This window comes from Lepidochelys olivacea, assembly GCF_965140295.1.
Source record: "Lepidochelys olivacea isolate rLepOli2 genome assembly, chromosome: 3".
NCBI lineage: Eukaryota > Metazoa > Chordata > Testudines > Cheloniidae > Lepidochelys > Lepidochelys olivacea.
Window position 1 is genome coordinate 62,581,749 of NC_140413.1, and position 72,089 is coordinate 62,653,837.

The 72,089-nt window shown below is 41.1% G+C and overlaps 1 protein-coding gene across 2 annotated transcripts; it reads right to left on the minus strand.

The window, feature by feature from the left end:
- Window positions 1–36,367: 36,367 nt before the first annotated feature.
- LCA5 (lebercilin LCA5) lies at window positions 36,368–55,539 on the minus strand. Of its 2 annotated transcripts, none has more exons than XM_084624090.1 (8): window positions 55,460–55,539; window positions 54,101–54,481; window positions 50,125–50,654; window positions 48,102–48,239; window positions 46,300–46,396; window positions 44,482–44,630; window positions 42,605–42,743; window positions 36,368–40,250 (listed from the first exon to the last, which is right to left on the minus strand). In XM_084624090.1, the coding sequence occupies exons 2-8, from the start codon at window positions 54,297–54,299 to the stop codon at window positions 39,442–39,444; spliced, it is 2,061 nt and encodes a 686-aa protein (XP_084480216.1). In that variant the 5' UTR covers window positions 54,300–54,481; window positions 55,460–55,539; the 3' UTR covers window positions 36,368–39,441. The 2 variants fall into 2 exon arrangements, with proteins under 2 accessions (XP_084480216.1, XP_084480215.1); XM_084624089.1 differs by lacking the exon at window positions 55,460–55,539 and adding an exon at window positions 55,331–55,443.
- Window positions 55,540–72,089: the final 16,550 nt, after the last annotated feature.

Consider the following 72,089-nt stretch of genomic DNA (forward strand, 5'->3'; position numbering starts at 1 on the left):
AGGAGCTGTTTGATGATCCCCTGAGGAACAGCCCATAGTGCAGCCTGCAGCAGGCAGATGAGAAAGAAGCTGGCCCTGAGCCCAGTAAGTTTCTGGTTCCATTTTAATGTTTATTAATACAGTAATGGGAGGGACTTCCACTCTATGAATCAATGCAAAAGTTTTGAGATGCCCAGCTAGCAGCATGTATCCACCCATGGCAGATTGTATGCCAGCAGTGTCCGGTGACCAGGACATGCTAACAGTAAAGAACAACCTTAAAGTGTATCTTTACTGGCAAGGCAAAGATTTTTGCTAAGGCCATTCCTGTTTCTTAAAACTAATAACTTTACATTGCCACGCCTGTAAGTATGCTGCTCTGTAACCATTCTATGGTCTATCCAGCTGCCTGGAAACAGGGAACTCTGTGTATGTGTTTGGGAAAATGTGTTCCATTCACAAATCTAGTCCATTTCAGTCCACAGGTGACAAAATCATTTGTCCCAAATATGACTGCAGTTTGAAATTTTGTCCAAAAATGTGCTGGAGGTGGGGAGTTCTGGCTGCATGCAGAACTGAGTAAACCATGTGGAAGCTAATGGAGCATCCTGTTGATTCCCTCATGATTTCTGATCCAATCCCAGGTGTTGAAAGCTGCAAACTTTTCCTGAAGCAGCAACTCCAGATAGGTAGTCACACTGAAGGGAAGTGTATTTTCCAGGGATACCTCAGTAGTTGACAAGCTCACTCCACTCAAAGATGCACTGTTCAGTCACTACAGTATGAATACGTCTGTTGCATAAACTGCAGGTTTCCCCACCAGCAGCTTGGAATAACATCTTCCTTTGTCCGTCAGGCACAACAAGAACAGTTATGTTCTCCAAAATGTGGAAGGCTGGAAATCAGACAAAAAACTTTTGTAGCAAGGCTGCTGATGGCAGCCCTGCCTCTCCACACCCAAACCCAGGGAGTTGTGTATTTTTAATTTACCATTGTGCCTGCAGTGGCAAATGGGGAAGTTCTGTGGTCTGAAGCATCCCTCTCATAATATATTGAAGTTCAGTTTGTAAAAGTAACATTTTATGTCCTTTAAATTCCATGAAGATTTTTTCTGTGCTCCTGCACTGGGCTTAACCCTCTGTACCTTGTCCTGTTTCAGGCCGCTTGGCTACTACTGGCTGCAGTACCTCCACAGCTGGGCGGAGAGGTAGATACGCTGGAGGGCAGGGATAGGATACAGAGGGACCTAGACAAATTGGAAGATTGGGCCAAAAGAAATCTGATGAGGTTCAACAAGGACAAGTGCAGAGTCCTGCACTTAGGACGGAAGAACCCAACGCACAGCTACAGACTAGGGACCGAATGGCTAGGCAGCAGTTCTGCAGAGAAGGACCTAGGGGTGACAGTGGACAAGAAGCTGGATATGAGTCAACAGTGTGCCCTTGTTGCCAAGAAGGCAAATGGCATTTTGGGATGTATAAGTAGGGGTATTGCCAGCAGATTGAGAGACGTGATCGTTCCCCTCTATTCAACATTGGTGAGGCCTCATCTGGAGTACTGTGTCCAGTTTTGGGCCCCACACTACAAGAAGGATGTGGAGAAATTGGAGAGAGTCCAGCGAAGGGCAACAAAAATGATTAGGGGACTGGAACACCTGAGTTATGAGGAGAGGCTGAGGGAACTGGGATTGTTTAGTCTACGGAAGAGAAGAATGAGGGGGGATTTGATAGCTGCTTTCAACTACCTAAAAGGTGGATCCAAAGAGGATGGATCTAGACTATTCTCAATGATAGCAGATGACAGGACAAGGAGTAATGGTCTCAAGTTGCAGTGGGGGAGGTTTAGGTTGGATATTAGGAAAAACTTTTTCACTAGGAGGGTGGTGAAGCACTGGAATGCGTTACGTAGGGAGGTGGTGGAATCTCCTTCCTTTGAAGTTTTTAAGGTCAGCCTTGACAAAGCCCTGGATGGGATGATTTAGTTGGGATTGGTCCTGCTCTGGGCAGGGGGTTGGACTAGATGGCCTCCAGAGGTCCCTTCCAACTCTGTTATTCTATGATTCTAGCTCACCCATGCTGCAGCAGAAGTCTGGCCTAAGGTACCATCACGGACCATTCTGAGAGGAAGCATTTTCATGATGAACTTATCATTGAAGTTCTGGAGAGGGCCCACAAGCAGGTCCAGTTCCAAAGACAGAGGGACTTACGGCCAGAGGAAAGGCATGGAGAGAGGCCAGAGGAAAGGTTCAGGCTGGCTGCACAGCTTGAGGACAGGATTTCAACATGACAGCAGGCACCTGCTTCACAGTTCCTGGAACAGGAATGGCAGCTAAGGGAGGAGGACAAAGCTCAGCAGAAAGAGCTGTTTGTTTGGCTTATGTCAGTAATGATCCAAGAGTAGTGGCTCCTGCTGTGTCACCCACTCCACAGCCTGAGTCTCCTGCGTGCTACCCTGTGCTGCAGTTCAGAAGCAGCTTGGAAGACTCTGTGGCTGGCTGGCCCATGCAATTGGACTCCATGAGCAGCTGGACAGGGCAACCTTACCCCATGCAGTCCTCCATATGGATTCCCTCCTCTGTGGAAGCTTCCACCTCCCTCCCACAGCTCACATGCACAGCAAACTGGGAAAAGAGAGCAAGTATCCAAGGCACATGCCAGGGTAGGGGGTTTCTGTCTTGTACACGGTTTTCATTGTCTGCACTTGTTCATGCACTTTGGTTTTATTTTTTTTCCCCCCCCCGGAAGGTTCTGTTGATACTGGGGTTTTGGTGAGTTAATGGCAGCTGGCCTGCCTAGGAATGGGTGAATGTTGTACTTTTCTAATATATCTTTATAAATACAGTTTTTTAACTTAATCAAGAAAGTTTATTTCTACCATTGTGTCACATCATACGAAGTGTATTCAAAATAATACAACACATGATCGGGGACACTTAGGAATTAGTATGCAAAAAGACTATCCCTCAGTATCGTTATCTACAGCCATTCATACTGCAGTCACATCCTTACAACAATCCATTCCATGATAACCCCCACATTTTGTAAGTAGTCATGTTATTCATAAGTACATTGCTTAGCACTAAAATTCCACACCCCTCCCCAAGCACCCCAGCCCTCCCCACATTCAATGAGCCTCCATATCACGCCCCCCCCCACTAAGCATAGTCATAAAGGTGCTCTTTGCTCTTTTCTGTTGGGCCATGCAAGTCCATAATGTCAGGGATACTGTGTGCTCCCACTTCTGTTGCCCAGGTGCATCCAGCTGTGGTCAGTGCACGTTCTGGCTGAGGTACCGATTCAGTGGCCCCTCGCTGTTCTAGGGCCAGCCAGGGAGAAATGGCTCACCTCCAGCTTCAAAAAGATCATGAAGAACACAGCAAGCCACAGTAGTGCGGACAGCATTGACGACACTGGCACCAAACAGATTCGCAAACATCTCCAATGGGATTTCAATCCGCCAAAAACCCATTCAACCACCATTTGTGCTGAGAGTGTAATTAAACCGTCTTTTGCCAGGGCCTCTAAAATCAGGGTACGGTGTCATAAGCTGTCATAAATATAAAGGGAAGGGTAAACCCCTTTAAAATCCCTCCTGGCCAGAGGAAAAATCCTCTCACCTGTAAAGGGTTAAGAAGCTAAAGGTAACCTCGCTGGCACCTGACCAAAATGACCAATGAGGAGACAAGATACTTTCAAAAGCTGGGAGGAGGGAGAAAAACAAAGGGTCTGTGTCTGTCTGTCATGCTGCTTTTGCCGGGGATAGACCAGGAATGGAGTCTTAGAACTTTAGTAAGTAATCTAGCTAGGTATGTGTTAGATTATGATTTCTTTAAATGGCTGAGAAAAGAACTGTGCTGAATAGAATGACTATTCCTGTCTGTGTGTCTTTTTTGTAACTTAAGGTTTTGCCTAGAGGGATTCTCTATGTTTTGAATCTAATTACCCTGTAAGGTATCTAACATCCTGATTTTACAGAGGTGATTTCCTTACTTCTATTAAAAGTCTTCTTGTAAGAAAACTGAATGCTTTTTCATTGTTCTCAGATCCAAGGGTTTGGGTCTGTGGTCACCTATGCAAATTGGTGAGGATTTTTACCAAAGCTTTCCCAGGAAGTGGGGTGCAAGGGTTGGGAGGATTTTGGGGGGAAAGACGTGTCCAAACTACGTTTCCCAGTAAACCCAGTTAGAGTTTGGTGGTGGCAGTGGAGATCCAGGGACAAAGGATAAAATTAATTTGTACTTGGGGAAGTTTTAACCTAAGCTGGTGAAAGTAAGCTTAGGAGGTTTTCATGCAGGTCCCCACATCTGTACCCTAGAGTTCAGAGTCGGGGAGGAACCTTGACATAAGCCAAGGCAAAAGGACTTAGGCAGGTTTCCTCAGAATAATGGTGGGGACAGTAACTCCATTTATGACAATGTCATTTGGTGGAAATAGTGTCCCAGATGGTCCATTAATATAGATTCCTGATCGGTGGAAAACCCTGGCATTGTGAACTTTTCCAGTGCAGCCCATGTTGACATTCAGAAAGAAATCACCTTCTGTGGTCCATGAGGACCTGCATAACAATGGAGTAGTACCCTTTGCGATTTATGTACTCATGTGCTCCCTGAAAAAGGCAAACTATGGACACAAGTCTTATCAATAGCCTTAGGACAGTAGAAACCCCATTCTCTCAAAGCCAGAAATTGCCTCCGGAATCTTTTATGCCCGACACTTTGGGGTAAATCATATCCCTGATTGCCTCAGATACCTCCACCACCACTTTACCCACAATTGACTTTCTAACACCAAATTGGTTTGCAGCAGGCCAGTAGCAATCTGGGGTAGCCAGCTCGCAGACAGCTATAGCAGCCACTTCTTGACTGGCAGGGCTGGCCTCATGTGTTTGTCTTTATGCTGGAGGGTCAGGACAAAGGTTTGACTGGAGCTCACAAAGCTCCAGAAATGTAGCTTTCTTCATGCACAAGTTCTGGTCTCACTGCTGGTCATCTCAGGTCTGCGTGAAGATGTGGTCCCATCAGCCTGTGCTTTTGGCCCTGCTCCAGAAGCACCAGTCCACACAGAGAGCATCAGAGGCTGTACCAAGCGTACTGAGAAACAGCAGCCAGTTTGAGTCTGCCGTGCCTGGGTACTCCTCCTCCTCCTGCTCCATCCTAAGCTGTGTTAGCTGCCTTTGATGGGTCAGAAAATGCCACTGAAATGTTCACTAGCATCTCATGGAATCTCTGCTCATTTCCTGACACAGGAGCGAAAACGCAAGCAAGAGAAGTTCTTTAAAGTGACACTTTTGTGGCTGGCACTGGAAGCTGGGGGCACACTGACCGAAATGACTGCTCAGCAGGCTGTTCAAACTTCCTATAATGTACACGATGGACAGTCAAGTTTTCCCACAGAACATCACGTCCAAAAGTCCAGAGCGGCCACGTTTCAGCTGAGCGCTAGGGAGTCTGGGATATAGTTGGTTTGATTCAGGTCTGCATGCTGAAGTGTGGCTATCATAGCCTCAGGCTCAAGCCTGGGTTAGACAATTCTTAACATGGGGCTAACAATTAGTGTGGACACTCAAGCCCTGGGTTCTCTAACCCAGAATCAGATGACTTGAGTGCCACTATCCCCGAGCTTACGTTGCCGTGTAGACATATCCAAACAGGGTCACCTGCTCTTACCTATGATCTTGCATTGGCCATATTAGCCTCTGGCAGAGGCGTCCCTAGGATACAGCAAATCAGGGCAACTGCTCTGAGCCCTGCGCTTTGGGGGGCCCCATGGGCCGGTGCGATTGGTCCATGTTGTCTGTCCCAGAAGTGACGGGTCAGTCCTGGAAGTGACGGGTCCGTCACATCCACCCCGGGCCCCACATACCCCTAGGGATGGCCCTGGCTTCTGGCGTAGGTGCTCAGATGATTGCTGCTGTTAAGAGCCCACATAAGAACTATCCAGAGGCTACTGTATATGACAGCAGAGGCTAGCTGTCCTGTTGTTTCAGACAGATAGCAACTGAGAGCCAGGTACTCCTGGACTCAAATCCATGCCAGAGCTGAGATTAATGTGGTTTGGCTGTTCAACATGCAGTGACAAATTGCTGCAAATCTAGTTCATATCCTGGCACAGGATTCCATGGGATGTCGTGGGAGCTGAGTGAATGCCATCAAACCTCCCACAAAAGGCTGGCTAATTTCAGGAAATTTTGAGATCCCTTTAGAATTTACTATGAATTCTTTATTGTCTTATTCAACAGAATACTTGTATGGCTTTTTGGCATGGAGCAGACACAGAAAGCTGTAACCCTACTGCACACAAGGCCAGCCTATTCAGAGACAAAAAGTCAGCCATGTGAGGCTAAATCAAGCTGTTTTATCCAGATTTTGTAAAAGTCTAACTGTGTTGGTTAGCAGTGCAATTATTTTACTGATATAGTTATAACCAGAAAACTCCTAGCATTGACCCAGACATATGATATAAATATGCCTTGCAAAGGTATAATTTGTTCCCCTTTCCATATGAGCATAACTATACCAGTTTAAGCACATTTATACCAGAATAACAGCATCTGCAGTAGTGGAGTGTTGTACCACTTTAACTATCCATCATCTTTACTACTATCAAGGCAAATCCTAAATGGATGTAGCCTCTTTGCAGATCAAGTGCTACCTGAATCAATCTCTAGCTGGGTCCATACAGCAGTCTGACTGGATATTCAGTTCATGTCCATCATTGGCGATCTTATTGCCCCACCAAAGATTTTGGTGACCATGTGATTGCCGGCCATGTAGCAGCATTCATTGGTAAACACTTCATAATTTGTTGGTCTTCCATTTTGTATGTAGACAAGCTCTGAGTTTTACACAGCCATCTTTAACGGGTGAGGAAACCTCTCAGGGAGGCTTAAGGGGATTTAGCAGCAGTTTAGGGTTGAACAGACTCTCTAGATAGGAGGATGCATCTGTCAGGTTGATAACATATTTTCCTTATGTTGTACCGTATTCACATTGCAAAGATATGAAGATAGTCTGGTTCTAAACTTTTTTGTATGCAATAGCATTTCATTTTAGTGCTATGCCCAATATGCTTTGAGAGCCCTGTTTCATTCCTAGTAAATACTAATTTGATCTTCTGTAGGAACCACTTATTGACTTTCCCATAGTAAGGTTGTAATTGTAAAGGACTATTTGAGTGAAAGAAAGCCAAACTCCAAGTTTTGTGCTACAGAAAAACACTGCAGGAGACAATTGCTGCTTGACATGTGTGCCATATACGCATATGGTCTCCAGCTGTATTGTGAGCCCACACGGCTTTTCCTTCTCCAGATATAATCCAGTCTGATTCTTAAATATAATTTTTAAGAAGAAGTAGTCATGCTTCTAAACAAAATTAAACAATTGGTTTGAAATGGTCATTCACACTCACAGGAAAAGTACTACTCTCTTTCGATGGAATTTTCTGAAATATAAGTTGTAGATTGAAATTTTCATGTAGTTGTTTCTGAAAAGTATGTGCTACGCATAGACTCATTGGTCAGTATTTCACTGCAGCTGGACAGCAAATTTCAGTAAGTAATATGTCCTCCTGTTTTGACTAGAGACCTGCAGGATCTCTGAATTTTCAAAAATCGTGACAGTGTAATCACTTATTTGTCTGGAATTTGGCCAAGATTTTCAAGATTTGCCTAAAATTAGAAGATACTAAGTCCAATTTTTGACACCTAAATAAGTTCCCCCAAAAGTTTCTGGATGCCCAGGACTTTTGAAAGTCAGGCTACTTACGACCATATTTAAGCACTTAAATAAGTGGCCTGACTTTCAAAAGTGCACTAAATATGGACTTAGGAGGCCCTGACTTTAGACATCCAATGTTATAAATTGTGTCCTTTAACTCCTTCTGTATTTAAGGATCTGTCACAGGTAAGGATACTATGCAGTGTAGTTGTCGCTGTGTCCTAGGATATGAGAGAGACAAGGTCGGTGAGGTAATATCTTTTATTGAACCAGCTTCTGTTGGTGAGTAAGACAAGGTTTTAAGCCACACAGAGCTCTTCTACCTGGAATGGTCCCTTAGCACAATATTCTAACTACTTATGCTAAGCAATCTGTTCCACTTTGCATTTGGCTATGATACTCAGAGTATGTTTCCCAGACCTGAAGAAGAGCTCTCTGAACTCAAAAGCTTGTCTCTCTCACCAACAGAAGTTGGTCCAATAAAAGATAGTACCTTCCCCCATCTTAGCTCTCTAATGAATGATACTGGCAGTAGCTGTGTGTTAAGAACCAAATAATCCCCTATACTTTGTTTGCCAAAGAGTTTTTTGATCCTTACTTAGGCTATGGCCTTCCTAAAGTGAAACATCCCTGCTTCAAACTGACAGCAAGTACATTATTTTTGTCCCAAGCTTGCAGTGACTCAAAAGTGCTGTAGAAAAATGTTTAACTCAGAAAGTTCCACTGTTCATATTAACAGATGCATTTCACACCATTTGGTACTTTTTCTGTCAATAACACATAAACCCCATGGAGATAGGCCAAAGATTTTCTTAGCAACCAAGTCTCTTGCCTGATGTACATGATTAACTGCAACAGTCTGTTAAAGGCTGAAAATAAACCCACCTTCCCAATTTGGAATTTCATATAGCGAAAGAGGTTTCATCAATAGTGAATCTAGTACCGTTTAAGAAGAATTGTTTCCTTATTTCTGTGGAGGCTAAAGACTAACTAGATGTCATGCAAAAGTGGAACATGGCAGTATAAATAGTCCTTTGGGAACTGCCCAGTCACTCCAGGTAAAGTAAAAGGGTTCTCATCAATATTTCGTTTGCTGATATTGACGTGTGTCTCCCCTGTAATTTTAAGCAAGCTTACAATGTAAATTGATTAGTTCCTAGTTCGTGCACACTTATTATAAAGAAGTGCCATCATATTGTCTCAAACTGTATTTCTCCACTGTACAGTAAATTACTTCATAAGTGATGCCTTTGCTAAGAAGTTTTCAGTACCAAGATGGCAAATTCTTTGGAAAAAAATACATAATATCTGAGGACATTCCAATCAAGTTCTAGGAATTTAAGGCACATCACATTTTAGAAATTTTACTTAACAGAGCCCTTAAAACCTTTATGGGAGCCTCATTCTTTATGTTCTCAAATGGCGATAAAAATGTAGAAAATGTCACAATTTCTACCCCACTTTGTTTTTAATTCTGCCTACTAAATGGCCCACTTCCTGCATACCAGAGGCCCTAAAGATAGACAGAAAGCCCAGGACAGTACTAGACTGTGGAGATGCAATGTGACAAGAAATACTGTACTGAATTGCTATGAAAAACAATGAGATCACGAGCAACAGATGAGGGGACTGAAATCCATTCTTCAGCCCCAACATCATGGTGGCTCATAATGACATACTCCAACTTACACAGTTGCCTTACAGTAGTTTTAAAGTTTCAAGTGCTTTGAGATCTTTGGAAGTACATTTCTACAAAGTATTAACAGTATTTAAATATCATATTTTCCCAGCTATCTTGGGAGTAGTTTTTCCTCACTAAACACGTTTTGGAACCAAAAGATGGTAAAAATGAAGAATTATTAAATAGAAAAATAAGAGACAAAGGAACAGAAAACTAAGCCTTATCTACTGGCTCCCAATGATCTTAAGTAGCTTTTCATTCAGGTCTTTATAGTTTATCTACGTTGTCATGCTTTACTGATCTCACATATGAAGAATAATTTCTCCTGTAAATCTGTTTCCTGCATTTAACAATATATCTCCAAAATATAATTCTCCTGATTTGTGTCTCCTTTAGGGAAGTACAGTACTTCATAACAATTCCTCTTAAAAGATTATCTGCAAATATATAGTCTAAATGCAAAGAGCTGTAACATAACATGTTGAATGACCCAAATGCCAGGTCAAAGATTTTAATTAAGTTAAAGATTTTTTTAAACCATATAATACAGTAAAAAAGTTTAGTTTTACTTTAACTCATTTTATAGTTAAATAGCAAGAATAAGATATAAACTCTGAGGAATGCAGACTATTTTAAATTACCGAACGCCCTATGGTTTGGAATTCATGCTCTACTGTGGTCATACAGTGTCTATGACATCATATTGGAGTGGAGAGTGGTTGGTTCAGATGAAGACTGCTGTCATGGGATCTAAAAGAATAAAAGTAAAATCTGTCACTAGGTACTGTTATGTGCTGACCGTTCATTTACAGTGAAGGGATCTATACAGGGAGGACAAAGAGCCACCAACACCCCAGGTAAGTACTCCACAACCTGGGTAGGGGAGGCTTTCTTGTTAGTTATACAATGGCTGGGTTCTAAGAGAATTTCATCCCTTTGAGGATCAAACTGAAAAATTAATCATTCCCTGCTTTATGGCAATCTAATAAAGCTTCTTGTTAAGCCCTTGTAAACCTAAGAGCACCCCAATGCCAGATGGCAAGGGCCTCCCTGGTACGTAACTGTACAGCTTAGCTGGCCTGACCAACTCAATACACTTCACACACTGTGGTCATGATAATTATTTAAAAAGGTGTCTTGTAATATCTCACTGGAAAACTATCGTCACACTGGTCACTAATATCAGTGTGAAGTATATGTAACAACGCTGTATGGGAAGTTGTGGATCCTCTCTGACATCATGTTTTAGAGTCTAGTAGGATGAATCATCTACAAACAACATGGAGCATGCTGACAGCTCAGTGAGAGTAAGAAATTACATTAGGCCAAGCTATATCTTGCTACAATTAAGTTTTAGACAATAGAAAGTGGGTTATTTTTGTTTGGTTTGCAACCCTTTGATATCTCTTTCCCTCTTGCTTGAAATCACTTATAGCTATGAGCTTTGTTAATAAACTTACTCTTAGTTTTACTACAAACCTTCTCAGTGTTGTGTGTGGAATGTCTAACCCCAACTGAGCTAACAAGCGGTTGTGCGTACTGACTCTTTGAAGACAGTGAACTTGGTGTTACTGTCACACCCCTGTGGCCCACCCTCCCTCAGGGAGTCTCTGGGGAAGGCAGATCAGCATTGTATATGGCTAACACTGTTGCAAGCATCGCAAAGCATTTTGGAGAGGGTCAAAGGTGTGTGAGTGGAGAGTGGAAGTTTCCTTTGCAGAATATGAGAGGCCGGGGGGCGGGAGGGAGAGAAAGAAGAAGATCAGAGAATAGGTTAACTCAACACTTCAGTTAGCTTGTGTGAAGATAGATGCTGGCCCCGGCCCAAGGTCATAGGCTCAACAAGAAGTCAGCAGCTGCCCAGCCATGAGAAGAGGAGAACTAAGTTGAGCAGAGCTGCAGAGATAGCAGCGAGAACAGTGAGAGCAAATGAGACAGTGACAGTGAAGGCCAATAGAAGGGAAAACAAAGTCTCCAGAACCGGGACGTTTTGGAAAACCGGGGAGGCCACAGCAAGCCAGTTTGGACTGGCACAAAGAGTACCAGAACCAGAGGTCTCTGAGTGGAATTCCCCCCCCCCCCCCGTCTTAGGAGCCCAGGACTTAAAACCCTCCTGAGAGCTGGAGCAACTCGGAGATCAACAGCGGATCCTTGGACGACCTGGGCCCAGGACACCATTCCCGTCCATCCTTCTCCCCCCCTTCTTCTGACATTACACCCAGGCCTGGCCAGTCTTGGGTACTCCGTGTGAGAGTATGAAAGTGGGTTAGGGCTTAGGGCGTTAGCGCTTTCTTTCTTCCCTGAGTGATGTGGGAGCATTCCCAGCACTCTGCTGTTGTTATTTATTAATAAAGCTTTAAAATTTGGACACCTGGTGTTTTGTCATCTCCCCCCCCCAACAATCCTGCAGCGTCAGCCTCATCACCTGATGCAGCGGCAGATTGGTAACAGAAATCTGTCACATTACCTCTGTGAGCGTCCAGTAAGAGGGGCTGGTCAATGCAGGGGAGATGGTTTTGGTGAGACTCTGGACTGGAAAGGTTGTTGGGGTCACCCTGGAAGCAGTAACTGGGCTGAAGGAAGCCCAGGTGAGACCATTATGCTGTTCGCATGCTGCTGGTGTCAGGGCTCTGAGACAAAGCTGCACAGCACAGAGGCATCCAGGGCTACAGGCAGGCATCGACAGAACCCCTTACAGGTCTGGGTGAACCACAAAGCATCACAGCCCCCCGATCTGCTGCTCACATTCTGGGGTCAGACAAGGGCCTGTCTGGCCCCTCTTGTAAATCAGAGCAGCTCCAGGGCTGCTCTAACTTCTGCTTCACTTCCTATGGCCCCACATAGCAGAGAATAATCATAGTGTAGTTCACTTTAGCTACGCCCATGATTCTCCTCCCATGCTAGTGGTTGGGAGCAGAGCCCTTTCACCAGCTCTACATTGGTGTGTGAGGCCCATTGCACAGGGACAATTCCCATGATGCCATTTTCACCTCTGTGCTGTCAGAGTGGCATAAAATGGCCTCAGCATAACTGAAAATGAGACCCAACATCTTGTCTGTTAAAGCCTTATGTGAGCTGCTCTCCTTGATGCATGAATGCCAAGTTGTAATAGATACTGCAAGAAATGGTGTCATGGAGGAGGAATCTGTTCTGAATGCTCCTTCTCAACAAGTATTGAAGAACATCGTGCTTGTGGATACGATATAGAGTGAGGAAAACTACTTCTGGAGTGGTGCTGGGGAAAGGTTAGCATTGTTGTATGGGTAAAGAAAGAATATTTTTGTGCAATAAACATGGGTGTCTGGAGTGCGAAAAGATGAGCGTCCACCCAAACCTGTTTTCAATTAAAACATCCCTGAGCCAATTGCTGTAATGGCTAGGGAAAGCAGTCTCTTCTGTTATGCAACGCACATGGTGGATCAGTTTCTAATTAATTTCAATTAGAAGGTGACAATGAAGTTCCTTGGCTTATTACCCTGTCATTTGCACTGCATTTTCCAATTGCATTCAGACATTATATATTCTCACAGAAGGTAACTACTCATACGGGAATTTGCCCATGCAAGATGCACAATATATTTTGACCGACATCGGATTCAGCACACCAGCAGCCTAACCATTGTCAATTTTTCTGTAGGCATCATTGCATAGGAGAGTGTACTGGTCCTGGACCATGGCTAGGAAGAGGTTATGCTGCTGGCAGCCCAGGTGCCACCTCATGCCAAAGGTCCTGGCCTCACTGAGCTCGGGCAAATACATAGCTGGAAACTAGTCTGGCTCACCTGTGTGTTAGTACAGTTAAAATAGACATTAGAGTTATAAGAATGTGTTTGTAGGATGCTGCATGTATTAATCCTACTTATAATATCCGTACCCCATGTTACAAGGTAGTGTTTAAATGTTTGCTAAGGCTGTAAATCCCCCATAGTCAGGAGAGAAGCATTACCTGGTATGAAGTACTAGTTCACCACCAGAGGTGTTATCTCCTCCCAAACAAAAGAAGTCTACAGCCATCAGACAAGCCATTGTGGACAAAAGACTTTGTTGATTGCTTCCCCCACATCCCTGAAGAGGGAAGTGCCCAAACCTTCATCTCATCACAGCTTGAACGCTGGGGGAAGGGAATAAAAATGCTGGTTAAGGAGAATTTATTATTCCTATGCTGCTTGAAGCATAAGCAAGGAGTCTTCAACTGTTTTGCCTGGGTTAGCCCTAAAGGATACAGAGCCTGCTTACTATAGATGTTTCTATTACCTTTTGAAACCTAACTCATTTGTGTGTGTATATTTACCTGCTTTAGCTTTGGAAATAACTCATTTCTTTTTCCTATTTAATAAACCTTTAGTTAGTTGGTTACTGGATTGGCTAGAAGTGTTGTCTCTGGTTTGAGAACTGAATACAGTTGACATGGGGTAAGTTACTGGTCCTTTGGGACTGGGAGTAACCTGAATATGGTTGTGATCTTTGGTGCAAAGTGACTATCACTAAGTCCATCTTGCCTGGGTGGCAAAATAGACTGGAGTGCCAAAGGGACTGTCTGTGACTCCATGATAAGACTGGTATAGGGATTTAGGAGTTCACACTTGTTATTGGGTTGGTGAAATCTAATTCTAGAACATACAACCAGTTTGGGGCTTTTGCCCTCCTTCTTGACAGACTGCCCTGAGGCTGGCATTCACAGTCAGAAGCCACTCCAAACCGCATAACAGAGGTCATTAGAGACTTTGATAAAAGCAGCTTCAGTGGAGTGTATAGATTTGAAGCTAGATTGGACAGGATATAGGATAGAATTGGAGGAGAGAAACTCCAGAAAGAGATGGTAAACAATGCAATCAATGATATTAGCGATAAGAGGAGGATTGGGGAGTAGTTGGGGAGGTTATGGTATCAAGGGTGGCTTTTTTTTTAAAAAAAATGATGGGAGAGACTAAAGCAGGCTTGTATTGAGGGGTTAGAGTAAGGGAGCACATAAGAGTAGGTATGAGAGAGATCAGAAGATGGATTGGAATGGGGTCACTGAGGCAAGTGGAGAGGTTAGAGGAGGAGAATAGCAGGAAAAAACAAACAAACTTGTGTCCGTGATTGGGAGAAGGAGCAGAGAACTATAGGAGGAGAAGAGGGAAGAGAAGGTGAGATGAGGGGAGGGGGAAAGTCATGTCATATTTTGTCAGTTTTCTCTAGGAAAATATCTGCAAGATCCTGCGCAGAGACAGAAGTAGATGCAGGAAGAGAGTCTGAGGAGATCTGTGGCTGCTAAGACAGCCCGTTTGATACGTGTGTTTGTTCTGACAACACAACAACTCTGGCTTTCATCAATGTATCTGGACTGCTATTGCATTCTTTTCACAGCATACAGACTCCACAAACAGAACACAACCCTGACAGCCGTTGCCCTTAGGACACAGTATAAATGCCATAAGAGGAGGAAACACATGAAAACAATGGCAACAAAATCAGCTTGTGTCAGTTCAAAGGCAGTGCTCTTAGACCACAGAGAAATAGTGTTCTGTGTCAATGAAATGAAAAAATGCCAAAGTTACATTACTACGCTGTAGGCATCCCTGAGCCAAAAGAGAGTCCCTAGTTCTAATCATTCTCATAAGTCACATATGCATATGAAGAAAAGTCCGTCCTAATCCCTTTTCTGGTACACCCAACCCACCCAGTGGCTTCTAGGAGTCTCTAATAGTCACCTACTACTTGGTAAGTGAGTTATTGGGGTGTTACCTCACAGACTTCTTAGATCCAAATTTTTAATTAAAATTCTTAATAAAAGAAAGAAGAAAAGGGACCAAGTTGGGAATGTATAAATGGCACAACATTCATTATTAGTATAAATAAGAAATTACTTAGGTTCATGAGTCAATATCCTCATAGAAATACTCTTAAATGTAGGAACTCTGGATTTGTTGGGGGTATTGACATGGAGAGATGAACAAAAATGTATGCCAAACATTGAAAAATGTAACCTTGAGCTGTAGTAGTGCTTAATAGAGAGCAGGAGCTCAGCAGTAACAACAAAGACTTGGGCAACAGCTTCTCAGACAGAGCTGTGATTCCCAGTCAGGTAGCCGGGGTATACAAAGCTATCTTTGACATTTTTACCCTAAGTCCCTTTGTTGCCTCAAGGGAAAGAAAGGTGCACCCTGACAAATATCTAGGCCTGAGGACAGCTAGGATGTGGGAAACTCACCTACCAGACCCACATCAAAAGCAGCTTCAACAGGATGTGAGGGAGTGCTAAGGAGGAAGAGCACAGAACCTTCTAGATCTCTTCTGTTTGTTTTTAATCAGTTGATAGGGAAACAGAGCAGCCACTTTATGACATCATCACAAAGGGGATCCTGTGGCTAAGACCACTTGTGCATTTTAGGGCATTAAAGGAAAAATGCTGTTAGTCCTAGCAAGAGGTTAATATACCCTCGCTATGTTTAAAGAACTAAAATCAGGGGCAGTGAACAGTAGATTATCTCCAAAAATGATGCCAGGAAACATGGTAGAAAGAGGGCTTTTTTAAATGTAGTTAATTTAGGGTTAATGGAAGAGATTTAAGACTAGTATACATAGGCTGGAATTTTAGAGATAATGTTAATAAAACAGGATTTGAAAGCAGAGAAGGGATTTCCATGAGAAGCTCAGCTGATTGTAAACAGAGGAAAGAGGTCCTCACATATAGCAAAGGTATGAAGCTACATACCCTTCTTACCATATATAGCAGCAGAAAGATTCCAGACAAGTAGCTGTAACCTTCATCTGGGTGGGACGTTTGACAACCTTATTCAAAGGCAGCCTTCATTAGTGCCTTGACAGCACATATATATGCCACAGAAGGCTCACCTCAACTCTCAAACCCAGCTGGAGGCACCTGTTCTTCAGAGAGGTTAAGTGCTGATTATTGCATGCACATGTCTGAGTACTGTTCTGTGGAAGGGCATGGATAATGGATTCAGAGAGCACTGACCTGTCTCACTCTTGGCCATGCTTAGCAACTGGCCCAACTCCAGGGGCTAGAATCCGAGCCAGATTGGGCCAGTATTTCACACAAATGTAGGGCCACATCAGCTGTGAGCATATAGCTTTGTGTTTGAGTGTTAACCTACCTCATTAACCTCACAACCTCAAAGCTAGGTTGCTGGCTGAAAAGGAAGATGCTTAAAGCACTCTCCCTCGTGCAGACAGTGTTAGAGTAGCATCAGGCCAAGAACACTAAAGTTACAATAGCTCTAGGGTATCAGGTTGTTGTACTTATACACTAAGGGCCTTAGCAGAACCTCACTTTGGGTCACTGAGAAAAGCAAAGGGAGCCCAAATCTATTCTCAAATAAACCATATGGATCTTGCGAAAATAAATAAGGCCTCAATAGAGTGAACAAACTCTCCCACTCTGTCATGAGTGAGAAGCCTGCTGAGAACTGGTTCGGGAGGCGAGCTCATCTGCAAGTCAGAACCAATGAAAAGGAAGAGATCCTCTGTATGGGGAAGGATCAGCTCAAGGGGGAGGCCACAAAGATCATAATGAAGTGGCCAAATGAAAATAAGATAGTGATCTCATTGTTGAAAGGACACTTTGGGAAGTGGATAAACCAGGTGCATGTGAATAGTTCAGTCCCGGCTAGAGATGCCTCTAAGGGTATGCCTACACTGCAATTAGACACCCGGGGCTGGCCCATGCCAGCTGACTCAGGCTTGCCAGGCACGGGCAAAGGACTGTTTAATTGTGGTACAGACATACAGGTTTTGGCTGCAGCCCAAACACTGGGACCCTCCCGCCTTACAGGTTCTTAGAGCCTGGGCTCCAGCCTGAGCCCAAACATCTACACCACAATTAAACAGTGCAGTGAATCTCAGCCCGAGGAGCCTCAGTCAGTTGACATGGGCCGGCCATGAGTGTCTAACTGCAGTATAGATGTACCCTAAGCCCAGATCCTCAAAAGTATTTAGGCTTCTACCTCCCATTGAAGTCAATGAATCAAGGGAAGTAGGCACCTAAATACCATTGAGGATCCCGTGAGGATAGGAGTTTGCTAGTCTCATCCCAATCCAAACTGGAGGGATGGGAGGAAACAGATTTACAGCAATAAAGATTGTCTTTTATCACTTTGCTTTTGTGAGCTCAGAGGACCTGTCTGAGGAAGAGTGGGAAGAGAAGAAAAAGGTTTAGTGGCCATGTCACTCCTATACCCAGTCTGAGTGATTAAAAAACATGACAGTAATACAGACTCAGACAATGTGCCTCTGTCTACTGAGGGGCATGAATAAAAGGAGGCTTCTGATAGGCCAAAGTAAGGATGTGGGATGGAATCAGAGAGATAGGCTTCATTAGAGCAGAGCTCAAAGTATAGATATTTAGGTCAGAAGGGACCATTATGATCATCTAGTCTGACTTCCTGCACAATGCAGGCCACAGAATTTCACCCACCACTCCTAAAAAAGACCTCACACCTATATCTGTGCTATTGAAGTCCTCAAATTGTAGTTTGAAGACCTCAAGGAGCAGAGAATCCTCCAGCAAGTGACCCGTGCCCCATGCTACAGAGGAAGGCGAAAAACCTCCAGGGCCTTCCAATCTGCCCTGGAGGAAAATTCCTTCCCGACCCCAAATATGGCGATCAGCTAAACCCTGAGCATATGGGCAAGATTCATCAGCCAGATACTACAGAAAATTCTTTCCCGGGTAACTTGGATCTTACCTCATCTAAAAACCCATCACAGGCCATTGGGCCTATTTACCATGAATATTTAATTACCAAAACCATGTTATCCCATCATACCATCTCCTCCATAAACTTATCGAGTTTAATCTTAAAGCAAGATAGATCTTTTGCCCCCACTACTTCCCTTGGAAGGCTATTCCAAAACTTCACTCCTCTGATGGTTAGAAACCTTCGTCTAATTTCTAATCTAAATTTCCTAGTGGCCAGTTTATATCCATTTGTTCTTGTGTCCACATTGGTACTGAGTTTAAATAATTCCTCTCCCTCTCTGGTATTTATCCCTCTGATATATTTATAGAGAGCAATCATATCTCCCCTCAACCTTCTTTTAGTTAGGCTAAACAAGCCAAGCTCCCTGAGTCTCCTTTCATAAGACAAGTTTTCCATTCCTCGGATCATCCTAGTAGCCCTTCTCTGTACCTGTTCCAGTTTGAATTCATCCTTCTTAAACATGGGAGACCAGAACTGCACACAGTATTCCAGGTGAGGTCTCACCAGTGCCTTATATAACGGTACTAAAACCTCCTTATCCCTACTGGAAATACCTCTCCTGATGCATCCCAAGACGACATTAGCTTTTTTCACAGCCATATCACATTGGCAGCTCATAGTCATCCTATGATCAACCAATACTCCAAGGTCCTTTTCCTCCTCCGTTACTTCTAGTTGATGCGTCCCTAGCTTATAACTAAAATTCTTGTTATTAATCCCTAAATGCATGACCTTACACTTCTCACTATTAAATTTCATCCTATTCCTATTACTCCAGTTTACAAGGTCATCCAGATCCTCCTGTAGGGTATCCCTGTCCTTCTCTAAATTAGCAATACCTCCCAGCTTTGTATCATCTGCAAACTTTATTAGCACACTCCCACTTTTTGTGCCCAGGTCAGTAATAAAAAGATTAAATAAGATTGGTCCCAAAACTGATCCTTGAGGAACTCCACTGGTAACCTCCCTCCAACTTGACAGTTCACCTTTCAGTAGGACCCGTTGTAGTCTCCCCTTTAACCAATTCCCTATCCACCTTTCAATTTTCCTATTGATGCCCATCTTATCCAATTTAACTAATAATTCCCCATGTGGCACAGTATCAAACGCCTTACTAAAATCTAAGTAAATTAGATCCACTGCGTTTCCTTTATCTAAAAAATCTGTTACTCTCTCAAAGAAGGAGATCAGGTTGGTTTGGCACGATCTACCTTTTGTAAAACCATGTTGTATTTTGTCCCATTTACCATTGACTTCAATGTCCTTAACTACCTTCTCCTTCAAAATTTTTTCCAAGACCTTGCATACTACAGATGTCAAACTAACAGGCCTATAATTACTTGGATCACTTTTTTCCCCTTTCTTAAAAATAGGAACTATGTTAGCAATTCTCCAATCATACGGTACAACCCCTGAGTTTACAGATTCATTAAAAATTCTTGCTAATGGGCTTGCAATTTCTTGTGCCAATTCTTTTAATATTCTTGGATGAAGATTATCTGGGCCCCCCGATTTAGTCCCATTAAGCTGTTTGAGTTTCGCTTCTACCTCAGATATGGTGATGTCTACCTCCATATCCTCATTCCCATTTATCATGCTACCATTATCCCTAAGATCCTCTTTAGTCTTATTAAAGACTGAGGCAAAGTATTTGTTTAGATATTGGGCCATGCCTAGATTATCCTTGACCTCCACTCCATCCTCAGTTTTTAGCGGTCCCACTTCTTCTTTCTTTGTTTTCTTCCTATTTATATGACTATAGAACCTTTTACTATTGGTTTTAATTCCCTTTGCAAGGTCCAACTCTACTTGACTTTTAGCCTGTCTCACTTTATCCCTACATATTCTGACCTCAATAAGGTAGCTTTCCTTACTGATCCCTCCCTTCTTCCACTCCCTATATGCTTTCTGCTTTTTCTTAATTACCTCTCTAAGATGCTTGCTCATCCAGCTTGGTCTACAACTCCTGCCTATGAATTTTTTCCCCTTTCTTGGGATGCAGGCTTCCGATAGCTTCTGCAGCTTTAATTTAAAATAATCCCAGGCCTCCTCTACCTTTAAACCCATAAATTCTTCAGTCCAATCCACTTCCCTAACTAATTTCCTTAACTTTTGAAAGTCAGCCCTTTTGAAATCAAAAACCCTAGTTGCAGATTTATTTTTGTTAATCCTTCCATTCAATTTGAACTGAATTAGCTCATGATCACTTGAGCCAAGATTATCCCCTACAACCATTTCCTCTATGAGGTCCTCATTACTCACCAAGACCAAATCTAAAATGGCATCCCCTCTAGTCAGTTCAGCAACTACTTGCTGAAGGAATCCATCAGCTATCGCATCTAGGAAAATCTGAGCCCTATTATTATTACTAGCACTCGTCCTCCAGTCTATATCTGGGAAGTTAAAGTCTCCCATGATCACACAGTTTCCATTAGTATTTACTTTATTAAAAACATTAAAAAGGGCTCTATCCATATCCAAATTAGATCCCGGCGGTCTATAGCACACCCCAAGCACTATCCCAGGGGAGGCTCTAATAGTTTTCTTCCCCAATTTAATTGTTGCCCAGACAGACTCAGTCATATCCATTTCATCGCTTCTTATTTCTTTACATTCTATCTCATCATTGATATACAGTGCTACTCCACCACCTTTACCTTTATTTCGGTCTTTCCTAAACAGCACATACCCTTCAATACCTGTAGCCCAGTCATGACTACTATTCCACCAGGTCTCTGTTATACCTATAATATCTGGTTTCACTTCCTGCACCAGTAACTCTAGTTCCTCCATTTTGTTACCTAGGCTCCTTGCATTAGTGTACAAACATCTTAATTTTTGCTGTTTGGCCTCACTCACATTCTGTACCCTATTAGGCACGGTTATTTTACTACCAGTATAACCTATTAGACTTGTATCTACACTGCCCTTCCTCCTACCTACAGCTGTATCCACTCTTACTTCATTTTCTTTCCACTCTATGCTAAATTCTGGCGTGGAGATTACCTGGACATCTCCCAACCATCTCCCCCGAATTCCTAGTTTAAAGCTCTCTTAATCAGTTGTGCCAGCCTCCATCCTAGAAGTCTATTTCCTTCCCTACTCAGATGAAGTCCATCCCGAGAGAACTAACCTACACTGCCCAGCTCAGGCATGTGCTTCCAACTAGGCAGGCAGAGGAGTAAGTGAGGAAAAGCCTGACCCCACCCTGAGGACACACACAAATTTAGGTGTGGGAGAATGTTTCCTGTTGATCTTCACATAATGAACTGTACCATATCCCTAGGGAGAGGGAAGGTTCATTGTATAATAGGTGCCAGGAATAGGTTACAGCTCCTGAATGGGCCACTACTGGAACCATTGCCTTAAAATATCATCAGAGGCATTATACACGCTTCAAAATTCCATGGCTGTCACATCATACCAGAATCTTCTGATCCTCAGCTGCACAGCTCCCTCAACAAGTTACTTGGGATCTAATATAGACCTATAGATCCAGACTTTGAGAGATTTCAAACAGATTCCCTGAGAATAGATATGAACTAGTTGACCACATGGTAAGTTATGACGCAGGACTATGAAAGTAACCAACAGAAATTATGGTGAAAGCTTCAAATGGCTGCGATAGATACCTACATTTTCAAATGATTGTCCAAACCTCGTCTTTTTTTTTTTTTTAAAGGAAAAGTTAGAACTCTCCTGAAAACAGGCTTCCATACAATTTCTGGACAGCCAGCAATAGCATGGGAACAATGTTTGAGCACTTCCTCAACAACAAATAACATGAGTTAATTTATAACTAAATCTTTTCAAAGCATGAAGGTTCAGGTTGGTTCTTGTTTTGTCTGAACTCTCTCTGAGCCCTACCCTTAAGGTTAAGAAAAAGGGAGGAATTATAGAGGAAGAGTTTATGTGGAAATGCCATATCAGATGCTGTTGAACCCTCACCCTCACCCTCTCTCAGTTCCTAGAGGATCCTCTCTCCATCCAGCAACAAGGATGTGGTCTCACTCTTTTAGACCTTTCTGCACAGATTAACGTGCCCAGTGGTCCTTAAACAAAAGGAACAAAACATACCCAGGATTCAGTGCAGAAATGTGTGCTCACATTTTTTGTACACTCTCAGGATCACACAGAATCAGAGAAGATTAGGGTTGGAAGAGATCTCAGGAGGTCATCTATTACAACCCCCTACTCAAAGCAGGACCAACCCCAACTAAATCATCCCAGCCAGGGCTTTGTCAAGCTGAACCTTAAAAACCCCTAAGGATGGAGATTCCACCACTTCCTTAGGTAACCACCCTCCTAGTAAAATAGTGTTTCCTAATATTCAATCTAGACCTCCCCCACTGCAACTTGAGACAATTGCTCCTTGTTCTGCTATTTGCCACCATTGATAACAGCCTAGCTCCATCCTCTTTGGAACCTCCCTTTAGGTAGTTGAAGGTTGCTATCAAATCCCCCCTTCACTCTTCTCTTCTGCAGACTAAATAACCCCCGCTCCCTCAGCCTCTCCTCGTAAGTCATGTGCCCCAGCCCCCTAATCATTTTTGTTGCCCTTCACTGGACTCTCTCCAATTTGTTCACATCCTTTCTGTAGTGGGAGGGCTAAAAACTGGACGCAATACTCCAGATGTGGCCTTGCTAGTGCTGAATAGAGGGGAATAATCACTTCCCTCGATCTGCCGGCAATGCTCCAACTAATGCAGTCCAATATGCCATTAGCTTCCTTGGCAACAAGGGCACACTGTTGACTCATATCTAGCTTCTCGTCCACTGTAATCTCCAGGTCCTTTTCTGCAGAACTACCGCTCAGCCAGTCAGTTCCCAGCCTGTAGCAGTGCATGGGATTCTTCTGTCCTAAGTGAAGGACTCTGCACTTGTCCTTGAACCTCATCATTCTTTTGGCCCAATCCGCCAATTTGTATAGGTCACTCTGGACCCTATCCCTACCCTCCAGCGTATCTACCTCTCCCCACAGCTTAGTGTCATCCGCAAACTTGCTGATGGTGCAATCCATCCCTTCAGCCAGATCATTAATGAAGATGTTGAACAAAACCAGCCCCAGGACCAGCCCCTGGGGCACTCCATTTGATACTGTCTGCCAACTAGACATCGAGTCGTTGATCACTACCTGTTGAGCCCAACGATCTAGCCAGCTTTCTATCCACCTTACAGTCCATTCATCCAATCCATGCTTCTTTAGCTTGCTGGCAAGAATACTGTGGGAGACCATATCAAAAGCTTTGCTAAAGCTTTTGATACACATAATTCATCAGGCTGTTCTGTCCTCAGTGTATTGCAGGCTCTCTGCTGTAGTTTGGCAGCCACATGCCTTTACTGGCACAAAACATCTTTTGATTTGTAGCTTGAGTTATGGATGACTTTCTATTCAGTGAGGACCCTGAAGGAATACTGGCTGCTTAGAAAGCTGCATCAACAGCCATTTCTTTTCAAATGACTGGAGGTGGAATACCTCTCATTAGGGTACGTTTAACAGCCCCTCTTTTGGACACACTTGATATGTCTGAGCACAGCTTTGGTATAGCCATCTGAAACAGACTCTGCTCATAGTTGGGAATTGGGGATCACTGGTAACTGAGGCAGAGTCAGAATTTGGTTTTCTGAAGTGCCTTTTGTCAGTGAATTAGCTATCAAGAGAACATTTTGGCAGGCAGCAGCCCATGTGTGCTAAGTAATGGTTATCAGGAAGAAATTAAAATTGGTTGCACATAAGCAGGAGTGGTGGACAGGAAATTGGGACTATCCCTTGATTTGTCCAGAGGACCATGGCATCTTCCCCTTAGTTAACAAACATTGGGTGGGCAGAAATGAACTGTGCTTTAATATCTCAATTAGTAGCTGTGGCTAAATGCTCTTGGCAAAGGAGCTACACTCCAACTGGAAGAGAAATCCCAAGGATTAAAAATAAATGCTCTCACCCACTGCCAAGTACAGGAGCATAATCCAGTGGTGGGGGTAGGAGTAATAATACTTCTATCTTCCTTGACTGCAACAATGAGTTTGTTTATACCCTGAACCCACAACCAATTCACACCTCTCTCAGATAATTAACACTTCTTACTTATTTGGCCAGGACCCAGTCACATCCACCTCCCAAGCTTGATAGTCAAACTTGGACTAAGAGAGGTAAGGGGAATTTGTCCCATCTGCAAATCAGTTCATTTTTTTTTTCATATTACATAGACCTGAAGGATTTGTAAAGTAATTAATAGGAAAAACTTTGGATTAGAAATGTCAGGAGAAGTTAGTTTGTGAATGTGAGGAATTCTAGGAGAGTTCCTATGTATGCACACATTTTTACTCATAGGTCCTGTTAGTTAGCAGCTATAAGTTTGATAAATTTCATTTTGAAATATTTTCGAATTGTCATAAAAATTTAAGGACAATCACAATCAATTTGTTAGCTACTTAGAGCTGTGACCACATTTTCATGTATGTTTTGAGCACGCTGGCAGTCATCAATAGTAAATAATTGAGATGGCACAAACCAGAACACTGTGGCCTAGCACACTGAACTTTGAAGATTTCAGATCCAGATCTGTATTTGAACTCAGCAGCTCAGCCCAATTGCTAGTAACAATTCTAACAAATCATTTTACTTTGTGTGACTTAGCAGCTACAGAGGCTTGAACCAGGCCACAATCAACCTGGGAGGGTACAAGTACTGAAATAATAGGGGATGTTACAGGTTAGGGTTGAAGTGTATTTGAGAGTTATATGTGGGCCTAGAAATAGATTAGAGGGAAGTGCATTGAAAGAGCTGTGTAAGGCCAGGGGACTGGAATATCATGAGGTTTTGCATGTCATGAGTGAGGTGCATTACTTGGCTGCGTGAGGGCTCAAATCTAAAGTAGCGGGGTGATTCAGATTAGGACTGAGGTTCATTGGAAGATTTCCAAAGTGATGAAGAGAGAGAAGGAGAAGAAGAATCTGAAAAGAGAAAAGGATGGGATACTGGAAATACACCAAGTAAATGGTGACTCTTTTAAAGGTATGGACAAATTCAACTGGAGTTTATCTCCTAACATAAATATTTACATATACCAGAAGCAAAATGTGGCAACATAAATGCGTTGGAAAGAACTTCAGTCCTCAGAAAAGTGTACAGAATACTACCCAGTATCCCTCCTCAGCACAGGCTTAACCACATCAGCTAAACTCTGCCACAGCAACTGGAGAGACTGGCAGTAGAGAGAACTAACTTATTTCTATGTTTGATAGTGGGAAGGCTGGTGCTTTGGTGAATCAGGAGGGGGAGGATTTTCCCCGAGTACAGTGCAGGGAGGAAAAAGGCAACAGACACAGGTGTGGGTGAACAAGATACACTGGCCATCACAGGTGGAGTAGCAGGCTGAGACAAGAGAAGATCACTTTTATTAATAATGATATTATACATAAGCCCCAGTATAAGCAGTCAGGGCTCTGCACTAACTGTTAATATTTAATAATTGTAATAAACAATGACAATAAAAACACCTAAAAAAAATTAGAACAAGCAGAAACCAAGTTGGATTAATCAGGGGCCGGCGTGGCATTGATAACAGTAGGTGCTCACTCAATCTACTCCCTCTGCCATGTCTGATGCTGAATCAACTAAATCTTACCTATGAAGGCTGAAATGTGTTTGAATGGTTGCAGGGCAAGGATTTTGTGTTTTGGGTAGGGAAAGTCAGCTTTAAAAATAAAATTATGAATATTCCAGAGTTTGTAGTGGTCGCAGTAACAGGAAAACAGTGTCAAAGCATTGAATCAGAGTGGATCACAGCCCACTGATGGTTAATGCCAGCATTTCAAAAGAAAGACATCAGGAGTCTTAGGCAACAGTCACAGGACTGACTGTCATTTACAGTTCTGTGTATTAGCAACACACATCAGTGGCTGACAAAATGTGTAGCAAGGACAGGGAACAGACTGTCCTTTAGAGCCTGTGACATATTGGAATGGAGTTGCCTGGGGACTGCAGCGGGTGAAGTGTCACTATATTTTGGACAAACCTTCCAGCAAGAGAAGAGACCGGAGCATGACTGCACCTAGTAAAGAAAAGTTTGCTCCTCATCCTTCTGAAGGCCTCTCTCAGTCTCGTCAGCAATGAAGTGATAAGCCTGGGCTAGGCCTCTGCTCAGCGCTGCCCTTGCCTACAGCCCTCCCTCTTCTCCTTTGTGCTGTGGCTATAAGTCCCGTTCCTAGGATTTCCTCTCCTTAGTGCTGGGTCCCCTACCTGTAGCTCAGGAATATAACATTTCTGCTATTAACACAGAGCCAGTCTGGGGACTAGCCCAAGGCTCAGCAGGAACCTGGAAGCAAGTTTAATTCACATCTGACCTTGGCATCTCCTTTGCTGGGCTTGGTTCTCTACAGGAGGCATGGGCTCCCGCTGCTCTCCTGACGAAGCACCACAGGCAATGAACATGTCAGGTAAGCATTCAGTATGGGTATGGTGTCAGTGGCCAAAGCGTGCCCTGTTCCAGGCCCCACTCCCACCAGCCCTATCCCTTCTCCCATGAGAAAGTGCTAAGAGCCTCTGAGCAACGTGTTTTACTAAGTGGATCTGAAACAGACTGAATGACTACATTTCAGCTTCGAGGCCTTAATTGTCCAGTTGAACTGATTTTCTTCTATTGTGACTTGTCTTCAGCTGGAATTACCTTAATTCTGAGGTGTCTTTATAGAATGATATTCATTTAGTTTCTTCCACTCAAGAATCTCCGAGTGCTTAACAAATATTAACAAGCTAACCAACACTTCTGTGCAATAGGTCAGTGTCATCACCACTTCAACAGATGGAGAAACTGGGGTACAGAGACATTTGTCCAAGATCACACAGCAGGTCAGCATCAGAACTAACACTGTAACTCACCTCTCCTAATCCTATGCCAAATGCCTTAGAGCACAGCTCTACTTCTCTTCTGGATACGTTGTCGGAGCAGCTAAGCACCCCCAACTCCCAGCGAGGTCCCTCGGAGCTAGAAATGCTCAGCATGAGTGAAGAAATCAGGCCCTGTATGTTAAAATAAGGTGTTCAGTTTACCAACAGGCCAGTCTCAAACTCGTGATTATCTAGAAGTTAAGAATCACATTACTGCCAACCCCAGGTATTCAAAAATCACGAGACAGGACCCACAAAAATCACAAGATTGCTTTAAAAACACATGAGGATTCAAAAAATATATATTTGGGGGGTTTTATTTGCCATCTTAGTTTTGAGCCTTTAGAGATTTTACATTTTCAAGCTTTTCTCTACTTCCATGAGTACCTAAAACCTTACTTTTTAAAATTAAAGCAGAGAGTTTTATGTAATCCCATGACTGGAGGGGTTGAAGCTTTAAGACAAACTACAAACATTGTGAGACTTGGTAACACTGAGATTGTCTCAAATTTGCAACTTCTTGAGGTTCAGGGTAATACAAATGTAAACATTTATACCTTAAAATACTATTAAACCAATTTTCTTCAAACTTGGCTTTTTTAACTGAGACTTTAAAATCAAGCCAAGTTAACTTTCTGTATGCAAGGCTCTAGAAAAAATGCCATTTGGTATCTTAATACATTGCATTATTGAGAATGTAAGCTTTTAGAGACAGGGATCTAAAGGGAACATCCAGACCATACACCAGTGTGAGAAAAGCCTGTGCTGTACTCATGGAATCAAAGCCTATTGATACCCCCATGCCAAATTGTAGATCTAGTTAGATAAATTTGAGTGGTGAAAACCTCCGCCAGCAGACATGAGGAAGCAAGGGCGGGGCATGGGATAATTGATGGTTTGGTTTGGTAGGAGTCAGCGTTCTCCCACCTTCCCAGTTGGGAGCTTCCACTAGGCCTCTTCCCCTTCTAGCTGTGGTTTCTCCCTCCCAGGGCTTCCTCTTGGTTGCTTCATGCTGCATCCCTATCCCCTAGCCCTCCACTAGGCTGTGCCCATCTCTATCTTCCTTCCCTACCTGTCTCATATCCTCTTTGCCTGTCCCTGCTCATCCTGTCCTAACTCTATGTGGCATGGATTTTTCAAAAGAAAATAATAGAACATGCCATTTTAATTACAAACAAGCGGTTCTACTAGGTGGGGTGTGGGGCGCAGATGTGCTGAACTATCCCTCCCTGCATGGAGTATTGGATCTAGTAAGACAACGTTACAGTCAGTAAAATATGTGTTTAAAATATAAGTCCAGATTATCAGGGCTTTGTCTATGCAGTTGCACATAGGAAAATGCATGAGCAACCACGATGAACGTGAAGTAAGTGACAGACATCTAACTGGACTTTTTCTTGGGCATTATTTTATCAGCCATCAGTCGCAATAACTGTATGGACAAATTAGGTTAATAAATGGGCAGGGCACACAATTTTGTGCACTCTCTTCTGAAAACTTGGTCCATGTTTCTTACAGACAGAATACTGTGCATAGCTACAGTAATATAATAGTTACATCACCACATGAAAAGAATAAAATTTAAAAAATGAAAAAAATAGATTAAGGGACTCAAAAAGAGGCTCTACTCACTTTTGAAAACAATATTGCTTTGCCCATTCTCCTGCCAAAACAGCTCTTTTAGAAAGACAGAGTGACGTTAAATGTTCTTAATCTTGGTGTGCAGGGGAACAAGAGGTTGGGATAGTTCAGATTCAAAGTGTTGGGTGCATGTTAATCTTGCAGGCAGGACTAGACCTCTCACAAGATTTCCACTGGGCCTGTCCAGCACTTGGAAATACAGCAGCATGTAGAAGTGAAAAGAAAAATTCAGTGTTTTCAGATCTCAGAGATGGTTGAGCTCAGGCTCAGTGTGAATTTTGAACAAGGGCTCAGGATAAGGGAAGCTTTTTAATGCATCTTAACCATTTTGCTCATATCTAATTTGGAGGCAAACCCAAGGCCACTGAGGGAAACACTATTGCCTAGGGAGGTTGCCGAATCTCCATCATTGGAGATTTTTAAGAGCAGGTTAAATAAACACCTGTGAGGGATGGTCTAGATAATACTCAGTCCTGCCATGAGTGCAGGGAACTGGATTAGATGACCTCTCGAGGTCCCTTCCAGTCGATTCGATTTGGGCCCAGACAGAGAACATCCATGCAGAAGGACTTTGCACAAGTTCCATGGCAGCCCTCTGTGCATGGGGGAGTAGTGTGATCAGCAGTGGTGCAACACTAAAAAAAAAAAAAGGGCAGGAGTTGAGGGGAGAGAGACGGCAAGAGAACAGATCCCCTTATTTCCACCCCTCCCCCGTAGTTGTATTCATAGTGCACAGGTTCGGGAAGTGATAGGGGTTGTCCAGTGTGTCTATGCACTGTACGGAGTCACTAGCCCAGCAGGTAGCGTGGAAGAACCTGTAATTCCCCCATATTTTGTAGTGGAAATGAGGGCCCAGGTGCACAACACTTCTACAGGTGGAAGTTGAGCCTTCTAATCCTGTTGAACTCTTTTATCTGAGTGCACAGCCCAGTGATGTGACCTGTCCACTTTTTCTGAAGGTTTGGCCCTTGGAGCATGTGATGGGAAAGATTGTCATTGCAACAAATCCCCAAGAAATCATATACAGGGTAAGAGGTATGGGAAGTACCTGCATACAATATAGAATGCACATTAGCCCAAAGCACTGTAAGCTTTTTGACACAACATAAAATAAATACATTTAAAATGGCAAAATGTGGATAGTAAACCTTACAGCATGATCAAATGGTTAAAGAGTTTTCAAGGAAATCAATGGTGCCCTCTAAAGGAAACTAGTATGTTATATAGGACACTTGACAGCTATTGTTCCTACTGCCAAGATACTGTACAGCCCATAAACTAATACTGAAAAAGAGACTCCATTATGGAAAATTATTCCAGATTGTTCTGTCTAAAATTAGCATCCTCAAAAGAACCTGATCTATGGAAACTCATTTAGATAAGCAGTTAGTTTGTAAAATAGAGACTATTTACTCTTCATCCAAATTTGAGAAAGAATATCCGAGATCTACATTGGCTTTGTCAAACGATTATTGGTTAGGTAATAAAATATTCCTACCCCAAGCTACACATCATTTTTGTCACGAAAGATCATTTCAATACTTAATTATAAAATAGGAAAACTGCAATACTATCAACCTAAAGGACTACATGCATAAATTAGGGTTGCATTGTTAGGCTCTGACTTTGTATGACATCTTTCATAAGACTGTATCCCAGAGTTAGATAATACATAACTGTATGAGGTATAAATAGATTGGCGTATTATAATATATCAGCCACAAAAAGAATAATGGATGAATGAATACATACTAATCTAATAATTTATTTCTAACTATTTTGTCTCTTTTGTCTCAAAAGGAACAGTTCTGACATAACAAAAGGCTGCAGTTACTTCACAATGCATTAATAGACTTCAGCATATTTTCTTTTGAGAAATGTCACTTAAGGTATCATAGACTCCAACCATACAGTTTGTTTTTCAACAGAACTCCCCATTAACTTCAGTTGGAGTTCTGCTTGAAAAATTGATAGAATGATCTACCCTTACATTAACAAGTTTTAAAAGTACTCCTATATACTTAAGAGCCTGTTCCCCAGAGGTGTGAGCTGTCATTGATTCTATTCCCCAAATGGCAGACACTAGGCCAAATCCTTGAAATACACTGTTTATCACAAAAGTAGGTGCACATTTACCCCACCAAAGCAGAACTAATGAGCATGTATATTCATTTTAGCAGTAGTCTTACAAATAGCTCTGCTATCCATACAGATTATTCTTCTCCTAATCTCCATAGGAGCTGTCATAAATGTAAAGGGAAGGGTAAACCCCTTTAAAATCCCTCCTGGCCAGAGGAAAAATCCTCTCACCTGTAAAGGGTTAAGAAGCTAAAGGTAACCTCGCTGGCACCTGACCAAAATGACCAATGAGGAGACAAGATACTTTCAAAAGCTGGGAGGAGGGAGAAAAACAAAGGGTCTGTGTCTGTCAGTATGCTGTTTTTGCCGGGGATAGAACAGGAATGGAGTCTTAGAACTTTTAGTAAGTAATCTAGCTAGGTATGCGTTAGATTATGATTTCTTTAAATGGCTGAGAAAAGAATTGTGCTGAATAGAATGACTATTTCTGTCTGTGTGTCTTTTTTGTAACGTAAGGTTTTGCTTAGAGGGATTCTCTATGTTTTGAATCTAATTACCCTGTAAGGTACCTACCATCCTGATTTTACAGGGGTGATTCCTTTACTCCTATTTACTTCTATTTCTATTAAAAGTCTTCTTGTAAGAAAACTGAATGCTTTTTCATTGTTCTCAGATCTAAGGGTTTGGGTCTGTGGTCACCTATGCAAATTGGTGAGGATTTTTACCAAACCTTTCCCAGGAAGTGGGGTGAAAGGGTTGGGAGGATTTTGGGGGGAAAGACGTGTCCAAACTACTTTTTTCCAGTAAACCCAGTTAGAGTTTGGTAGTGGCAGTGGTTATTCCAAGGACAAAGGATAAAATTAATTTGTACCTTGGGGAAGTTTTAACCTAAGCTGGTAAAAGTAAGCTTAGTAGGTTTTCATGCAGGTCCCCACATCTGTACCCTAGAGTTCAGAGTGGGGGAGGAACCTTGACAGGAGCTCTGGTGGGTGCTGCTCAGCCCAATTATTTTGGTATAGAGGGCCCAATGGGGAGTTTTACCACTGACTTAGATGGGGCTTGCATCAGGTCTAGATTTTGATGTCCAATTTATGTACTGACATTTGGAAATATGGATTTCTGAAAGAGACAGAACAGTTAAAAAAAAGCAAAAAGAACTTTAACACTTACAAAAGTTTATAAAATTTAAAACACTTTAACTAAAAGGTGTATTTTAATGTTGTTTTAGTAAATTATACCCTTTTGATATTTCCCTGACTGCCAGTATAGTGTCATCAAGATGACATGTTTTATCAGTTAAAGTGTCATAGTGCTCAAAGCAAGGTTAGATCCTGTGCCAGTGTAACTAGATGTGGTTTATCAATCTGAACAAATTAAAAGGAGACATGGCTTTTAGAAAGTAGTGGTTAGAAATAGTAAGGCATTCTTAAGGAGCTATGTAATATCAATTTTAATATGAAATCTCTACCTGCAAAAAATTGGGATGAAATATGTGGGATGTATTTTATAATTACAGTACTTATTTTCTGCTAAAAAGAGTCTGGTTTGCTTTAAGTACTGATAAATGCACACTGTTTTCATGAATGCTTTTTCTTAAGAAGCTTCTCTCCTCTAGAGGCAATACTGCAAATTGCAGTGTATTATGGGATTTAAGATTGGTTGAATTAATTCCCCACAAGGATGTCGGATATATTTGTACAGGAAAGCATGTTGTCCAGTGGATGGAACTCTGGACTAGGAATCAGGAGGTTTCTATTCCCACATCTCTCATGATGAGGAGGAAAGCCACTGCACCGCTCTGTGCTTCAAAATAGCTTTCGGTAAAATGGGGAGATCGTTTACCAAGCACTTGGAGATGAAACAGGCTCTATAAAACCTAAGTATTATTATTTATTTAAAGTTGTGGTGACCTTTGGGACAGATTATTTAGGTATGTAAAATGTCCCCAGGATACAATCATCAAAACAGCAAAATTAGAAGCCACCAAAGTGACAATTGTCAGTCAAAAAAAAACCAAAACAAAACTTCTCCACAAGGGCCTAAACCTGAAGTCCTGGAAGTTAGACCCATCCCTACTCAGCCAATTTAATATCAGTTGTGCACTCATTTAAGTCATTTGAGAGTTTGGATCCTGGCAGTTGTTATATGGTGATAGGAAGCTCAGACACTCACCAATCCAGACACAATTTCTGCACGCTCAGAACTAACAATTAGCTGGTCTCTAATGAAGAACAGCAACTGTTATATGTCCTTGTGTAAAATTATGAGGCTGATTATTAAGCAAACATAGTGCCACCAGTTTTTATGATATTTGCAGAACACAGAAGAGCACATTATAAATTCCCCCCAAAGCCTTACAATATAACATGGATGAGAAGAAGCACAGCACAGCAAAACTGGGAGGGGGAGGGTATAGAGAGCTTCATGGTGAGGAAATAAACATAGGAGGGGTTTTATGGATAAAGTTAATTTTAAGGAGGAATATGAAGCAGAAGATGACCCAAAGAGAGGACTGGATTCCCCACTCCATTAAGGGCACTTTCTGCTGAGCAAGTAGCCCAAAATGGCCTTGTGCAGGGGAAATTAACTGGCAGAAAACTCGGCCGGCATAAGGGGATGGAGCCAGTATGTCAGTGGTCTTCAAGGGGCAGAACATAGGTATAGTGAAGCAGAGTTCTACTGCATCTTCACAAACCTTAGGCCAGTGGCAGAAGTTGGCGTAGTCTCCCTCCTGCTCTAGTGAATCCTGGGGGTAGGCAGCCAAGGTTCAGAGAAACTCAACCACTTCTCTGCAGCTGCTCCTTTCCACTATATCCAAGCACAGCTTGGCTACAGTGGAGAACTGGGAACAGCTTCTTCCTATTGCAAACAAGGACTAGTGCTCATCAGATAAGTTACCGTAATTTTTGCTGCTATATTTGCAAAGTTTGCTGCTATATATGCAAGTTGAATAGCATACCAAAAATGGGCAAAACTAGATTGAAGTTAACTTGTAGCTTGCTCTGAATGTAAATAGCTGAGCTCTGTTGGTACAAAACAATATATAAAAGCATTTCTTATGCAAACTGGTTCACAGTTAATCAAGTGAATTGTAACTTTAAGAGTATCCCCTAGCAACTTCCCAACAGCCAGGGAAAGTCCCAGCTGACAATGTACACTCATGTGATTGTTCTACTTGTGCAGTCATCAAAACTTAGCAGTTAATCAAGAAGATAATTTGAAACATGAGACCCGAGTTAAATTTGAGCTAACAAAGGGGAATTTTATAAATGAATAACATCATCAAGACACTTCTTATGGTCAGAGCCGTCATCTCAGGACACGAACAGGTCGGAACAGCACAAAGCAAAGGTCAGATAGTTCTGGCAACAAAACCTCCTGTTCTAAAAATAGACAGCACAATTGTACTGTGCAAAATTCTGTGGTTCCATATTGCCAGCTCTCCGTTTTGGAACTTTGCTGCAGAATATGTGATAGTAATTTTTAAAATTTATTATTTTTTTAAACACAGGACGACCCAAGTCACACACTGAAACACAGGTACCACCAAAGACCTATCTGAAATTATAGAAGAATCATAGAAGATTAGGGTTGGAAGAGACCTCAGGAGGTCATCTAGTCCAACCCCCTGCTCAAAGCAGGACCAACACCAACTAAATCCCAGCCAGGGCTTTGTCAAGCTGGGACTTAAAAACCTCTAAGGATGGAGATTCCACCACCTCCCTAGGTAACCCATTCCAGTGCTTCACCATCCTCCTAATGAAACAGTATTTCCTAATATCCAACCTAAACCTCCCCCACTGCAACTTGAGACCATTGCTCCTTGTTCTGTCATCTGCCACCACTCATAACAGCCAAGCACCATCCTCTTTGGAATTCCCCTTCAGGTAGTTGAAGACTGCTATCAAATCCTCCCTCCCTCTTCTCTTCTGCAGACTAAACAAGCCCAGTTCCCTCAGCCTCTCCTTGTAAGTTATGTGCCCCAGCCCCCTGATCTTTTCGCTGCCCTCCGCTGGACTCTCTCCAATATGTCCACAATCATTTACATTGTGTGTTTATCTCCATATTATTTTTTGTCTATTTAAACAAAGGCTATCCCCTGCCCTATTAACAACTTACGTTGATATAGTGCTTTTTATCCCAAAATATATCAAAATGCTTTACAAACTTTAAATGATATGCAGAGCAATCACTTCACCACCAGTGAAATGCAGCCATCTCCAAAGTAACACCCAGTTTCTGCTTAGGAGAGCACAGCAACATTACGCAGCAGATGAGCCATGAAGGGAAGATGAGAATAAGAACCACTGGTACACAATATTATGTTCCATAAAGCCCTTCTACGGACCCTGCAGAGCTGTTTCTGTTACTGTAGTAGATCATCTGATAGTCTTCAAACAATGACACTTCTTGCTTGGTGGTCGCCAAGTCACCTTTTAGGGTTTCCAGAGACATTTTGGTCAATTAAAAATAAAAGCCCTCTCTGCACCTGAGTGGCTGCTTCCGATCTTTCAACTGTACTCCAATTTGTTTGCAGGTAACACTAAAATTGGAAGGTGTAGCATGGAAAGAGGAAGAACTGTAGATACAAAGTGGGCAAGAGGAAGGGAAATGTTATTAAGTGACTCACCTTAGTGTACTGGGTACAGTATTATCTTCTTAAAACCGATGTAAAATACTTTTTCATGTAATTAAGCACCAGTTTTGTATCAGAATAGAGAGGGGAATGTCTACGAAAGGTTCACAATCTTAAGAAGTGATCGCCAACATGAAAAGGAACCACAGATGTCCCACTGAAATGACAGGAAAATTCAGTTCAGCAGCATATAATTACAGATTTAGAATTGACCAAGGATTAGCAAAAAGTTCCATATGCTCTTTAATGATCACAGCAGTTACATCATTGTTTTAGGTCTTAGTTGTAAACAAACATCTGCAGCACAGTGCCTTCTAACAGCATGCAGATACTGTCAGTACTCACCTAGAGGTAAGAGATACTTCTGTTCACTCTCTAATGCCATTTCTTGCAACTCCTATTCAACTACTGAGAAGAACCAACTCTCAGAAGACCTGACAAAATTCCAATTCACACACCACAATACAATGTTATTCAGGAGAGAAACTGACTACCTCTATCAGCCAGTTAGAATTTTCCTGACATTCTGATCCTGCACCATTAAAGTCAATGGAGCAGATTTGGGCCCTAAGGTAGTTGGTTAGTGAGAAGGAAATCAAGCATGGTCTACCTCTGTATTTTACTTTCTGAATGGGAAATTAAAAAAAATAGTGATTTCATAATTCAGTACCAGATTCTGTTTTCAGAAAAGCTACCCTACACGGAGAATTGTTCATATAGGTCCTGATCCAAAACTCACTGAAATAATGGGAATCTTTCCCTGGATTTCAATGTAAGTTTTGACCTTTAGTTTGTTTTCAGGTATATGTTACTTAGCTTTGTATTTCATTCGGTAAAGTGTGTGCTTTAGATTTGAAAAACACACACATTATGCAGTAAATAAGCATGACCAGTAATTTTGCTACAAAGAAAATCAGCATAAGGATTCATGAAAATCACAAGTCAAGAAAACTGGCTTGCTAAAGACGATCGCCATACAAAAACTTTACTCAAATGCTTTAATAAAAATCATTTTGTTAAAAATCAACATTGTTATGATTGGAATTTTTATACAGAAAACGAATCGGAAGTTACAAAAGCAACTGATGTTACATAATAAATATAACTGGAAATTAATACATATGCGAACAGTACTACAGCATCTCTTTATAAACATTAAAAATGATTATCTCTATGGCATGTTAATTTAACATCTCAATTATAAAATTCTCTTTGCTTTGCATTAAATGAACACATACTAATTATTTATTCTTGCACTAAAAATGTTAAAAGCTGCTTTTTCATGGTAGGAGGATCCAGGCATCTGAGCCTGGCCCTCTCTCTCAGCCCTCTGAGTGTGCCACAAGACACTGGCAGATGTGCTCATAATCTGTCATGACCTTTTGTAAATGTTTGGTTAGAGACATTCATGAAGAAATGCTGTTCTCTTCAAAATTATGTATGGCAGCTGGAATTGAAGATTATAAATCAACAGCCTTATGTATGCACAGCTGGAGATGACAGGCCAGATTCTGGCCCATGTTACAGCACTTTCTGTTGCTGCAGTATTGAAAAAGGGGTGTGAAGTTATTCTAAATGGGAAGGTCAAAGTTTCACTAGCATGAAGAATGCTGGCTTGGTGCTGAGACAGCATAGCTGACTCTCCGACACACCCTCCTGGCTCACCTTGGAAAGGGGGTGTACCAGGAGCATGGTTCAGGGAGACAGGATGACCTGTGCTCCTCTGATCTCCAGGCAACGCAACAGTCCTTTGGGGCTCTTACAAAACTAGCTAAATTTAGAGTAGCTCTGCAGCCAGACTAGTCCCTGGCTTCCAAGAGGATGAGAGAAGCATAAAGGTGGCTTAAAGCCACCTTTGCCTCCCTCTCTCATCAGCTATGCTGAGCACAAGTCAGACACAATTAGAGATCTATTCTAGCCTGATATATCTGGAACCAAACAACTTCTTGAATGACAAGAAATTCTGTTAAGATGTGGAAAAAACTGCTGATCCTGAGATACTTGTTTTCTATGTAGAGTCTTCAGTGACTCACTATAGCATGAGTGCCTTTTACATTGTCTTTTCACCTATTCCTTTATTCTAAGTGACCACCTGTCGTTCCCTGCACAACATATTCCTTTTCATAAAGATGAAATTACATGTGCCTTCCCCTAACATCACAAGGAGGCACTCTGAATGCATCACAGAGAGCAGATGTCAATAGCCAAAGGGAGGTACTCCAAAACAAGGGTAACACACTACTAGCTACCTTCAGATAAAGCACCATATTCCACACCATTTTCCTATGTCAGCTGGCTGGCGTGGGAGTCCAGTGGTTGCTCCCGAATGCAGGCTCTCACATAACAGCACACTGCACCATTAGCCAACTCCTGTGCTTATATTTCTATGCATTTTACATTAAATAAAGCTACGTGTGAACAGTACAGTACTATGCTTTATGCATCACACTATGGAGTCCACTACTAGAGTTGAAAAAAACTTAAGAAAAAACACAAAGCCAGGTATACAAACTCACAAGGTGCCCCCATTAGCAGTTTTGACCATTTATAATTTTCAAGAAATGATTTCCTTCCAATTATTAATTCTTTTTTACATGGAAACTAGATCAACAGCAGGGGTCTGGCCTGGAAGATAAAACAAGTAAACACTGTACTAGTACATACAAAACAGGGCTAAATCACATTGTAAACCCAACTGGAATGATTTAATTAGGAAGGAGAGAGGGAGAGGCAATGGGCTAACTAACTGAGAACGTCTATGGGTTTCTGCAGCATCAGTTCTCTAATAGGCAGTAGGCAACATGTTTCTGTAAAGGGAGAACGAGCAACAATTCCAAATTATAAGAATCTTCTATATTTAAAGCATTTAGGATCTCATTTACAGCACATTTGTCCCAATATATCAGAGCAACTTTTCAGATTCTGAAATCTGTCAACTGATAACATGGATTTATAGAATCTGAGGTTTCAATAACTTTCTGCCATCTCACACAAATATTTGGGTAGGTCATATTTAACAATGCACACTGTTCTCATCTCAATTTTAAAAAAATGTTTGTATGACTTGGAGATAGTCAGATTTTGCAATATTTCTGGAAATTATTTTAAAATATACTGTATTTATTAAGTTTCTCCTAACTCATTATTTAAATTCTCAGCAGTTCATATGTTTTATTTTCAGCGGGGAGTCCAAACCCACTTCAATTAGGAGAAATATGGCTATGGCATAGGTTTTCCCAGAACAGTATTTAGATATGCCACTGCAAAGCTAGCTTACAACAAAAAGGTTGATGGGGCTATGACTCATGGCCTTCCAAACTGTAGGCTGAATTATCCCGCTTCCCTTCATTATCTCTATTATTTTTAGTCCAATTGGGGAAAGCAAACAAAACCCAGCAGCTATATATAGGACCACTGCATTAACTGAACTGAATCTATTTTGAAGTGTTTGAACAACCCAGTGGAATAATGGCACTGCACAGCCTGGCAGGAGACAAGAGTGTGGAAAGTATCATGGGACCTTTCCACTGCCACAGGCAGAGACTAGTGAGAAAAGTGATGCAGGTCATGTTTGGCTCTAGACAAGCAGGTATAAGTGTTCCCCAACTACTTTCCCTCCCATCCAAATCCATGGAAAAGCATTAGTAGTGGCCTTTTGGAATACCACCAATTTTCCCTGGCAGTTGCACAGATTTGATAGTGGCAAATGCACATACAGAGAGTAGACTGGAATATGAGTAAGGTAGAAATAGTATCACCTCCTGAATGAAGAAGTGAGCAAATACCCAAACCCAGTTACATTATATGGGAGTCCCTCAAGATTGTTGGCTGTGGTATGTAAAAAATAATCACCGCAACTCTTTATCTTCATGGACTGTATTTGGAAAGACACATTAAAAAAAATCTACTGCACAAGGAACCAGACTGGTTAGAGTAGGCCAGACTGGTCTATCTGAATGTGCAGTATATATTTCCTCTATACATATATTTATCGATTGAAATCATCCCTTCATAAGGTTTTTTAATATCTGAAACTTTTCAAATTTTTATATAATAAATACTGTATTAAAATATTTGGATAGCATTTACACACACAAGTTATATAAGAGGTGGTCATCACAGGATTACTTCTTCAATTTCATCTTCAAAAGAATTAACAGCCTTAACTGCTGGCCTGCTTGTTGTGTGCTGTAAACGGTGCCTATTTGAGTTAAAATTTCTTCCTTCACTGAAAAAAAAATCATCATCATCTTTAACTTTATTGCTTTTGCCCGGAGGAAGAGCACTGCCGGAATCATAGTCCGCTTCCAAAGGACTTGAGTCACTGCTTTTAGATGGAAGGATGGTGCTGGCACTACTTCCAAAAAGTTGCTCCATTAAATTAGACTTTTTCTCTTTCTTAGTATTGAAATCTGTATTTTCTTTAGTATTTTCTTCTAAGACAATACTTTTTTGATTAAGCCAGCTTGGCCTCCCGGATCCTTTCCCAAAGGAAGGTACGTAACTACCAAACGTCAAATCATTACTTGAATCTGTAGTTCTAAAATTTTGCCGCTTTTGTCCTTCTGCTTTTGTAGTAACATCATGGCTGTCATATACTGGAAATCCATTAAACAATTTCTCTGTGGTCTCTAAGAACTGGTAAGTTTTCTCATTTTTCTCTAGGGAGTCAGATTTTGATGCTGTATCTATGAGGTGTGCTTGCGAAGCAAGTTTCATACTAATAGTGTTTTGAGTTTCTCTGTCAATTTTATACATTTTAGCCAGCAACAACTCTTTTTTTTGTCGGTCTTCTTCTAGTTTTTCAGTGTTGGGTGTCTCATTTTCAGTTTCATATATTTCTGACTCAATTCTTGCTTCTTCTTCTTTAGCCCATAAAAAGTTATTTTCTTTTTTTCTTCTGTCAAATTCTTCTTTTTTCCACTCTGCATGGAATTTTTTTTAAAAGTTATTTGACATTTTCTAATATTTAAAGCAATTTTTATTTTTTTAAAATCATATATAAAAACAGAACTTTTAAAATTCTTGCAACTAGTACTGGTTTGTTTTTTAAAGAAGTCATTTTTCATAAACATATTTACAATTAGGCACAGGCCAAATCTTTTATCCTAACTTAAAACAACACTACCATTTTGTAGTGTAGTTGCATTATTCATCTCTTTTAGTAGTTTCATATTCTACTGATTTTATCCTTGCCCGTATTTGAACAGAGATGAATATAACATCATTGATTTTAATAACTCTGACTGACAGAGTGCTTTATAGTTCTCTGTCAACATCACTGACTTCAAGACAACTTTGGAATATACTTATTTTGTGAACTGCTACTGCAAAGTCAACGGGACAACAAAATACAAAGTGAGTAATAATTTTCAATGGTTTGTTTTTCTACGGTAGGCAGCAATTTAAAATATTACCTCTTCCTCACTTGTGTGTCTGCAGGCCATAGTGTGTGTTGAAAATACCTCTGCACAAGCTTTCTGTGCACCATCAAGTGAATATAAAAGATTATTTGCAAAAACAGGACACACCACTTTTCACAGGTACAAATGGCTACATGAGGTGTAAGGGGGCAAAAACCAGGTCCTTCCACATATGAATTGCATGCACAATGGATTCAAGAGTTTGTGGCCAAATGATTCATAGAATCATAGAATACCAGGGTTGGAAGGGACCTCAGGAGGTCATCTAGTCCAACCCCCTGCTCAAAGCAGGACCAATCCCCAATTAAATTATCCCAGCCAGGGCTTTGTCAAGCCTGACCTTAAAAACTTCTAAGGAAGGAGATTCTACCACCTCCCTAGGTAACGCATTCCAGTGTTTCACCACCCTCCTAGTGAAAAAAGTTTTTCCTAATATCCAACCTAAACCTCCCCCACTGCAACTTGAGACCATTACTCCTTGTCCTGTCCTCTTCTACCACTGAGAATAGTCTAGATCCATCCTCTCTGGAACCACCTCTCAGGTAGTTGAAAGCAGCTATCAAATCCGCCCTCATTCTTCTCTTCTGCAGACTAAACAATCCCAGTTCCCTCAGCCTCTCCTCATAAGTCATGTGTTCCAGACCCCTAATCATTTTTGTTGCCCTTCGCTGGACTCTCTCCAATTTCTCCACATCCTTCTTGTAGTGTGGGGCCCAAAACTGGACACAGTACTCCAGATGAGGCCTCACCAATGTCGAATAGAGGGGGACGATCACGTCCCTCGATCTGCTCGCTATGCCCCTACTTATACATCCCAAAATGCCATTGGCCTTCTTGGCAACAAGGGCACACTGTTGACTCATATCCAGCTTCTCGTCCACTGTCACCCCTAGGTCCTTTTCCGCAGAACTGCTGCCTAGCCATTCGGTCCCTAGTCTGTAGCTGTGCATTGGGTTCTTCCGTCCTAAGTGCAGGACCCTGCACTTATCCTTACTGAACCTCATCAGATTTCTTTTGGCCCAATCCTCCAATTTGTCTAGGTCCCTCTGTATCCTATCCCTGCCCTCCAGCGTATCTACCACTCCTCCCAGTTTAGTATCATCCGCAAATTTGTTGAGAGTGCAATTGTACACACAAAGTTGCATGCACACACAAGGGCGGTTTTCTGAATATTTACCGATCCAAAAAAGAATTTTCTTGTCTGAATATAAAGTTTTAAGGTAGGTTCAGATTTGAACAAGAACAACCTGACACACGTGTACAGAATGGATCCTCCCGATCAGGAATGCTCTCTGAAGAGTTGGGACATGGACCTTGGTGGTGACAGCACTGACAACAATTTGTACTTGTACTGTACTTTATACCAAGCTTATGAAAACAAACTGCAACACTTGATATTTTTCATCTATAAATGGCATAGCATCTCCACTATGAAGAAGTAGGCAGCTGAATTTCAGTGAGGAATGCTGGGAAAAAAAATCTTATTTTTATAGTACGATAGATGAGAGTGTTAATATTAGGACTATTTTACCCCAAGAAACCAGGGGGCAGATTCTCAGTCAGTGCAAACTGTCCACTGACTTTTTTTCATGGATATTTTTTTCAGCTGTGGTTCTCCACAGTTGGTATTTGGCTTGTCTTGGGGCAGCAACAGCAGGGCACAGGAAGGAGGTTACTTTGTATCCCTTCAAATTTTCTGTTTTGACCTTGTTCACATTAAATCATTTATCCTTTTTAGTGGTTTTCCCTTTCCAGAATCAATTTGTTGTTTTCAAGAGAAGCGTTATAAGCCTCATTTGATTGGTATTTTGTTTTGTCTAGATTTTCCAGCTTGGCAATAGCCACAGTTTTCTTACCGTCACATAGTTTCTGGGCTTTCTCCTCTAAAGCCTGCAGTTCTTGGTCATGTTTCAATTTCTCCTCCATCTCCCTGTTCTGTTCTTGCCTTAGATGCTCTGCTTGTTCTTTCCATTCTTTTTTCTGAATTTCCTGTTCCTGACGTAAATTGATAAAAGAAAGTGTGATAAAAAATTTCTGCAAGAGCTTTTTTTGTTTATTGTTAAACATCAAGTCTTCCAAATCGGAATGATATTAAAGACTTCAATGAAGCCACTCCAGTTTACCTCAGCTGGGGAAATGGCCCTAAAACGGTTATCAGACCTAACATGGTCTTAAGTACTTGCAAACCATCAACTTGATTTTGTATGGCGTCTTTAATAAAAACTGCATCCTGCAATGCTTCATACTAAAATTTATTTGTTCTGTGTTTGTATAGCACCTTGCACAATGAAGTCCTGGTCCATTGGGAATGGCAAACCGGGAATGGCAAACTACGGCCGGGAATGGCAAACCACGGCCACTGGGAGCTGCAGGGGCTGTGCCTACGGACGGTCAACGTAAACAAAATGTCTCACAGCCTGCTAACGGATTATCCTGATGGGCTGTGTGCCAAAGGTTGCCGACCCCTAGCCAAGGCAGATCATCCAAATCTACTACATTTTAAAGGACTCATGCACCCAAGTTTATAGATAACGGAGAAGATTTTAGAACTGAAGATCTAGGAATCAAACTGCCAACCCTGAAAAAGCTTCAGCTGCTGCAGAAAACAGCAACACAGGCCTACCAAGAGCACCACCCTAATGCTCTACCTGCTGAATTGATTCCCAGCTGCACAGAGAGACATATTCAAGATTTCAGTCCTGGTAATCAAAACTCCTCCTTGAAATTGATCCAAGCAACTTTAGGGAACCACTTCTCTCTCTGACATCATGACTTCCTGAATCACTACTTTCTTCTGAATTAACAGAATGGTCAACTACAAGGATAAAAACCTGTGAATGAGGAAACAAGGCTTTCCAAATATGGAATTTCCTTCTGGCAGAGATCAGAATGACCATGAATCTCAATGCTTCCTAAGCTAAAAGTTACACTTTTCTTTAAGCTTAGTTTTCCCACAATTAGAAAGAAAATATTACAAATGTGGGGAGGGAAAGGAACAGGAGATCCTTGTGGATATTTCACTTTTAAGCAAAGTCCGATGTATTCCATGATTCTACAGCTACGGAATTTACAGCAGACTTGGTAGTCTCTACCTTACTAAACGTAGACCTTCTTGCAGCTCCTCAGTGCATAAGTTACAATTCTCATACCCTTTAAACATTTGTACAGTGAATGCAAGTAGATCTACGGAGGTGAGCTAATCACCTTACACTTCACTTTAATTTTGGCCTTATGGCTCAAAAGTATTAAAAATCAGTGAGATACTATTTTATAATGAAGATGTTAACAGCAAGAAACATTGGGACAAAATTAACAGAAATATATTTCATGCTTTACATATGGGAGCAGGATTTGGACACTAGTGCAATGGGACAAAGCACTAAAATCCATGATTGTGGAAAAAGGCTGGAAGTAAAAAGTAAACCATAATTAAGGCTCAGCAAAAATACTGAGAACAAGAGACTACTCAAATATCTAGACTAGAAATAGAAAAGGAGAAAAACCAAAATGTCAAGTCAGTAGGGATTACAGTGAAATGATAAAAGGTAATTAAAAGAAGCAGAGCAAGTTAATGATAGTCAACAGGATTCAAACAGGGTCATGTAAAACTGTAATTTGGTCTGAGCGCCTAATCATTTTCCTAAGATATGAGGATGTCTTTCCTAAAATATAAATTAGACCTTAGGAAATGTAGCTTCTTAGCTGGATTATTTGGAACTATAAAATAACTCACCATTCTGAGAAGTATCTCATCTTCTTTCTGATCTGTTACATAAACAGAAACAAACTCCGGTGGTGGAGGAAATTGTATTGGTGAGAAGTACCCACTAGTCTGTACTCCTTTTGTAGTCTGGATTCCTTTTTTAGTATTCTGGCTAGTGGCTGTAATGAATATATACAAAAACAAAGCAAGTCACATTTTAATTTTTTTCATAAAGGAGCACTTGTGGCACCTTAGAGAAGGTGCCACAAGTCCTCCTTTTCTTTTTGCGAATACAGACTAACACGGCTGCTACTCTGAAACCTTTAACTTTTTTGTAATTCAAAATATTCCCAAATAAAAAAGAACCCATTTTTTTTAAAATGGTCATCTTTGCATCTCATGAATTTATACCTAGGAGCTAATAGTATTCCTATAACTTAGAACAATACATAAAAGCATCCTGATCTAGTGAAGATCAGCAGGTTGTTGGTTTTTTTTTTAGTGTGGCTGATCTCTATTTAAGAAAAAAAGAAAAGAAAATTCTATGTCCATTTTGATGAAATTTTGAAGCAAAAACAATTATTTGAAAGGACAAAAAATAAATCCACACAAAACAAAGTGTTACATGTTTCTGAAAGTATCTTAAAGTCAAAGTACCTCATAATTAGGGCCAATGGGAACCTGTGGGAAATATTGCCAAATTCTAAGGAGCTTTCCCGAGATTCTGGGGAAGTGTTTGGAAAATTCTGAAGATATTTCTAAGAATCCCCAAATAATATGTTATTTAAATCTACTGAATGGGTCTTTAAAAAAATCCCCCTTGGATACCTTTTCCCCACAATCTGCCAATGGTCTAGATTTTGTCTATTTTCCTTTCCTCACAGATGCTCCTTCTAGAGAAACAAAAAGACCAACTTTAATATTATAGGATAGTCTATTGCTTGCATTTTTGAGACTTGCAACCATGTCTCGGTGGAATGGCCTTTCAAATTAATCTAAGTATACTGGATGATGCATAATAACAGGATATTTCCATTAAAGGGATCACCCATGAAATGGTTTAAAGTATTGACATCAAAACCTGCTTAAAATGCTACAGATGAAGTGAGCTGTAGCTCACGAAAGCTTATGCTCAAATAAATTGGTTAGTCTCTAAGGTGCCACAAGTACTCCTTTTCTTTTTACAGAAAACACTGTTTGCCTTACTCCCGGTGAGTAATCTTACTAATTCAGTGAGAGTGGATCTGGCCCTATATATACAAGTAAAACAAGGTTTCAGTCTGCCTGCAGGTTCAGGAAGATATCAGTACACTGGTTTGCATTTGAAAAATTATCTTCAGTCAGATGGACTGTACTTCTTTTTTCAATGCATACTTAAATTCTGCTCTATTAACTGAAGTTAGCAAAAATTCAGAGAAACCCCTAAATCCACACAGTTATGTGGAATGACAATGGTGCATATTTCCAGTGCGTCTAATTATAATCAAGCTACCTGCTTGATTACTAGATGTGATTTAATAGCAAACTATTTCTAAACAAAGCTCTTTTTTCCTCCCATGAACATCTGGGATAATGTACATTGCTGAATTGAGAGCGTACAGCCCTAGTGGTTTTGTAGGGGGTATGGTGGCTTCATTGTACTATTATTAGGGGACAGTCAAATAACTAATGACATGCATTGTAATTTTTGTTTTGACTGCTGTGTTTTACAGAGAGTGAAGAATTCCACAGCCTGGGACAGGACCTGGAAGGGTCAAAATGAAACAAACACTTAATGGCTTGAACACTGAAAAACAATAGAGTCTATTTGGTGGTAGCTTTTCTGTTTATATCCTCTTTTTAAATTACCTTTTTTCCTTTGTGTAACATCTGTGTCTTTTTTAGGCGATGGCTTCAACATACGGTTAGCATATATATTTTTTGCCTCAAGTTCTCTCTCTTTTTCCTGATAATGAATGAGGTAGAGACAGCAAAGTTAAATTAATAAAGTTACATCAACTTATATTTAACAGCCATTGAAATAAATTGTGGCAAGGCTAAGTAACTGTGTAGTTTAAAGGAAAATTATATATATTTTGTTCATTCTTCATTGAATAAGTTCCTTGATTATTCAGCACAATGTTTAAAGAGAACGTTCAAATTCTTAATTCTTTAAATCACATTTCGATGTACATGGTTTCCTCCCCTCTCAAAAAATCAGCTGATTGCCAAAATAGTCTCTAACATTTAGTATTGTATCTTTGAACTAAGATAAAACTGAAGGTCAAAATTTTCATACAAAGGTGCTTAAAATTTTAGAAATCTAAATTACAGATGCATGTGTGTACCATGTTAATTTTCTGTATTATACTAGGTATAAAAAAAATCATATTAGCATTACTACCAGCTAGTGGACTGGGCAGTAACTCTGACAAGCAAGATCCGCTATACTACAGCTTTGGCAGCACTGTCAGAATTGGCCCTGGGTGTATTGTTCAGAAAGAGAACACAGCTGAGAACATGGAAAATGCAAGTACCATAATTTTTATGATGGTCAGCTTTGGGGATATAGGCCCTGTTTCCACAAGGTAGTTAGTACATCCTTATGTAAGTAAGTATATGAGTAGTCCCTTTGACTTCAGTGCTTAAATATCTTGTTGAATTGGAGCCATAAAGAATATCTTTGGAGCAATGCAGAGATTAAAATTGATCCTGTTGTGAGAAAAATGCCATTTTTTTGCCTTGAGCCATATACAAATACCGGGATATATTCCTCTCACATGGCTCTTACTAAAAAGAACATAGAAATGAATGTTGCCTAACCAGGAATACTGAATGTTCGTTAATAAATAGTGCTGGGATTCTTCTGATCATGAATGTATTTTTCAACTTATCGTAGTCTTCTTTAAAGGAACACTGTCAACTTAAGACCCATTTATTTGAAACTAGCAGTTTATTTAACTTTACTGTTAACACTTTGATTACTGAAAATTAAAGTTTTAAAAACCCTATTTACTTTTCACAGCAAATGCCAGATACTTTTAATTTCTCTCAGATTGGGCAGTTAACATTACTTAAATCAGTTTCACTTTTATATCCCCCAAGGTGTTTAGCTGTTTAAAAACAACTTCTTCCAGTGGAACTAAAAGTCATGGAAACATTTCTATCAACCGTAGGTTTCGTGAAACCTTTTTACACAATCTATATTTTGGTCCAAATCTGAACTGACAGCTTCTCTTTCAGGAAGTACTGACTAAGTTAGTACTAAATAATACTGTGCATTATGATTTTTAAAACAATGGTTCTTATAGCCTAATTTTAGAACCTGTATGCCTAAAACGAGCAAGTAATTGCGTGTGCAGATAAAGTAAAAATGCATGCCAATTGCCAGTATGCATGTGCAATTACTCAATCTATCCTTTTCCTACCTAATGCAAATAATAAATAATGATGACTGACATTAACACATTCCCTTTCATACAGGTATTCCAGAATCAGAGTTTAGAAGATTAAATTTAAAAAACAGAGAGTGAACCCATATGCAGAAAAATGAAGTTAATTTTGCAAGGAATGATTTAAGTAAACTTGAAATATTTCAATAATAAAGTACTCCCACAGCTAAAAATGCCTTAAAGTGGCTGGAGTTTAATATTACAGTACATGATTTTTACCTTTAGCTTTTGATTTAGTTGTTGAAGCTCTTCTTGGAGAGCTTTATTTTCTTCTTGGGCCTCATGTACCTTTTTTTTCTCAGATTGCAACTGTCGATGGAAACTGCTGTTATTCAGCTCAAGGTTTTTCGCCAAATCCTGCAGTTCATATGATGATAGAATGTTTAAAAAACAGCAATTTTTAAAAATAAACAAACAAAATATATAAAAATACTATTTGAGGGTCAACCTGACTCTGCCTCTAGTATGGTACAGAGGCCATTTGGCTTTGTGTCCACAGCAACTTGATCAAATCCAGAAGTTAATCGGTTGGTGCCCAACCTCACCTCACCCACATACAGGGAGATAACTCTGAGGAGGCACTGGGCATTCACAATACCTCCCGGATTCTGTATGCTATTGGACACAGAGGCCATGTGACCCAAAATAGGGCTCTCAAACTGGCATATTAGAAATAAAAAAAAATCCCCATGAAAAACTGGGATAAGAATAAGGAGGAGAAGACATCCTCACAATGATTTCTCAACCTTCCTTTAACCATTTTTTGTGGAGGTTTAATTTTGGTGGATCCTATCCTTGTGATAGCTGTTTAACGTGAACAGCATATAATGGCACTGTGAGGAAACAGAAAAATATCCAGAGTGCCTTTAAAGAAAAAAATCACTTTTATCTCACCGGGGATCACAAGTGCTAAAATGCCTTAAACCATAGAATCGTAGGACTGGCAGAGACCTCGAGAGGTCATCTTGTCCAGTCCCTTGCACTCAAGGCAGGACTAAGTATTAGTAGACTATCCCTGACAGGTGGTTGTCTAACCTGCTCTTAAAAACCTCCAATGATGGAGATTCCACAACCTCCCTACGCACTGGAATGAATTGCCTAACTATCCTGACAGGTTTTTCCTAATGTCCAACCTAAATCTCCCTTGCTGCAAGTTAAGCCTGTTGCTTCTTGTCCTATTCTCAGAGGTTAATGAGAACTACTCTTCTCCCTTCTCCTTGTAAAAACCTTTTCTGTACTTGAAAACTGTTATCATGTCCCCCCTCAGTCTTCTCCTCTCCAGACTAAACAAACCCAGTTTTTTCAATCTTCCATCAGAAGGTTTATAATGCTTGGAATTTTTTTTTTAAATAATTATACCATCTCTGTAATTTTTTTTACCTTAAATTTCCTACATAGGGACTCAATCTTAACGCCATCTTAACATGTCAAATATGAGTATAAATACCAGACAAAAACAAACACCACACATAACTGCTAGACAGTTAAGTTACTCTTATAATGTTACAGGACCAATATAAAAATAGTTTTGACTTAAAAAGGCTTTTTTTCTTTCCCATGCATATATAGTTTTGCTGACTAGAATGCAAACATTATGCACAAAATTCCCAAAATAAATACCTACTGTCCATATATCTATAACATGAGATAACTTTGAATAAAATTATGATAATTCTTTGAGGCTGACGCAGCAGCCAGCTATACAGAATAACCAAACATTGCATGGATGCAGAGTTATATTAGTTTTTAAGAGAATTTGTTTTAAAAAATATAATGTATTTTGTAGAACTTCAGCATAATATCCTCTAAAATCCCTGAGGCTCTTCCTCTTATACATACTACCTAGTCAAGCAGCATAAACTAGATTATGAAAAATTAAATTAGCTGCATGCCTATCTGGAAGTTATTGCTAAATTGATTAGCATCTAGTTTAAAAATGCCAACTCTATAATATAAGCACATAAGATAAAACATACCAGTAACCAACATTATTAATAAACACATACATACAGTATACTGCACACATTGTAAAATGATTGTGCAGTCATGTACAAACAATTTACATGGTGTTACTTATTTGCAGTAGAAACCATTTTCCATTCACCCTACTGCTGTAAAAATGGATAATACAAATTAACGTAGGACACTCATACTGGAAAGAAGCATTCCTACTTGATTTGTTAAATTAAATTGTTAAATTAAAAAAAAGTGTGGGTGGGGGAAGTCAGGAAAGTTATCTCACCTTAATTCTTTTCTCACTCTCATCCAGTCTGTTCTCTGCTGAGGCTAGCTTCTTTGCCAGTTCATCTCGTTCAGCTAAGTGCTTATCTTCAGAAAGCTTTTTCAATTTTTGCAAAGAATTTTTTGTCCTGTACAGTTCATCCTCTGAATCTTTCAGTCTTCTCTCAGTTGTGCGTTCTCTCTCTTGAGATTTTCGTAAGCGCTCCCTTAATATTCTAATCTCATTGTTATGTTGCGCGAGGAGCTGAGAGATTTCATTTTCTGTATCTTCAAACTTATTCAAGGCTTTCTCCTGCCTGTACTGAAGCCTCTTCAGTGCCCTGTTTTCTTTCTGCAGCTCATCTAGTTTGATGTGGAGTTCAGTTAGTTCATTCCGAAGCTCATTGATTTTTAGCAGCCTGGCAGAAAGAACCCTTTTTGTAACAAGATCTATATCTTTTGTAGGAGAATCGCTATTGAGGCTCTGGGAGCGAAAACCCCACCTTCTCCCTCTTTTGGCTGGTGCATATTTGGAAACTGGTTTTTTAGTGGCTTTAAAAAAAAAAAGGCAGATTTTACTGTAAGGAACTAGGCAAGGCCCATTGCTATTTTTTTCTATATAAGCAGGCATCTTCCTTGAAATAAAGCCCTTTTCTCCTGAGAGATTTTTTTAAATACCTATATCATGGTGGTTTTCTTTAGAAAAATCAAACACAAAAATGTTTATTCTCATTTTCATAGCTACAAGATAGAGATTTATGTTTATGATACACTACAAAGCTGCTATATACTTTGATTTTCTTCTTACTCTGACTTTGAAACCAATTATGCTGCTTGCAACCATCAGAGTGAAATTATAAAGTAATCATCTGTAGTAGTTATATTTTTGTTCACTAATTTCAGATTTCATTATAAGTGTTTTAAATAGAAATACTGTATCTCTGTACACATTTAAAATGGTAATCATAGAGCTTCAGCTAGCTTTGTAGCAAGCATGCTGCAATTTTATTAGATACATTCAAAAGTACATATATAGTATTTCTGGAAACCTGCTACTGTACTTGCTATAAAGACTATGACAACTATGGGTCCATTGCAGTTAGAAACAAAGTTCTAAACCCTATGAAAATTTGTTCTTCTCTGATAAATTTTAGTTCTGTCACATAGAATATCAGGGTTGGAAGGGACCTCAGGAGGTCATCTAGTCCAACCCCCTGCTCAAAGCAGGAGCTATCTCCAATTTTTGCCCCAGATCTCTAAGTGGCCCCCTCAAGGATTGAACTCACAACCCTGGGTTTAGCAGGCCAATGCTCAAGCCACTGAGCTATCCCTCCCCCCTTTATAAAAACATGTTATTTTCCAAGGAGCATCTTCATTTTAGTATTAATAGATATTAATCCCAATTAATTTAAAATATTATTTGTATGTGTGTTTCATATATACAACATAAGAATAATTTTTAAAGTGATTTGGGATTAGTGTAGGTATATATAATTTTAATATATAAAAATATACTAATTGTATTTATATACACACACACATATATATAAGCTTAGCTTTGGTCTTTTTACATTGCTCAAATCATAAGGCAGAAGGCAAATAACCCATTGAAAAACTGTCATTTAGAGAACTGAACATATGCAGTTATTACTGAACTAATGCAGAATAGCCTTTAGAAGCAACATATTGGATGCCATCCTATGCCTGCCATTGCAGCTTCTGAATCATGAAACTGGTGTACAGCAGAAACACACTACAATACACAAATCAGGTATTAGCTAAGAGGAAGCAAGCACTATCTCCTCTATTTTCCTTTTGGCACTTACTGTATCTCCTCTATTCTACAGACAGCATTCAGTGGCAAAACAGCAGCTTTTCAATCTTTTCTTAGTTTTCTCCTAAGCATTTCACACACACACACATCCAATATTTCTGATACTCAGTTTTCCACAGCTTGATCATATACAATACTTAGTTTTCCTTTTATCTAGAGAGCATTTGGCACATTCATTCAGCTATGAAAGGATTAGGTAATAATTATACCACAGGGCAAACCCCTTGCTTCCACCTATTTAAATCTACCAATATAGATTTTATTTTCCAATCCTTATCAAGCACTCCAAAGTCTCACATATGGTTTTGCACTTTTGACCATCTGTATGAATCTGAGAACGAAAGGTTGATGTGGTGATCCTGTCAAATGTCTTTCAGAAATGGCATGTACTCGTTCATGTCAACAGATACATTCAGTTTTTGCCACAAAACCTCAACAACCATCCTCTTTCCTCCACAGCATATTGCAACAAAACCATGGTGATTTTGTTTCCCAGAGACCTACATGTGAAGCTAACATACAAACAGGCAAGGGAACTTGACACTCCTTAGCAGAGCTGAATTGAGCACCATGTCACTGCAAATAGGCCAACAAAGAAAGAGGGTTTGAGGCCATGATCCATGGGCAGTTCATTGATTTGAGGCCTCATTATGATCTAATTGGACCTCATGCACAATGAAGGCCACAGAATTTCACAGAGTGATTCTTCCAGCGAGCAAGATATTGTGCAGATATTGTACCATATGCATATATTTGGGGACTATTATATTGACTTTATGAATGTTATCTCACCCTTATAAAAAATGATCTGCAAAAGGAACTAAAAATCCTGGGACAAGTAAACAACTTGAAAGTACCACCACAGCTAGGGAGAATTGAGAAAACAAAAGACAGTGTAGGGTATAAAGACTAAGAGTAAATGGATTGGAGACCCTCATTTTGATCCAGTCAAAAGACATGAACCTTTGTGCAAACCTTGCTGAAATGTTGGAGAGACTGGAACCTACAAGGGTCTGCACATGACTGAGGCAGGCTTAAGTATGTGTTTAGACCTTTCATTTTTTGTTTTCTCTCTGCATTGCTTTTGTCCTTAAATAAAAGTACTTTGCTTTGGAAGAGTTGTTTCATTACTTGCAACCACTTGCATACACTGTCCATAGCCCCTTTGAGAGAAAGCAAAGCACAGGTGCTGGATTCCAATCAGGCCTGCTGGAATAATCACAGTGAAGTACAGGGGCTGCAGCCTAAAACCCCAGTCAGAAGGGAGAGGGATTCACATCTCTGCCAAAAGAGACGTGAAGGCTAGAGTCCTGAGACTTGAGGGCACTCCTTGAGCAGACCAGAAGGGTCAGAGAAACTGTGAGACTCATAACTTCTGGCTGAGATAGAGTCTATCTTTTAGAAAGACAGGATATAGTGTAACTTAAACTGGAAGTTGTGTGCAATAGCTCAGTATAAGCAGCCAAAACTCAGCATAGAGGCTGTTCAGACATTATCCACCTTAGGAGCTGCAGAGTTATCCTCTTCTCACTTCTTGCTGGGTGGGGAGTAAGTTCCATTACCTCCACAATCCCAGTCAGCAAAGCAGTTTACCAGGGAATTGGGGTGGGGGTGTGTTGGTAAGGGAGATGGGAGTGGAATGAATTTTAAACTTTGGAGAATAATAATTTAAAAACACTTTATTTTTGAAGCTCCAAGGATGGAAATATAAATATTTCTTTTGAGAAAGAACACACTGCATATAACTACAATGGAAAGTCTAGTAAAACATATATCCATAACAAAGATCTTTGGGGCATTTTGTCCAAGAAATTATAAATATTCTTCCCTGGATTTAAGTACTATATATACACTGTATAACAAGGGTTTGCTTCAAGAAATCCAATGACAACCTTGGGAACATAAGCAGATCTGAAGTTCTATTGCAATTAGAGGATGGGACCAGAACAGAATTCACTTGTCTTTTTATTTCATGTCAGAAAAAATAAATAATTCTAAAATTAAGTTTAGCAGAATTTTATAGACAAAGGTTAATTTGAGTTATCAAAATAAAAGTTACAGACCACTTAAACATAAAATAATTTATATTTTCTTCCCTCAAAGTTTAAAATACTGCTGACACTTGTAGACTGTTTCGGGGTGCCACGTTTTGTGATCTACTTACCTTGGTAATGCACAAGGCTGCTCAGTGTCTGTGTTTTGTGATCTTTTTTCCCATGGCTTGTAGACTGAGAGCTTAGTGAAAGTGATTGGTCAGAGGCATGAGATGCATTATCTTCATCTGAATAGTAGGAGTTGCTATTTTTATCACCATCGGATGTTCTGTCATGGTCAGAATCCAAGCTCCTTGTTCTTTCTCCCATTTTTCAAATCACAGTTGTTCAGATTTTTCTCAAAGAATGTTCATTTTGACAGGGAAGAACTTAGTAGTAGTTATAGGTAAAACTGTTGGCTCCTTTCCAAATCTTTTTTATCCTCATGTTCAGAACCTGAGCTCTTGGCGTTCATTTTAGCAATCAGGGGCCATCATTCATAATGCATTTTTCTACAACAGTTAAAAAAAAAAAAAAAGAAACTGAGAATATTTTAGTGGTTCAGCTTTTAGATTTCACATAGAAAACCCCCCAGAAAGGGCAAGATAATTCAGGATTCCCACAGTCTCATGTCAAACATGTTTGACAAATGTGTATCCCCTTGTCAATTATGTGAACAGGAATAGCTATCGCTCTGGGAATTGCTCAATAGCCTTTTTGGGTATTGCACACAAAAACACCCTTCCCCACCACCCAAAACAATGAAATGGGTTTAAGCATTATGTTGTTCCACATTATAAAAAGTGATAAAAAGATAATATTTGGACCACAACACTGATGACAGAATTCTTAAAATGTGGACCCAGAGTTGAGGATCACAGGCTTTGGGGTATTTTGTTTTCACAGTAACACTCTGGAAGACTAATGCCAGACACAAAAACTAGTGAGGAGACCCTCTGGAAATAGCTGATGCCCAGTAAATGCCGACCTAGGCCTGAAGAGTTCTGGGCACAGCAAGGGACAGACAGACGTGAAACACAAGGAAGTGGCTCTTATCCCAGCTAGTGACGGTGCTGATGGAAAATCAGCAGCCCTGACCCCCCAGCCCCTCCCTCACTCCCAGCCCCAGCCCCCTTCCTCCTCCCTCAAGCCCCCTTACCCCTCCTCCCCACTCCCAGCCCCCCTCCTCAAACCTCGTCCCCGCTCCCCTCCCGCCCCATCCCGTCCTAACTCCCTCCACCCCACTCCCAGTCCTTCCCATCCCCCACACCCCATTCGCCGACCCCCCTCCCCGATCCCACCCCCGCCCCTTGCAATGAAGCCGGGTCACTACGAGGCTCTGCCCAGCCCCCGCCCGGTACCTAGTGCCGCCGGCTCCGCGCCGCATCCCCTCCCAAGCCGGCCGACCCCCCCCACCCCAGCCCCAGGCCGTTGGCGGGCCCGGGCTGCGCTGCGCTTAAAGGGGCCGCCGCCCGTCTCGGGATATTTACAACGGGTTCCAGGGCAACGGGGAATGGGCGGGGCGGGCGACCGGATACGAAGCCACCCGTTGATTGCCCGTCCTGCCAAATCACCAGTGCGTAGCCCGTCGCTGCTCCTGATTGGCTTCGGGGCTTCCTAGTGGCCGGGGGTTGGTGGAAGCTGCGCGGGGGGGGCTGTTGATTGGCTATTGTGCAAGAGTCTCGAAGTGTGAACTCTGGCCTCTATGGGAGGGGGGAGAAGAGGAGGAGGGCGAGGGCGAGGGCGCGGGCGCAGTGCCGGGGCAGGGCGGCTGAGGCTGGGCCGAGGAGTCGAATGCTACCCTCGGCGCTCCGAGGCCTGGCAAGTCGTGCCCCGCTGCACCATGGCTACAGCAGCGCCCCTCCGCCCCGGGAACGCTGTGGGGCTGCCCCGCGGACAAGCCAGACTGACAGACCGGGTCCACCAGTACAACTTTTGTGGAGACCTACCCAGTGTGATCAGCCCCAGCCTGGCCTGCCAGACCGCTCCCTCTGGGATAAAGGCCTACCCCGCACAATGCCGAGTCTTCAGTCTTCCCGTATAGTAAGAGACAAACTGCCCCTTATTTGATGTCCAGCTTCCTGCACCAAGTCGCACAAGCCCTTCACCACAAAAGCACTATGGCTCAGATGCTCAGGTTCTTACTTTGGTGCCTTAAAGGTATGTAACTCCCACTTAGGCACCTAAAAAACTCTGAGGAGCTGGGCCAAAAATGCTAAAAACATAGCACCTCCCTCCCCATATAACTCCCAGACCTCTGATACTAATCTCCAGGTCATTGCTGTGAAGTGACTCCCTCCAAAACTTAAAATGTCACATGGACATCTAAAAACAACACACAAGTTAGAGAACAGATAAAGCACATCTATAAGCTTAACAGCTGCAGTTGAATCTTTCAATTGCTGTGAAACATACAAAAGTAAAGAGACATTTACCAAATACAGAATCAGTTACCATAAACTAGAGGTGGAAACCCAGAGATGAAAGCAAAATGGTAATCCAGCAAGGAATGACTGTGCAACCAATGTATGACAGAGGAGAAACTGAAAAAGAAAAGTATTTTTGGAGTGCAAGATAGTCCCTTGTTATTAGATACCTTTATGGAAAAAAAATAAAAACGAAAAGATGCACATTATATAACCCCATAGATTAAAAATTGATAATGATAATGAGGTTAAAATCCCCAAAAATACAGTACTGTGGAAACCTATTCTGAGAAGATTTTGGCTGTACTAGTACTTCTCATGAATATCTGAAATTTCTGTTTTAAAAAAATAAAAGACTAGCAACACACTAGAGTTTGTGAAAAAATTTTGAATTTGAAAATGGGCCCAAGGTACCTAAAAGATTGCCTCATCTTCTAGGACTGTGACTGCCAAGTGCCACTGTAAACTCCACTCTGGCATAGTGGCTTTAATCGAGGCTTTAATCAAGGCTGACAGAATTCCCACTCCGGCGTTAGCCCAGGGCTGAAGCACTCACACCTGGAGGAACTAATAACTATTTCAAACCTCACCACTTACCTATCCAAGTTAAAAGAACACCTTTTAAATCATGGCTTCACAAATTACAGCACAAAGCACATCAGCTTTAAATAACAGACCCACCCATGCAGACTTCTTTCTGGGGAGAGGAATGTGGACGGAAGTGTATATGGCAGATGCTATTCACCTCATTCAGTTTACTGCTGGAAGATGCCACAGAGATGAGAGTAGTATAAGAACTTGAAAATAATAGAATGTTATACATATAGGTGTTATACGCAATGACCTCATGTGAAGGGTATCACTACATACTGTTCAAAGAGAGGCATCAATTAAACTTGCTTCAGAAAGACAGAGACAGATCTTTGCTCAGATGCCTCACTCAAGAAAACTATCTTACTACAGTAAAATACATGAAACATGCAGCGCTTCCAAAATTAATACTCGATCACTAAAAGGAAACAGAAACCAGTAAGCATAAAACCCACTGGAAACCTGAATAATACCAACATTGTAACCAATGTAACACATTTTGAAATTTATATAAATAATTATTCACTGTGCAAAATGCAAGGAAATATGAGAAAGATGCAGCTTCAAGGTGTTAACATAAGAACGGCCATATTGGGTCAGACCAATGGTCCATCTAGCCCAGTATCCTGTCTTCCGACAGTGACCAATGCCAGTTGCTTCAGAGGGAATGAAGAAACAGGTAATCATCAAGTGATCCATCTCCTGTCACCCATTCCCAGCTTCTGGCAAACAGAAGCTAGGGACACTTCAGAGCATGGTTTTACATCCCTGTCCATCCTGGGTAATAGCCATTGATGGATTTATCCTCCATGAACTTACCTAGTTCCTTTTTGAACCATTATAGTCTTGGCCTTCACAACGTCTTCTGGCAAAGAGTTCCACAGGTTGACTGTGTGTTGTGTGAAGAAATACTTTCTTTTGTTCGTTTTAAACCTGCTGGTTATTGATTTCATTTGGTAACTCCTAGTTCTTGTGTTATGAGAAGGAGTAAATAACGCTTCCTTATTTACTTTCTACACACCAGTCATAATTTTATAGACCTCTTATGGTATCCCTCCTTAGTCTTCTCTTTTCCAAGCTGAAAAGTCCCAGTCTTATTAATCTCTCCTCATATGGAAGTGTTAGAACTAGATTTCCTATTAAAAAGCAAAGGGGGAGCTGTATATATAAACTTTGGGAGAAAAGAGATGTTTTTAATGAAAAAATCTTGTCTGTTTCAAAGGAGATGATAAGTTTAAAAATGCCCAGTGAAAGAAGCTAGAATAAAGTCAATCCTAAAAATGGCCTGGCTAATGTACATTCATTCTCCACAAGCGCTTTGTACATGCAAACTTAAACTTTATGACCATGTAATTTAATCAATGTGCCTAGAGCAGAAAGAATAAACTTAAAATATATATATTCCAATGAAAATTACAGGCATCATTGTCATGGTTAACCATTAAGGAATGGTTGGGAAAAAAAAGAATTATAGTGGAAAGACAAATAGGGATAAAGGGTAAAATTTTCAATATGTGACTAAGGCTATGTCTACACTACAGAACTTATGTCACTCAGAGGTGTGAATAACCCACCCTTCTGAGCAACATAGGTTACACCGAGATAAGCGCCAGTGTGGACAGCGCTATGTCGGTGGGAGCGCTTCTCCTGCCGATGTGGCTTGTGCCGCTCACAGAGGTGGTTTTATTATGCTGATGGGCAGAGCCATCCCTAGGGTATGGCCAATCGGGGTGGCTTCCCCAAATTGCTGTACCCTAGGGACGGCTCTGTGTGTGTGTCATGCGGGGGGTGCTAGGCCAGCCTGAGGTGGGGTGGGGTTAGTATGCGGGGCGCCAAGCTGGCCTGGGATGGTTGTGTGTGGGGGCATTGTCATAGAGCGTCATCACCAGATGCGCTGCAACATTGTATGTGTAGATATGCCTGTGATGTTGCACTCCATATGATTTTATAAAAAATATGCTAATGAGTGTGAATATGATGTAACTGGAATATGCTTCATGCAAAAGGTCTCTTGTAAGGTATCATTACAAATCTTATAATCTACCGAGTGTGGTCATCCTAGTTGTATAAATGTATCATTCTCGTATCTGAAACTAGAAATATGAAATATAACTCTGAGGTCCTATTGTAATTATGCAAAGTGTGGGCCATTAATGGTGGTTTGGAATCTTGATGGTTCCCATCAAAGAGGACAACTGGTTGTAAATGCCTCTGTTTACTTGCAAGCCTTCCTGTGAGTCAGGCTAGGAAGAATGACGGCTTGGGGTCTCCCAGGACCATGTCACCTTGTACTGGAATCCATCTTAAACCTGGTGCTTTTCCATTTAGAAGGAGGGGTGGGAACCCAGAGAGACAAAAAATTTGGGGGGAGGGATAGCTCAGTGGTTTGAGCACTGGCCTGCTAAACCCAGGGTTGTGAGTTCAATCCTCGAGGGGGGCATTTAGGGATCTGGGGCAAAAATTGGGGATTGGTCCTGCTTTGAGCAGCGGGTTGGACTAGATGACCTCCTGAGGTCCCTTCCAACCCTGATATTCTATGATTTTTTTACCCTATACTATACAGATTTCACAAGGGAGACCATTGTTTCTCAAATTGGGGGTCCTGACCCAAAAGGGAGTTGCGTGGAGTGGGGTGCGGGGGTGTCACAAGGTTATTTTAGGGGGATTGCGGTATTGCCACCCTCACTTCTGCGCTGCCTTCAGAGCTGGGCAGCCAGAGTGCAGTAGCTGTTGGTCAGGCAGCACCCCCAAGGCAGCAGCGCAGAAGTAAGGGTGGCAATACCATATCATGCCACCCTTCTGCGTTGCTGCCTTCAGAGCTGGGTGGCCAGAGTGTGGCGGCTTCTGACTGAGGGCCCAGCTTTGCAGGTAGCAGCGCAGAAGTAAGGGTGGCAATACCGTACCCGGCCATCCTTACTTCTGTGCTGGTGCTGGAAGCGGCTCTGCCTTCAGAATTAGGCTCCCAGCCAGCAGCCACCGTTCTCCAGCTGCCTAGCTCTGAAGGCAGCGTTGACGCCAGCAGCAGCACAGAAGTAAGAGTAGTGGTACTGAAACCTCTCTTACAATACCTTGTGATCCCCCCCCCACTCCTTTTTGGGTCAGGATTCCCTACAATTACAACCCCTGAAATTTCCGATGTAAATAGCTGAAAGAATGAAATTTACAATTTTTAAAATCCTATGACCATGTAATTGACCAAAATGGACCTTGAATTTGATAGTGCCCTGTCTATGAGGATCTGGGTCTTAGATGCTTTTGAAAACTTTAACCCAAAACAATAGAAAACAGGCAATTCCAAGAACTAGTTAGGTCTGTGAATTTTCTACTTTGTGATATTCTCAGAGTTATCCTAATTATTGTTAAGACTTTTGCTGTAGCACTGGTAATATTATGAAAGTGGTTAAAAAGTGATGAACTTGAATGAACTACTTCTGAAGTATGCCCTCCTATTGTTCTGTACAACTCACCCTTGTGTTAAACAGCTAAAGCACATAATTCATAACAGACAGTTTTGGTAGTGAGAGACAAGGTGGGTGAGGTACTATCATTTATTGGACAAACTTCTGTTGGTGAGAGACAAGCTTTTGAGCTGTTGTAGTGAATCATTGTTTTCCTTCAAACAGATACAAGGAAATGTGAGATAACAAAGACAGAATTATTTTATTGTTTGCAACAGGAGGAAATGTACTGCTCACATCTGGTAGCCAGACCAGAGGGATGGATCTGAGACCATTGCTGTCCAAAGAGAACATAAGGGGCTCATAACCTTCTCTATGCCCACCTAACCACCTTACATAGCCCACTGCTTCTAATGACAGGAAAGTGATAAGCAAAGAAAGCAATGTGAAAGCAAGAACAATAGGAAAACAATGTAGAAGAGAACTTCACTCCGATAATTCAAGGATTAATTATCATTAGTTAGCTATTTGTGAATTGGTTTGCAAATAATTAATCATTAGTTACTGAATGACTTGTATTCAGACTGCTCCATCAGCCTCTCCAGTTACAGCAGTTTTATTGCAGTTAAATCAATTGCTGAACTGGAACAAACACAGAGATTTTGCCACACTGAAATAGAAACTGTTTGGAGGATGTTTTGAAAATGCTAAGTCTAAAACATACAGATAATTTGTCAAATGAGCGGTTGGTGCCATTTATGTAATTGGTGTGTAACTTGATGCCTGTCGTGGAGCAGGACAAACTAATGCATGAGTTATTTAAGCAAATATTAGCAAGACTTCATGCTTTGCAGACCTCTGATATCCCTGAGAAGGAAGATTGAAGCCTTTACATCTTGCATTCAAAACCTGGATGGGAAAGTTTTTGGAACAAAGCGCTGCATTACGGGGCTAGAGAAGGAGGTAAAAGACTGTTTTAATACACATGAAAGGGAACACTTCCAAGCCCCAAATCTTAATTGAAAGTAGGATTTTTTTTTAGAAAGTTGAATGGAAACATTGGAAAACCAAATCAGGTCATAGTGTCATACAATTTGAGATTCCTGGGTGTACCAGCAGCGAGAGAGCTCCCAGAATTGTTAAAATTTGTGGAAACCTTGCTTATTCTATTGTTATATCTAAATATTGAAGGAGATCCCCAATGCACAGAAAAATGGTGCAGAATTCCACTGCACAATAGGAATGGCCGTGGCACAACAGGAGGGACTATAATAGTGACTGTATCTAATGTGATGGATAAAGCACAGATTCCCTGAGCTGCCAGAACAAAAACAAACCTTGAATTTGAAGGGGGAAAATCTTTATTTTATTGGTTTGAGTGCCAGAACTTTAAGTAGAATTGTGGGCTCTCTGGTTGAAAAACAATATGGATGAAGGAGCAGAGATGGTGCCCCTGTTTACTACCCAGCAGTGGGTGAATCATGATAACAAAGCCTTTTGAGATTTAAAGCTGCCTACTTAACTTCTGCAAAAGATCAGCGGATAATAAAAATCTTACTAAAAACTCAAACAATGAGCAAGAAGATTATTTTTGTCTCCTTTTGCCTCCCCATTTTCTTGGCTCAATATTCTTTCCCTTAACACAAGATGTAACTCAGGAATTTCTGATAAGTGTATGTTGCAAACAAGCACATAGACACTTATGTAAATCCAGTAATAACTATCTGTGTGCAACCTGCATGCACATTATTACAGAGCACTTTGGTTCAAACTCCAAGAATGCTAGTCATATTGAAGAAACATGGGATTAAACCAAACCCCTATATTCCAGACATACCAAACTTTGTGGACCAGGCCTGTGATCTCTAGTATCAAGTAAACTAGTTGCTTCCCCTCTCTTATGCAATAACGGTGTACCTGCAATTGTTACTAAAGAAATTCACAAAGAAATTTAGGCTCCTAGAAAATCACTGTGATTCACTAAGCCTGCGTTGGCTACTGAGGTTTCTTATGCAATGAATTGGGAGAGATGGGAGCCTGGTGGTATGTCTACATTACAGGCACTACAGTGACACAGCTATGTCTTTGGAGCACTGCAGTGTAGACACTTATTACACTAACAGAAGGGGTTTTTCTGTTGCTGCAGTAAATCTACCTCCTTGAGAGGCAGTAGCTAGGTGGACAGAAGAATTCTTGTCGACCTAGCAGTGTCTACACCAGAGCTTAGGTTGGCCTAACTACATCTCCCAGGGGTATGAATTTTTCACATCCCTGAGTGCCATAGCTAAGTTGACCAGTGTATTAGATGTAACCCACAAGGAGGTTATCTTGGTTCATGGGTCTTTGTGTGATATTAATTCAGGGAGAGGCACACCGTCCCTGCGAGGAAGGGGGGCCAAAGGCCAATTCAGTCTGCTAGGCAAAAGGGAGAGAGAAGAGACACTATTTTGAGAGATAGGGGCCCTATTGGTGCGGGGCAGACATAGTATGTATGCGTGGATGGCCACCAGCATGTCTACTCAAAGGAGGAACAGTGTCTGAGAAAAAGGAGGGGGCTAGAGTCAAATGATTGAAAAGCAAAAGCCCAGGAAGAGGAGCTAGCATGAGCAGAAAGGAAGGTCCTTATCGGATGCTGTGACATTCTTCAAGGTACAGTCTGGACTGTTGAGCAGTGGTGTTGTGATGCATAGCCAGAAAGGGTTAAACATCCTGCAGGATGAATGACTCAAATTCAACCCTTAAAGACATGTGGGGGAATAATGTTTGTGTTTTTGCGTATTTACATGTATATGGTAATGGTCAACAATGTAATGAACGGTCCCTGTCTATTCTGATAATTCAGAGATCAAAAGAACATCTTAGTATTTAAATGAATTGTAAACACAGGATAGCTCTGTATTCATATCTCTTTGAAATAAATAGCAAAATCATCTTTGAATGGTGGGGGAACAAGCCAATTGCGTTATGTTAATTCGTATTGGTAAGTACCAGTGATGGACCGCCTTCAACGTCATCCTAATTACCTTATGTTCCCCGAGGGACTCCGACTTGTCAAAGAAGACATGAAATTGTATAAAAGATCCTTGGGTCATTCATCTCAGATCTGCTTAAGCTTCATCAGGGGATGTCTGAGTCGCAAGATGAGATCCCAGTTATGCTGGTACTCCCTTAATATGATATTGGACATTGGACTATAATCTGTGAACTATTTCTGAAAGAACTCTTTGCAACTACAAAGCTCAACCATCTCTGCTATGTAGCTGAACCTCAAGAATTAAACTCATGCTGTATGTATATTGATCTTTTAACTATACTTTCTCTTTTTTAATACATTTTAGTTTACTTAATAAGGATTGGCAGTATGCATGTGTTTGGGTAAGATCTGGAATATTCTATAACCTGGGAGGTAATGTGTCCAATCCTTTGGGATTGGTAGAACCTTTTCTTTTATATGATGAAATAAGATTTACAGGAATTTTCATCATATTTGAATTTGGTACCTGAATGGAGGCCTGAGGCTGGGTTACTTTAAGGAAACCATATTGTTGGTTTCTGGACAATCAGTGAGGTAATAAGGAAGCTGTTTTATGATGGCTTGGTAAATCTAAGTATTGAATTATCCACCAGCTTTGGGGTTTGGCTGCCCCATTCTTTGCAGTTCACACTAATTGAGTGACCTCAGTTGTCTCCCACTGGGACCCCTGTCACAGGTATCATAGAATCATAGAAGATTAGGGTTGGAAGAGACCTCAGGAGGTCATCTAGTCCAGCCCCCTGCTCAAAGCAGGACCAATCCCCAACTAAATCATCCCAGCCAGAGATTTGTCAAGCTGGCCTTAAAAACCTCTAAGGATCGAGATTCCACCACCTCCCTGGGTAACCCATTCCAGTGCTTCACCACCCTCCTAGTGAAATAGTTTTTCCTAATATCCTACCTAGACCTCCCCAACTGCAACTTGAGACCATTATTCCTTGTCCCCTTAATTCCCTAGCCTAGGGTACTTTTTGCACTGCTTTACTTCCAGAACAGTCACCTCTGGCCTGCTCACGTAGCCTTCAGTGTGTAAATTTACTCCCAGTTAAATACATGAGCACTCTGACCAGTCACTCATGAGTTACATACAGGGTGACACCCACAGATTTTTAGTCCCAGACTTTACCCCAGAAATGTGCATCTTGTACTGTCCAGCACTCTGCTGAACAATGTTAGCGCATAGAAAGTCCGTCATTTCATCAAAGGAAAATAATAATGCACCAAACCTTGTTATCCCAAATGGAGTTTCCCACATATTTTAATTCAAACACACACTGGTTAAGATAAAACAATAAGACACGTTTATTGATGATAGAAAGATAAATTTTAAGTGATTACAAGGTCATGTGACTTGGGAAATTCATGGTTATTATCAGCATGGGGAGGGCACTGGTGACCCTGAGAGTAGTATTTTACTCTATTATGTTATATTTACTTCCTATTTAATACAATTGCTCTGCTGAATACATTTTGTGTATTAGTGTTATTATTTGAGAGTCTCCACCTATCTGGTAAGTAACTCAGGGTCATCCTGTGGTTAGAATTTTCCTTCCAAACTGTCCTGGTGATTCTGCCAGGAAGGAGTGAGGGAAGTGGACGGCCCACCGAGTAAAGTCATATGGGAAAAGAATAAGGAAGTTATACCCTGTTGAGCCGAAGGTGGAATCCAGATGAATCCAGGCCTGTCCATCAAAACCCATAAGGAGATTGGCATTAATGGAGGTGTGACATTCTGGGGTACAATCTGGACCAGTGAGGGGCTTTGTCACCCCTGCCCTGCAAACCTGGCATGCCTTAAAATGCTTTGCTGCTATAGCTTCCAATCTGGGCTCCTCACAAACAACCAAACAGAATACAGGTTGCACCCTGAGTGTCTGTATGTAGCCAAAGCCCTGGTCCAGCAACTCTGACCTCAGCAGCCTGTTAGCAAACACTAGTCACACTTTGGCTTCCACCAGCCTTGGTTACCACTTTCAGCGTGACCCCAACATACTCCCAGTCCCGAATTTCCCCCCCAAAATGTGTTCTGCACTGCCCAGCTCTCTCCTGGACAGTCCAGGTATATTAGGTCTGTTGCCCCTCAAAAGGGATCAATATACAACAGTTTGCTACCCTAAATGGAGTTATCCACAAGGCTCACAACACTGGATTAATTTTGATTAAAGATTAAAACGAGTTCATTTAACTAGAAAGAGATTTTAAGTGAATACAAGTATAAAGCATTAAAGTTGGAAATGGTTACAAGAGAAAAAAGATAAAACACTTTTTGAACTTAGCAAACTAGATTTAGTTCAAGGTGAAATTCTTGCCAGAGGTTCCCAGTAACATTGCTGACCAAATTCTCAGATGAGGATCTGCTCTCCAAGTGCATAGGCTGTTTATTTTGTCATCTTAGGTGAAAAAGAGAGAGATGGCTAGGGAGAGAGAACTTGGGGTGTTTTTACCCCTCCCTTTTATATTCAGTCACCCTTTGAAATGCATTTTCCTGAGGGTTACCCCTGGATAAAGTTCATTCTCACTTTGAGGATGGAGACATAGAGTCTGGTGGTGAAAGAGGTCCCATGCTGCTGTTTGCTAAGATGCAGATCTGGTTGTTCCGCCCCCCCCCCCCTTTGCCAAAGGATGGCCACTTGACAGGTGATTGCCCATCAGCTTCAATGACTCTTGGCTAGAGGTGTCAACTTGTCCTTTGTCTTTGAGAAACAGGTTTACCCACTCCCCAGACTTATCTGGTAAACACACTTCTGTCATGATTTCAGCTTATGTTCATAACTTTACATATAGTGTTGCTCTATACATTTCACAATGATATTATTGACCACCAAGTTGTTAATTTTCAAATGATACCTCACAAGGCATGTTTTGAACAAAGATTATTACAATAGTGTGTAGGGTGTGAATACAGGGGTGCACTTGGTCACAGGAGGTAACTGGGTGGATAGGGGCATTACATAGACGTAAACCAGGCCTGAGAATGGGATTCACATAAGCCAGCATGCTCACCTAAAATAGGTAAGGGAGATGCCAAGCCCAGGGGTATGTGCTAAGACCCACCCAGTCTCTCAAAGATAGTCGTCTAAATCCAGTTGTAGGGAGGCACCTCCCTCTGCTTGGGATTCTCAGTTGAAAACCCTCTCTTGGCATTGTGGATAAATAATGAAAGAATCACTGGGCAAGAGAGAGACAGCAAGCACACACGAGAATGACTCTGTAGCCTAGTGGAAGGTGGGAGACTCAGGGTCCAGTCACCCTGCTTCAGTGACTTTTTATTTATTCACGGTGAAATAACTTCAACAGGAGAGATTGAAGGAGCCCTATATCAGAATATCCCATAGCTCAGTGGCTAGGGCATGTAACTGAAATCCCTGTTCAAATCCCTTCTCCTCCTCAAGCAGAAAGGGGACTTGAACTGGGGGTCTTGTACATCCCAGGAGAGTACCCTAAGCTAGGCTCAAGGTTATGAGGGAGGTTGTCCTCCCCGCCCTTGCTATTTGGGGTAAGCTTGTCTATAGAGCCCAATCTGGTAGGTGAGCTCTGAGCATTCGTAGCAGATTGGGCCCCAGAGGCAATTTAGATAGAGGAACACAATCTTCTCCTAGTTTGTGGTTTGCTCTGGGGCTTGGGCATCTTGACGCCTGGAGTGGAGCTGCAGTCTCAGGAAACATAGGTTCCTAGGTAACTTCTACTGCAAAAATATAGGTGCTGAGTGAGTTTAGATGCCGAGTGTTTGGAGGCAGCTGAGTGGGGGTTTTGTGAATCCCAATGGGACCTGACACTGGGATTTAGGCCCCTACAGTGTCAATGAGGTACCTAAATCCTTTTGTGAATTCACCCCTAAGAGTTCTGTATTTGGGAATAAAAGCTTTCTAGATACCAAGAGAAGTTCTTTCGTTAAAAATGTATGTTGAAATATTCTCTGTCATGGTTAAAACATTTCAATGAATCATAAACATCACTCACTTTATGTGTTGTTTTACTGCCTTCTATGTATAAAAATGTCTTAAATACTAATAAAAATAAAGTTTTTAAAAGTCAATCTGATTCAGTGGAAGCGTTATTTGTGGTCTCCTTTTAAATGGTAAACTCTTTAGTAAAAGTAAATCACTCTGTCACTGTAATCCAGAGTGTTTCCCTCCTCCATGATTTACCTGATCACCATCCTGAAAAGTGAGAAACCCAAGGTCACTCACAAGCTTGTCTCCCACGCCCCACCAAGGTGACCTGAAATCTCTTCATTGTTTCTTTTCTCAAGTGCTGCTGAATCATCCTCTCAGATTTGACCACTTACCTTTTATCATTTATCATTTATTCCCCTTTAGACTTTCCATTGTTGTCAACTTTCATCCGATGGCTATTTGCAGATCCCTCAACAGGATTTTCTTGTGCAGCCTCCTGATTGCAATGGCATTATCGTTGCTACTGACATTCCTTTTGTATCATTAACAGGCAACAAAGAATAGGCTTCCGTGAGCTGAACTGAACTTGAAGATGTACAAAAGAAGCACATTTGGCATTGTTCATGCTGAATTATTTTCAACAATTACTATTTTCCAGGTCTATGAAATGTTGAAAGATTAAGGGCGAAATACAATTTAAATACAGTTTTAAACCATTTATATATTTCACACCATTTGTCAATTTCACAGTTTTTACTAATTTGTCAAGATCTTTCTTTTAATTCACCTGTTTTGATTTTGTACTCATAATTAGACTTGATTGCTGAGATACACTGGGTGAATGTAAAAAGCAGAGTGGTGCTGCTCATTTACAAGAATATAATTTGGAAACCAATGCATTAACACTTCTTTGTGGTGGAAGAATACTGCATACTATTCCATTTCTGCAATTGTGACTCTTAAACAGTTCATATTATATGTGTGTGTGAATAAACAAGATTTATAATAATACAGAACAAAGCCAGGTACCAGTTATGGAGGCATGAAAGATATTTATGGGCAGTTTTTTTAAAAAAAACAGCATGATCTGGTACACCAAAAAGATGCTGAAGGAAGTGAGAGGTAGCAAAAACTTGATTAGAAACAATTGTTTGAAGGAGGCATTTGAAGAAAGTATGTTCTTTTTCTAGTAGCCATGTTAGAAGGAAAGAGAAAAATTTCATGCAGATTCTTCTGGATGTTCTTCCTAGTGATCTTCTATTAGATAATGATATTTGCTAATAGCAGTCTTTGATAACTTTTATCCAGGTAAGTCACCATCCTTCTTGAAAGACAAACATACCAGCTCTGGGAATTTGTTTTTTGCTTCTTTTGTGTAATCTATAGCTTCTTATTTTGTTCACAACTATTCATATTTACAACCTTTGCCAAAAATAATTTAAAAGGTATTCTAGTAGTATGACCAAGTAGCCTATAAGGCATCCTTTAGTACAGTGACAAGGGAAGTTACTTCTGGACATCCATCCTTTTTGAATTTTGCCTTTTCATTTCTATTGCAGGGCTACCAGATACATCTTGCTCTGTCCAAGTAGAAATCAGTGGGATAAAGCAGCAGCTCTCAACCTTTCCATGATACTGTACCCTTTTCAGGAGTCTGATTTGTCTTGTATACCCCCAACTTTCACCTCACTTAAAAACTACTTGCTTACACAATCGGAAATAAAAATACAAATGTGTCAGAGCACACTATTACTGAAAAATTGCTTACTATCTCATTTTTACCATTTAATTATAATATAAATCAATTGAAACATAAATATTGTACTTACATTTCATTTATTGTATGTAGAGCAGTATAAACAAGTTGTCTATATGAAATTTTAGTTTGTATTGGCTTCACTAGTGCTTTTAATATAGTCTGTTGTAAAACTAGGCAAATATCTAAATGAGTTGATGTACCTCCTGGAACATCTCTGTGTAGCCTCAGGGGTAAGTGTACCCCTGGTTGAGAATCACTGGTGTAAAGGCTGGAGTAAAGAGATCAACTTTATCTTATCTAACTGGAACCAGGGCCAGATGGGGTAATCAAAAATTCAGATAATCTGGAGAATGGGAAAGTGCAAGGCTGAAGTGCCATCTAATGGCCACAGGAGAGATTGTTTGCTTCTGGACCTATGTGCGCTAGTTGTTTGGTTAACCAGGGTTCTAATATATTTGATTCCTTCTGCATTCAGAGACACAGGACTTCGTACATTCTTTGTAAATAAACAAAACTGCATCAAAGAAATACCTACCTGTCACCAGTTTCTTCTCCTAACTGGAACAACCTACTAGACCGCAAATTTTTGGCTAGCTGCTTGTCAAAAGAGGCAACAGCATCTTCTTTATTCTATTTTTTGATCCAGTAATTTAGTAACTTGGCAATTCAAAAGGCAATAACATACATTGGTAAAGCCTTGCAATCTATACATCACCTTACTGTAATCCTCTATCAGAATTAAACACCATTAAGCCAGCAATCTCATCTTCCCATTTACAGGATCTGTAATAATTTAATTTTGTATTTGTCTTAGTGGTAAAAGCCAAGACAACATTTTATTCATATGATGTATCTATATTATGTATTGATTGATGTAGCTTGTTTTATGGGTGGTTATTTTTTTTCTTTCCACTTTTGTAACTGAAACCATCGATCCCTTTTTAGGACCTACTACATAATGAGATCAATGGTAAAGTCTGAATCAAAGCAAAGACATTGATTGAGTCAGCACTGGCATGCAGCAGAAGAGAACAACAGGGAAGAAATATTTCAGATATTCCTCCTTAGGGCCAAATCCTAGGGCTGTGTGAATGCAGTTTTAAGGGGAATATAAGCACATGTGGTCATGTATGCTGTCTGCTTACTAGGTTGCACTATCGTGAGAATGGTATTCCTGCCCTACAAGTGGGAGGGAAGAAGCTTGGCTGGAGGGAATTCTTGCTCACTATACAGGAATAAGGGATTGGGTATTGAGCTGCTTTTTTCCTCCTGGGACACTCCACTGATTCTCCCCCTCTTTCTGTCCCAGATGTGTTTAGGGTCTGCAGTTTTAGGACTGAGAGAGAGAAAATTCAGAATAGGGTCCTGAATTTCTTAATGAAAAAATAAAAGCCAATAGTTGGAAGGGAGGCTGACCTCTATGGATGGCCTCTATCTTACTCCCTCATGGGCTAGTAGCCATTGGTGAAAAGGGAAAATCTTTTCTCTGATGGACTCTGAATCCTCTCCCTACCTCCTACTTCAGTGTGAGGTCCTTTTGTCAGTGAGGGGCTCACACTCTCTTTGGGACTGTAGGAGAATCACAATATGCTTTCGTGGGATATACTCACACCTTTTTGTCAACTGCTGGAAAGGGGCCACATCCACTATGATTGAGTTGGCCTCGTTAGCACTACAAAAAGTAATTTTCCCTCTGTTGATATTCACCCCCTCTTGTCAACTGTTGGGAATGGGCTGCATCCACCCTAATTGAATTGGCCTCATTAGCACTGACCCCCCACTTGGTAAGGCAACTCCCATCTTTTCATGTGCTGTATATTTATACCTGCTTACTGTATTTTCCACTCCATGCATCTGATGAAGTGGGTTATATCCCACAAAAGCTTATGCCCAAATAAATTTGTTAGTCTCTAAGGTGCAACAAGGACTCCTCGTTTTTACTGATACAGACTAACACAGCTACCCCTCTAAAACCTGTCACAATATACTTAGTACTTCCTGGATATTATCCTTAGCACCCTGTAGAAGACTCAAGCTCTTCCCTGGGCCAGAGGGACAAGATGTGTGACTATGAATTTTAAACAGCCACCTCAGGATTCCATTAGGCTTGCATAGCTGAGGAGTGGAGCCTGGCTGTGAAGCTTTGGTAGTCACCACACTGGGAATGCACCAAGATCAGAATTAAGCCATTAGGCAGTAATTTTCACTTAGCCAGAGAAGACTCCATTGACAAATATGAATATACAAACTTATCTTAAACATGATCTCTTTAACGATGACATGTAAACATGATTTTAACAGGTCCAGCAAACTTTGGATAAAGTCCAAAGTAGAAAATATTTTATTCACAAAATAAATATTTATCACTGAGGGCACATCAGACAAGTCACTGAGGGCTGGATCCAAAGCTCCTTAAAGTCAAACTCTTTAGCCAAGCTCTTTGAGTCTCCTCTCATAATGTAGGTTTTCCATTCCTTTGATCATCCTAGTAGCCCTTCTCTGTAGCTGTTCTAGTTTGAATTAAACTTTCTTAAACAGGGAGACCAGAATTGCACACAGTATTCCAGGTGAGATCTCACCAGTGCTTTGTGTGATATTACTAACACTTCCCTGTCTCTACTGGAAATACCGGATTGCATTAGCCTTTTTCCTGACTACATTACATTGGTGGCTCATAGTCATCCTGTAATCAACCAATACAGCCTGGTCTTTCTCCTCCTCTGTCACTTCCAACTGATACATCTCCAACTTATAGAAAAATTCTTGTTGTTAGTCCCTAAGTGCATGACCTGGCACTTTGCACTATTAAATTTCATCCCATTTCTATTACTTCAGTTTACAAGGTCATCCAGATCTTCTGCGTGGTATTCTGGGACTCCTTCATATTGGCAATAGCTCCCAACTTTGGGTAATCAATTTTGAAGACTTAAAACACTACTATCTGTGACATACCTGTGGCTGATAGCCCAAGCCACAGCCACAAAGCTTTATAGATCTGCTATTGTTTTTGACCCCC

Coding starts and splice junctions, on each gene's coding strand:
- LCA5 (XM_084624090.1), bottom strand. CDS start 54,299: ATGGGAGAAAGAACAAGGAGCTTGGATTCTGACCATGACAGAACATCC. Junction 46,397..48,101: donor AACTAAATCAAAAGCTAAAG/GTAAAAATCATG, acceptor ATTCATTATCAG/GAAAAAGAGAGAGAACTTGA. Junction 44,631..46,299: donor TGTTACACAAAGGAAAAAAG/GTAATTTAAAAA, acceptor TATTCATTACAG/CCACTAGCCAGAATACTAAA.